Source organism: Pyrus communis, chromosome 5 (assembly GCF_041283825.1).
Source record: "Pyrus communis isolate YQ-2024b chromosome 5, ASM4128382v1, whole genome shotgun sequence".
Taxonomy (NCBI): domain Eukaryota; kingdom Viridiplantae; phylum Streptophyta; class Magnoliopsida; order Rosales; family Rosaceae; genus Pyrus; species Pyrus communis.
In genome coordinates, this window is record NC_142569.1 from 28,984,252 (window position 1) to 29,056,340 (window position 72,089).

At 37.7% G+C, this 72,089-nt stretch overlaps 4 protein-coding genes and 1 pseudogene across 7 annotated transcripts; 3 read left to right on the forward strand and 2 right to left on the reverse strand.

Moving 5' to 3' along the window:
* Positions 1 to 288: 288 nt before the first annotated feature.
* Positions 289 to 1,140, forward strand: LOC137736148 (uncharacterized). The gene is made up of 2 exons (XM_088693300.1): positions 289 to 345; positions 448 to 1,140. The coding sequence occupies exons 1-2, from the start codon at positions 289 to 291 to the stop codon at positions 1,138 to 1,140; spliced, it is 750 nt and encodes a 249-aa protein (XP_088549426.1).
* Positions 1,141 to 11,110: 9,970 nt separating this feature from the next.
* LOC137725445 (SUMO-activating enzyme subunit 2) lies at positions 11,111 to 17,748 on the reverse strand. Its single transcript, XM_068464131.2, has 11 exons — positions 17,323 to 17,748; positions 17,087 to 17,176; positions 16,019 to 16,102; positions 15,720 to 15,938; positions 14,792 to 14,893; positions 13,776 to 14,234; positions 13,386 to 13,615; positions 12,679 to 12,772; positions 12,394 to 12,576; positions 12,189 to 12,286; positions 11,111 to 11,769 (listed from the first exon to the last, which is right to left on the reverse strand). Exons 1-11 carry the CDS (start codon positions 17,353 to 17,355, stop codon positions 11,427 to 11,429), a joined length of 1,935 nt encoding a protein of 644 aa, XP_068320232.2. The 5' UTR covers positions 17,356 to 17,748; the 3' UTR covers positions 11,111 to 11,426.
* A 1,926-nt stretch (positions 17,749 to 19,674) lies between these two features.
* LOC137726005 (protein CHROMATIN REMODELING 35) lies at positions 19,675 to 25,742 on the forward strand. Of its 4 annotated transcripts, none has more exons than XM_068464855.2 (11): positions 19,675 to 19,926; positions 20,529 to 20,878; positions 21,307 to 21,411; positions 21,497 to 21,601; positions 21,683 to 21,775; positions 21,862 to 21,966; positions 22,065 to 22,157; positions 22,252 to 22,662; positions 22,791 to 22,949; positions 23,435 to 25,215; positions 25,358 to 25,742. In XM_068464855.2, the coding sequence occupies exons 2-11, from the start codon at positions 20,534 to 20,536 to the stop codon at positions 25,359 to 25,361; spliced, it is 3,201 nt and encodes a 1,066-aa protein (XP_068320956.2). In that variant the 5' UTR covers positions 19,675 to 19,926; positions 20,529 to 20,533; the 3' UTR covers positions 25,362 to 25,742. The 4 variants fall into 4 exon arrangements, with proteins under 4 accessions (XP_068320956.2, XP_088550974.1, XP_088550976.1 ...); XM_088694849.1 differs by having other exon boundaries at positions 19,734 to 19,926; positions 21,497 to 21,580; XM_088694848.1 differs by lacking the exon at positions 25,358 to 25,742 and having other exon boundaries at positions 23,435 to 25,219.
* A 127-nt stretch (positions 25,743 to 25,869) lies between these two features.
* On the reverse strand, positions 25,870 to 31,750 carry LOC137726006 (BEL1-like homeodomain protein 7). Its single transcript, XM_068464856.2, has 5 exons — positions 30,935 to 31,750; positions 29,135 to 30,112; positions 27,414 to 27,793; positions 27,241 to 27,301; positions 25,870 to 26,937 (listed from the first exon to the last, which is right to left on the reverse strand). Exons 2-5 carry the CDS (start codon positions 30,053 to 30,055, stop codon positions 26,230 to 26,232), a joined length of 2,070 nt encoding a protein of 689 aa, XP_068320957.2. The 5' UTR covers positions 30,056 to 30,112; positions 30,935 to 31,750; the 3' UTR covers positions 25,870 to 26,229.
* Positions 31,751 to 47,902: 16,152 nt separating this feature from the next.
* On the forward strand, positions 47,903 to 49,380 carry LOC148697093 (uncharacterized; annotated as a pseudogene).
* Positions 49,381 to 72,089: the final 22,709 nt, after the last annotated feature.

Here is a 72,089-nt window from a genome sequence, read left to right on the forward strand (position 1 = left end):
TTGGACGTGGAGTATCTGGTGGGTTATCAATTTTTGACTCGAAAGGATGTTATATGGGTTCAGGAGAAAATGTGGAGCTCGATCTAAATGTTCTTGATCAGTGCCATAGATACATTCTAAATAATTGTGATGAGGTTAGCCCATTTAGAAGGTAAGAACGTTTAATCATACGTCTTAATGTTTTATTGGTTTTCTTAACTTTGAAAAAATAATTATCTAAATTGGACATAATTGTGTAGGCAACATGAAGAATTCTTGAAAACTAAACATCGTCGAGAAAGGTTAACTATGCGACAAATTAAGGAGCTAAGCAAGAAAGAATTTCCAGAATGGTTCAAGCAACATGTGAGTTGATATAACAATCATATTATTTATTTATTGTTTTGCATTTTAATTATAACATGTTTATAGTTATTCTGTCAATTTTTATCTTCATACTTATTACAGATGAATTCAAGATATGATGTTAATGACACATTGATATCTCAAGACTTGCATTGGCTAGCTAATTATCCTAGTAGGGTTGTGAGTAGATACAAAAGTCACATTGTTCATGGATTTAGATTTCGTATAAAATCTGTGGATGATAAGCATAAGAATCAAAATTGTGGTGTCTTTGTACCTGCAAATGTTCCTGGAGCAATTGGGCAAGTGAATTGTTATGGCAGAGTTGTAGATATGTTCGAGGTCAAATATTGTGGTCCTACTGAAGCAGGAGATAGGGGTCGAGCTGTGATGTTATTTAAGTGCGAATGGGTTAATAGTGAAAGTCCACGAGGAATGAAGACTGATCAATATGGATTTACTATGGTGAATTTCAATCAATTGGGATTTAAAGAGGATCCTTTCATACTAGCATCACAAGCATTACAGGCATTTTACGTGGAGGACACGATTGAAAAAGATTGGCACGTAGTTGTTCGAACTCAGCCAAGAGATTTATTTGACGTGTTAGAGGATAGTGATGCTATTGATGATTATGCCATGCCGAACTTGGATGATCGAATTCTTGATAATGAAAATTTCCATACAAGGGTTGGCGTGGAAGAGACTCCCTTTCTTGAATCATTAGCGTTGCCTACCGGGTTCGTTAATCATGCCAATACCGACGATGAGTTAACAGATGATGACAGAGAATAAATATATTAATTATTTTTTGTATTAATTAGACTTTGTTTCATTTTTTATGCTATGATATCGTATCATAAAATTATATTTCTGTTTTTTTTTTTTTTTCTTGTTTCCCGTCGCTTTTAACCGACGGCATATGTCATGTGTGTCAGACTTAGCGTCGGTTTTAACCGACGCAACCTTAGCCTATTCCGACGCAATGTCAACCTTACGTCGGTTTTATGCGACGCATTATTATCATATTTCGACGCAATGTTGTGAATCATATGTAATAATTATATATAATTTAACAGTTTTAACAGTTTTAAAAACTATAATAATTATATTAAAAACTATAATAATTATATTAAAAACTATAATAATTATATATTAATTTAACAGTTTTACACCCCTAAAGACTATAATAATTATAATTATAATTATATATAATTATATATATTAATTTAAAAACTATAATAATTATATATTAATTTAACAGTTTTATATAATTATATATATTAATTTAAAAACTATAATAATTATATATATAATTATTATACGAATTCTACGAAACTAATTTCAACGATCCAACCGTCAAACATGTTTGTATATAATTCGAGATCGTATACGAAAAAAATCGCAAAAAACAAACATTCTGGGATGAAGTAACGGGACAAAAAATTTCAACGGTTATGAACGAAAAATGACGATTTAACGGTTATTTTAAGTACGATTTTGATGATTTTTTACAGCCACACTCCTTGAACATATATGAATACAATGAATGAATTCAATCTTCAAATTAAAATATTTATACTAGTGGATACCACAAAATCTTACGTTATACTTAATGAAAGTTTGAATAAACTCTTAAGTCTTAGTGAATCTATCGTTTTGATGGGATACGCATTCTACGAAACTAATTTCAATGATCCAACCGTCAAACATGTTTGTATATAATTCGAGATCGTATACGAAAAAAATCGCAAAAAACAAACATTCTGGGATGAAGTAACGGGACAAAAAATTTCGACGGTTATCAACGAAAAATGACGATTTAACGGTTATTTTAAGTCCGATTTTGATGATTTTTTACAGCTACACTCCTTGAACCTATATGAATACAATGAATGAATTCGATCTTCAAATTAAAATATTTATACTAGTGGATACCACAAAATCTTAAGTTATACTTAATGAAAGTATGAATAAACTCTTAAGTCTTAGTGAATCTATCGTTTTGATGGGATACGCATTCTACAAAACTAATTTCAACGATCCAACCGTCAAACATGTTTGTATATAATTCGAGATAGTATACGAAAAAAATCGCAAAAAAAAAAACATTATGGGATGAAGTAACGGGACAAAAAATTTCGATGGTTATCAACGAAAAATGACGATTTAACGGTTATTTTAAGTCCGATTTTGATGATTTTTTACAGCTACACTCCTTGAACCTATATGAATACAATGAATGAATTCGATCTTCAAATTAAAATATTTATACTAGTGGATACCACAAAATCTTACATTATACTTAATGAAAGTGTGAATAAACTCTTAAGTCTTAGTGAATCTATCGTTTTGATGGGATACGCATTCTACGAAACTAATTTCAACGATCCAACCGTCAAACATGTTTGTATATAATTCGAGATCGTATACGAAAAAAATCGCAAAAAACAAACATTCTGGGTAACAGGACAAAAAATTTCGACGGTTATCAACGAAAAATGACGATTTAACGGTTATTTTAAGTCCGATTTTGATGATTTTTTACAGCTACACTCCTTGAACCTATATGAATACAATGAATGAATTCGATCTTCAAATTAAAATATTTATACTAGTGGATACCACAAAATCTTACGTTATACTTAATGAAAGTATGAATAAACTCTTAAGTCTTAGTGAATCTATCGTTTTGATGGGATACGCATTCTACGAAACTAATTTCAACGATCCAACCGTCAAACATGTTTGTATATAATTCGAGATCGTATACGAAAAAAATCGCAAAAAAAAAAACATTCTGGGATGAAGTAACGGGACAAAAAATTTCGACGGTTATCAACGAAAAATGACGATTTAACGGTTATTGTAAGCCCAATTTTGATGATTTTTTACAGCTACACTCCTTGAACCTATATGAATACAATGGATGATGATCAATGAAAATTGATGATTTTGTAAAAAGAATAAAATGCAAGCTTTGAGTTACATTGGCAAGGTTTAAACTTTTGAGAAATCCTCATCTAATCCATTATAGTAAATAACAACCAAATGTTATCAAAGTTATCAAAATAACAACAAATTAAATGTTATCAAAGTCATCTAATCCATTATAGTAAATAACAACCAAATGTTATCAAAGTTAAACTTTTGAGAAATGCTCATCTAATCCATAATATATACATATATTACTAAATATTATAAGTTTATGTTATATTTAATATTGTTAATTTAACATAAATGCTTATAAATATTATTCATTCCATTTTCTCAAAACAACTCAAATTATGTTCATCTAATCCATTCTAGTAAATAACAACAAAAAATTATCAAAATAAAAACAAATTAAAATAACAATTACAGTGCAAAAAAAATTGATTCAACTTAATAAATTTATTTATTAAAATATTATATGAGATAACATAACTGATTATTTTTTAATTTTGGATTAAAATTTTTTATTTTTTTTGTTTCTATTTTTATCCTTGTTCTCTTTTTTTTGTAAGTTAAAACTTTTTTTTTATGTTGGGCGGGAATTTTCCCCGTTTTTTTGCACAGGGGAATGGGTTGGAAGACTTTGTCAGTCATTATCATGTCAAATCATGCTTATATTGGCTTTAACCGATGCAAAATTATACACTTTCGAGACTATCTGCTACAATGGATTTTCTGTCAGAGACACTACACAAATTTGTTCTTATTTCAACGCAAATTTTATCTTATTTCGACACAAACTTGTTCTTATTTCGACGTTATGAAAATCTGTCAGGCTAACGTCGGTTTTAACCGACGCAATATGGCCTAATTTCGACGGTACTGACATAGTATGTCAGGCTATAATGATGGTTGAATCAGACATAGTGTCGGTTTTAAGCGACACAATGGGTCCTTATTTCGATGCTATGCAAACTAACGTCGGTTTTAACCGACGCAATGGGTCCTTATTTCGACACTATGCCACATAACGTCAGTTTTAACCGACGCAATGGTCTTCCACTAAAAAGTATGTCAGGCTTTCTGCCTAAAGTATGTCAGGTTACGTGTGTAGGCTTTCTGTCAAAAGTATGTTAGGTCGAGTCAGACCTTGTGTCGGTTTTAACCGACGCAAAGTGTTCATATTTCGACGCTATGCAATTATCCATATTTAATCTTCTTTATTTCCTATCTCTTCCGTGATTCCACTTCTGTCTCTCGTCTCTATCCCCCATTTCTGGCCTACTCTTTCCCCTATTTCAGCCATATTCCTTCTCCTTCCATTAAATTTTGCTATGGATAGTTCTCGTGAAGATCAACGTTCTGAAGAACTTCATTTGGAAGAGGACGAGGGTGATGCTGGTTCTTTTTTGAATTGTTATTAATCTCAGTTTTTATTTTTATTTTTTTGTGTGTGTGTGTTTGAACTATTATTATTGCTAAACTGAAAATATACATTTGTTTCCTGGTTTTTAATTGTGTGTTTGTATTAACAAGGTACATCTCAACGGAGGCGTGGACCCTCAATTCCTAAATGGACGAAACAGCTTTGTTCGTTTGATTCGTCCGGAAAATGCATTAGTGATAATGCTAGTGCTTTTTCAAAACATGTAGCAGCGGAGGTTAGGGACTATAGAAATCTGCCGTTGGAGAAAGATTGGCGTAAGGTTACGGAAGAAGATAAGGAAGCTTTCTGGAATAGAATAAAGGTATAGGTGTTTTTATTTTTAGTTGAAAATAGAAGAATAAGTCAATGATTGTAATAATAATTGACTAGCGTGATTTTTTTTTGTTTTTTGTTTTTATGTATGTAGGGAAATATTTTTTTTGAAGATGCAGATATAGTAAAAATGCCTTTGATCCATCATATGACGCTTAAGATTGCGGAGCATGCGCACAAAGAGTTTAGAAATAAGTTAAAAAAAAGTATTATACTAAAAGAGCAGAAGAGGTGCGCAGCGAGCCTCCTCTTGATGTGATTCCTGCCCAGTGGGATGATTTGTTGGCATATTGGAATAGAGACAAAACAAAGGTAAACCTTACACGATTTATTTCGTTATAACTTTAAAGTTGCCTAATATAATCTTTTTTTTTTCTTTTGTTTTTTTTTCCAGGAGGTTGCTGAAAAAAATAAGATTAATCGGGGATTGAAATCAATGAACCATACCACTGGTACAAAATCCTTTGCAAGAGTGCGGGAAGAATATGTATGGATTGTACATTTTGAAGAAATGATTAATTTTAAATAATTATATTTATTTTTAGTATGAGGTTTGCTTAAGTTGTTTGTATGAAATTTTATTTTTGATAAAGCGGAAGAAGCATGGGAAAGAAGCAGATCCTGTAACCTTTTTTCGTGAATGTCATACACGAAAAGATAAAACATGGATTGATGAAACATCGGAGCGTACAGGGGTAATAGATTTTTTCGTGTTAGTATTTGATTTTATTAGTATTTATTATCTATAGCTTATTTTTCTGTTTTACGATTGAATTTTTGTTTTTAAAAATTGTAATGCAAGTCAACAATGGAGAGCAATCTGCAAACATTGATTGAGTCGGGCCAGGAGGATAGTGAAGATCTTAGGACTCAAGTTTATGTTGATACTATGGGTCCTGAGAGGCATAATAGAGTCAGAGGATACGGTCATGGTGTGACTCCTGATATGGTGTCTTATGCATCTTCTTCATCTTCTACATCAATTTCCTCCAGGAGATCATCTAAGAGTTCAATGGCGTTGCTGATGACTCAAAATAATGAGTTGAAAATGAGGGACGAAAATAATAATAAACGGATTTCGGACCTAGAGAACAAGCAAAATCAGTTGTTTGCATGGTTTTTTCAAAGATTTCAGCCACAACCACCGTATAGCCCGGGAACCCAACAATCAGGCCAGAGTCAACCTCCTCAACAGTCGGGCCAAAGTCAGCTTCCCCCTGCATATCCGTATGCTGGCCATAATCAGCAACCTCCATATCCTGTGTATCCGATGCCTGCGCAGCCCATGCCATACATGCAGCAGCCACCTTATCAAGTGCCAGTATATCGACCTGAGATGGCTGCTCCTAGTGGATTTTTTCTTGAAGTTCCAGCTGGGGGGTTTTCTGGAATGCTTGCAGGTGTTGGATTTGATGTGGACTTGTCGAGGATTTTTGGATCAGATGGAGGATCTCAAGGAGGAGGATCTCAAGCAGAAGGATCTGGACGACGTTCAGGCGCAGATTCGGTTGGGTAGTTTAATTGGTTCTTTTTCTTGTCGGTTAAATACGACACTATAATTGTTCTATCTTTTTGTTTTTTTATGTTATGTTTGTAATGTCGGATTTAATGTTTGTTACGACGGACGACTTTTTGGATCTTATGTGAAATGTTAGATGTACAGTTTGGCACTATTGTTTTTGTTATTTATTTTCATTAATGTTTATTTAGATCTTAAAATTTATTATTTTGATTATATAATTTATTTTAGTTGGAATTAATTGAAATTGCATGCAGTTGTCCATCTATTTTTATTATTATTAACAAATATAGTGTCGGTTAAGACCGTTACTAGATTTTATATTTTATTTATTTAATTGTTATCTAACGTCGGTTTAATGGATATTTTATTTATTTAATTTTAATATAATGTCGATTAAAAGCGACAGTAGATTGCATACTTTATAATTAAATAGTTGATGCACGTGTAAGTATGCGTCGCTTTAAACCGACGTTAAGGTTAGTGTCGCTTTAAACCGACGCTGTGTAGTGGCGGATTAAGCTCAAAAAGCGACACTGAAGCCCTTTCGCGACGCTAGCAATAGTGTCGCTATTGAAATGCGACAGTACATTGTTTAATGTCAGATTTGTGCCAAATTTTCGACAAAAATTTGATTTCTTGTCGGTTTTTCCTCCGCCGGTGATAGCATATATTGTAGTAGTGTGAAAACTAATGAAAAGACATCAAAACTTTAAATATTAACCAAAAGCATTTTAAAAACTTTATTTAATGATAAGGACAGCAAAGGTCTAAAATGTTGTAAACAAATGGGCTTTGAGTGGCATGCCAAAAAATTCACATATGAATTTCTCCTTTTCCGCTTAAACACATGAACAAAGGAGAATTCTAGCTACCTTCTCTTCTTGCTTTCCTCTTTATCATACAACATGCCGGTTCTACTATGATCTTACGGTTCATTCATTCATTTATTACGTGTGTGTGTGTGTTTATTAATAAAATATAAACTTGTCGTGTCTAACCGTGTTATAACGGGTACATCAGTAGCATCACCTGACCAAGTTAGTTCCTTAAAATCCTCAAGTAGAAGATGTTGCTGCTTTAACAATGAGTTGTATAATCCCCTCAAATTGCTGGTATTATTAGGTTTCACTTTCATATGCAACTGTGCTAAGGAGGAGGCTGTAACACACAAACCTCGTATGCAACAAGAGTGAACACTCTAAACCACTTTGAGCAACAAACCCTTGCCACTTGCGCATATAACTATTGCAAATAGAGGCTCGTTTGAAGTAATTGTAAGAGTTATTAGAAGAATATCATTTCATTTCTCAAGTGAAATAAGATTACACTTTGAGTATATATAGACAAGTCATTTACACACTTTTAATGATAGCTCACCTATTCTAACCAAAGCTTAACAGGCTTAGTAACAAACTTAACAAACTCTACGTATTAACCTTTATAGATACATTTACAATATTAGCCTTAATAGCTCCCCTCAAACTGATCTGAGGTACTCGAAAAGAAGGTTTGTCAGGAAGAAGGAGAAATATGTGCTTGGATAATGCTTTGGTGCAAATATCTGCAATTTGGTCCTGTGTGCAGACAAAGTGAACTGAAACTTCTTTAGCTAAAACCTTTTCTCTAATATAATGGTAATAAATTTCCACATGCTTAGTCCAAGCATGAAAGAGAGGGTTTTTAGCCAGAGAGATAGCAGAACGATTATCACACCATAACTGCGGAACACATGAAAATTTGAAACCAATATCAACTAAGAGTTTGCAGATCCAAGTTATTTCTGCAGCAGTATTGGCTAATGACCGGTATTCTGCTTCAATGGATGATCGAGCCACTGTTGGTTGCTTCTTAGCACTCCAACTAATGATGGACTTGCCTAAGAAAATACAAAATCCACATGTAGATCTTCGATCAAGAGAGAAACCCAATCAGCATCTGAGTATGCATGTATGGATAGAGATGTAGGTGACTTGCAAAACCGTAAACCAATGTCAATTGAACCCTTGAGATAGTGCATGATTCTTTTGACTGCTTGAAAGTGAGACAACGTGGGACTGTGCATGAACTGACACACAAGGTTCACTGTAAAGGATAGATTAGGTCTGGTCCATGTTAAATATTGCAAGACTCCTACCAGTGATCTGTATTCTACAGGATTGTAAAGAAGTGGAAAGTCACGGTCCAATTTTGATGTACTGAGAGGAGTTGTACATAGTTTTGCACCATCCATGTTAGCCTTTTTGAGTTAGTCCAAGATATACTTGGTCTGAGATATGAAGATGCCTGAGGAAGATCTTTTAGCTTCAATGCCCAAGAAATAGTGTAAGGGACCAAGAACCTTGATGCGAAATAACTCACTGAGTTGTTGAATAACATGTTGACAAGGCGCAATAGATGGAATAGTTACTAGAATGTCATCCACATACATAAGGATGAACACCATGGCAGAACCCTTTTTGACAAATAGTGAGTGACAGATTGAGAGCTAATGAAGCCAAGAGAAATAACAGAATTGTGCAGCTTTTCATACCAAACTCTAGGAGCTTGTTTCAATCCATATAAGAATTTATTTAACTTGCAAACATGACTTGGTTTGGTAAGATCTTCAAACCCAGGTGGTTGTGTCATGAAAACAGATTCAGTGAGATGACCATTTAAGAATGCATTACTTACATCAAGCTGATTTAGGAACCAATCAAATTTAGCTGCTAATGTGAGAAGAAGCCTTATAATGACAGGTTTTTCCACTGGACTGAACGTTTCAGTGTAGTCCAAACCTTCTTGTTAGTAGGAAACCATTTGCTACCAACCGTGCCTTAATACTTGTCTATTAAGCCATCTGGTTTCCTTTTGGTTCTAAAAACCCATTTACGCCGAACTAGGTTTTGAGAAGGAGATTAGGGAACCAGAGACCATGTGTCAGTTTCAATCAGGGCATTCAGTTCCTACTGCATTGATTGGCTCCAGTGAGATTATTTGAAGGCTTGCAAATAGGTGGTAGGTACATAGTCAATGCTGAGATGAGAAGGAATGAAATATTTTGTAGCATTGAGGGCTTTTGGTTTGAAAACTCAAGATTTGGAACGAGTTTGCATGGCATGAAAATTAGTAGAAGGTTGAGGTTGAGGCTGTGGTTGTGGTGTAGGTGATGAATGAGAGGCAGGAGGTGAAAGTGACTGTGTAAGGGAGATTGTAGTAGTTGAGGTAGCTGAAGATGGTTCACAATTATTGTTGGCAGGTGTGGTAGTGGCAGAGGAAGAGGTAAGGGTTGATGGAATTGATGAATGTATTTGAGAATTGGGTTTTGGTGAATGAGACAGAGATGATTTTTGATGAAATGGATAAATGGATTCATCAAAAATTACATGTCTTTATATGTATATCTTATTTGTGGCAGGATCTAGGCAGTTGTATCCTTTGTGATTAAGGTTATACCCCCAAAAAGACACAGCTTACTTTTAGGTTCCAGTTTGGATGGAGTGAAGGGTTTTAGCAGCTGAAGAGTTCTAGCAGTTTCCACTAGGTGAATATGCTTCCTTTCAGCACATCCATTTTGCTCAGGAGTGTGTGGACAAGCAAGTTGATGTTGAATACCATTCTCAGATAAGTAATTAGAGAAAGTAGTACTGAGAAATTCACCACCAGAATCAGAACGGAAAGAAATGATCTTGGTACACAACATGTTCTCAATAAGATTCTTGATTTGAACAAATGTAGGATAGACATCGGATTCACATTGCAATGGATAAAACCAGCAGTACTTAGAATAGTCATCCACAAATATGACATAGTTCCCAAAGCCATGAATTGAAGTAACAGGGGCTCGTCCCCAAACATCAACATTAAGTAATTCAATGGCTTACTAGTATGACTAGTAAGCCATTGAATTACTTTGGCAGAGCGGCCATGGATCCATCAACGATGCCGTAAGATTGTAGCAACGGAAGCTTAGAGCAAAGAGAGGAGTTCAGGTAGTAATTTGTGGTGGTGAGTTTGATTGGAACCATGGAGCCAATATTCTGAAGTGTGATCGAGGTGATTGAATTGACGGTCGAGGAATTAGGGCTAGCAGCCGCCTCTAAGAGGCAGATTTAGAGGAAGAAGCAGGAATCACCATTGCCAGAAATTAGGGTTCGAAAAGGTGAACTCAGAGGAAGAAGGTGAGAAGTCAAGCGGGAAGCAAGAGAAGGATCGGATGTTGTTAGACATATTAGGAAAATATCATTTCATTTCTTTAAGTGAAATAAGAACACACTTTATATGGACAAGTCATTTACACACTTGTAATGACAGATCGCCCATTCTAACCAAAGCTTAACAGACTCAGTAACAAACTTAACAAACTCCAAATATTATCCTTTCAGATACATTTACAATATTAGCCTTAATAAGAGCATAATCACTTCTGGCGAAAAGCACATTGGAAGCACTTTTCCATAAACTCACTTAGAAAATTACTTTTTAAGTGATTTTACGAAGAAACACCTTCCATTCTGTTTCCGCATGCTTCACCTAAATATTTTCCAAATCCATGGTGGAAACTAAATTCATGATGGAATGAGAAGTAACTTTGAAACTCACGGTCACTTGTTTAGTTATTTCAGGTACATTTTCTAGGTTACGGTTTTCTCTTCAAGTTACACTGCTAAAATTATGTCTACTAAGTTAGGAAGACGACGACACATTACACTTTCAACCACAAAAAAAAAAAAATAAATAAATAAAAAAGGGAAGCATAGACCGCTTAATTTGTACCGGCTCGACCTAACAAACAACTGAGCCAACCTCCCAAAAAAGAATGAGTGCTTCTCACTAATGGTACAAAATTAGAACTGAACTGAGGCCTCCACGTTATCCACGGAATAACTATTGCAACTTGATCTTCTTGTCCGTGACCGAATCCCACTTATCAAATATGACAAGCTCATCGTCGTCATCATCAAGTTCCAATTTCTCGGGATTTCTTGTACTGCTGCCAGCAACGCTTGATAAATCTGGATTCGCGGACTCAGAAACCTCAGACAGTTTTCTTTTCTTTTCAGGAGTAGTTTCAATATCATCAGTCTTTTCAGGCTCCATAGATGATGATGCATTTGATGAGCTTCCAGCATTTGCAGTAGACTTCTTGTCATCCTGTGCCACTGCAGGAGCTTGAGTCCACCCAGATAGAACCATTCCATCAGGTTCTTTCTCTTCATCAAATTCCTCTCTGCACGAAATTAAACTTGCTAAATTATCACGTCGATTTATATTACATGATATAAAAGAAAAAATAGTATCACCCGACCCCCATAAAAAAGAACGGCAACTAGAATCAGAAAATGCTTCATGCAACCTCAATAGCCTTACTTGGTTAGGTTTGTGGGGTGGGGGGCCAACAAAGGAAGAGGAGATAAATTGCAGGATGGACATTAACTTTCAAATAACATGGCTCCTGTTTGCTTACTATCTTACAAAAAAATTTCAACTTAAACAGCTTAGTGAAGCTTTATTTCTATAAACCATAACAGGAAAAGTAGCTATTCCAAATGCTCATGTCTTGAAGTCATCCATCATGTTGTAAAACCTTAGATCTTAAGAAGCAATTTAATGATGCATAGGAGCTTGCAGATCAACTGGATAAAGAACCTGTGTTTAATATTGATCTTGCACGACAGTTCTTGCTGAAAATCCTCAATTGTCAGCATGGTCCCACTGGTAACTGGCGTAGGAAACTCTGACAGTACCTGCAATTTTATGTAAAATATTTTTAAAAAAATCACACATACAAGACACATGTATCAGGTGAACTTACTTTATCAAGTCTTCCCGAAACACAGGAAAGAATTCATACCTTATCAAGGTTTGCTGCATAATTTGCTACCATGTCTTCATCCAAGTCATCACCAACTTCATAAAGAAGGGCTGAACCATGCATAATGAGTGGCAAGCCCATCCCGAGCTTGGCTCTAACAATCTTTTCAACTACATCCCGCAATTTTGTACGGTGAGTATTGATCTCAAGTGAAAGTGGCGTCTGCTTACAATCATATTGCATTAGGGCACATCGCAATTCTTATTTAATTGTCAGCTAAAAGATCCCACAAAGATGGAATTTTAGAAGGAGCAATCAGTGTACCTCTGAACAGACATAGCAAGACTTGTTAGGTTCAAATGGATCCACTGGCATGAGCAACATTTTTCTTGCTGGATGTTCTAGACAATATGTCATCCTACATAGCCATTCAGATCAGGGTAGAATCAGACCACACGGAAAAAAAACAAAAAAACAAAAAAAACAAAAAAAAAACAAAAACAAAAAACAAAAAAACAACTTAGTATGGAACAAACCCGTGGCAAAAAGAGTAAAGCCAATTTTGTCACTGATATATTGTTCAGATTTCAATTTCCCTAATTGTTAAACTGGTATTACTTCAATCAAACAAAAGGAAATTGAAAATGACTTAAAGGTAGGACACGTCTGATTACCCCTATGTGCAAGCCAACCAGTACAAAAATTCCTGTTTTCTTCCCATCAGAAACGGTCAAGAATCTTTTTCTTATATGTTCATGGCTCTAGCCTACGATGCACATCAATTAATTATAAGTGCATTTCTGCATGTGAGTAATGTACGTGTACCGATGTGTAGCACAAGTGTGTTTGTGTGCAGATACAATCAGTCGATAAAAGATAATAATGAAAACCAAAAGCAAAACATTTTCTCTTCATTTTGAAATACTAAAATTCAGAATAGCAAACTATGTGGAACATTTTTTAGAAGTTAAAGGAAGAGAAACGGAGAACAAACGAAACACTTTTTTTATTACAAAGGCAATTGCACAAACCTATAGTTCTTTGTATCATTTTGCAGCACCTTGATTGCCTCAATGACAATCAACCCAGCAATAATAGCATTCGTTGTCGCAACAGCATGTACAATATTACCAGCAATCCCTTTAGCTTCAAAAAGGCTATGCAACGGGATTCCAAAAGAAGCAGCCCGTATATTTGCAGCAGCGGTAACAAACTCCACAGCTAGCTGATCATCTTTATCAAAAGTGAGATTTCCAATTTCCTGCCACCAGTACCCCAACCCCACAAAGACAACAAAGACAAATGAAAACGCTAAGAAAGTTAGAGTTCTCAGAACAAAATAAAGTCATGAGTTCAGTCCAGACATAAGGAAAATAAATGATCGTGCAATGACTTTCCTTAATACAAGAATTCAAACTAACCTTCTGCCTTTTCATGAAAAATAGTTTCAAAGCCTCAAGAAAGACTCTGGAATTTTCCATAAGGCTCCATATATCCTGTGGATTCTTCATTCCTAGAGATGCCATGGCAGATACTGAATATACATCATTTGCTGCACCATTCTTTTCCACACTTCCATTCTGTTGACCGAGCTCATTGAGCTTGAAATCCCTGACATACATAGGCTTTGGTCTATTGCGGTTCTTCCATGTCTCCTCATTAGACAAAGCTTGCTCAATATTATAACCAAATACATGATCATATATTCTCCTTCCATACTGCTCAATGTCTTCATCATTGCTGTGTTCAAATACATCTTCAGCCTGTTCTGATGAGCTAGCACCATCACTAGAACGCACATTCAAATCATTTGTCTGATTCTTGTCCCCAAACAACTTTGCAAAAAGAAGTTCCTTTGCCCATACGATACAGTGAACAAACTGCAAATACAGATTATATAGTCAAAGTCTAGACCCACGGAGCAGGGGGTTATCTTAAAGAATGATGTATTTATCCTTTTAATGAGTTGGAGGAAAATGATCATCGTCCAATCCAACTAATAGTTTGTTCCAAGCAAACTACCAAACCATATCATCTTAGTTATCTATTGTATAACTGTCAATAACATTTTTATGGCAGAAACATCATCCAAAAACCAGAAAGCTTATACCGATTTCATGTAAATAGAATTATAGCAGCAGTGGTACTAGTAATATGGAAAAAAGAAAACTAATCTATTAACTATTAACGGTTTCACAGTTCTTGGTTCCCCATGGATTCCTTTGTGTTCTACTACTTGTGTTGTTTTCTCTTCCAAATTATTCATTCTCCATGGTAGAATTAGAGAGCTTTAATTCACGGGATACAAGTAAACAACTATCAAGTAAAAATTCTGAATTACTAATACAAGCGACACACAGTTGTTCCGAGATGGCACCAGAGAAAGAAAAAAAAAAAAAAAAAAAAAAAAAAAAAAAATTCTATCCATCAACAATACCTTTGATGGAGTACTGGTAATGGTACAGACAGGATAAGTTTTAGGAGCAGGTTTTGGTTGACACTCATAGCACTCTGTTCTTCCCTTCACATGTACAGTCACCTGATTTCAAAAATTCAACAAATAAGTAGAAAGGGAAGGAAAGAACCTTCACACAGAACCATCTGCAATGAAGCATTTTGTAAAAAAAATAAAAGAACAATTGAAATAATCAAAATGACGCAGAAGTTTGAATATGTTGGTCATACGAGCTGGGTTATTTCCACCATGTGTTTCTAAAAGAAACTGTAAAGTCAAAGTAAATGGTACTAGAAATCTCTCTCCAAATCTACATCTAACCACACTAAAAAAAGGATAGTTGAAACTATTTAACATTATGCAGGAATCACATAATGGAAGACAAAAATTCATATAGCTTACCTCGTATGATTGGAACAAGGGTAATGATGATAAGATGATGATGATGATGATTAATGTAGCATTTCAATGACACAAACTATCATAGACAAACACATAATGTAGAATATTATAGGATCCTTGGCTCATCTAGTTATCCAATAAAGCACGTAAAAGCTTAGACAAAGATAAGATAGTTCACTGCATGAACTCAGCTAAACACAATCCATTTTGAAATCCTTTCTGCAACTGCTATAGGGCATTATCCAGATAAAAAACCACTACAGAAGAAGCAAATAAATTATATTTCAAGACCTAAACATCTTTGACATATGAAATTGGCAATTCAATAAACCAGTTACAATTCTACAATGCTCAAGTGATCTCAGATCAACAATACACACACACACACACACAACATACAAGGAACCAGAAGCATAATGGGTAGACAAAAATTTATTAGATACAACAAATTGACAGACCAAGTTCAATTAAAAAAAATTGTTTCTTGTCAGACAATTCTAAAGCAAACCTGTCCAAGGAACCCAGTCGTCCCACTTTCAATCAAGGGAACATCAGCTCCCAAGCATAGGCGATTCACATGTCGCCTCGCATCTAAGTTGTCAAGTCCATTCAAAACCACATTAAATTGCTTAAAGAAGTCCACATTGAAGTCAGAATCCTTAACATTTGCATGGTACGAAGTTATGCTTATCTCAGGCCTAAACTTTAAGACAGCTTCCCGAGCAACCTGTTAAAATATGGATGAAAAGACCATACACAGCACACCTATTCAAATTAAAAAGTATATGATATAGTAAATATACTTACTTTGGCTTTGGATTGGCCAACATGTGATTGTCGGAAGAGGAATTGTCTGTTGAGGTTACTCACTTCTATAGTGTCCATGTCGATCTGCAATTTAAGATAACCAACTGCAAAATGAATAATTACCCAAAGAAACAAAGTAAACTGGCTCATTCTTGCATATACACGGAACCGGGAAAAAAATAATGTTTTATTTATATCAATCTGAAGACCATGAATTGAAAATTAATATAGGGATCTATTCAAAGTAGTGGTAAATATATAGTTCATCTGTTTTCTAAAGTAGATATCATATACCACATCAATATTGCTAAAATATATAGTATTGCTATCTTTCCGCTTATTAAACTTTTACACAAATGATAGTAGTTCCACTACATAGCATATGAAGCAATAAGAAATGAACAGCAACGAAGGTACAAACTAAAGAATTAACCAGATAACACTGAAGAAAAATTAATACTTATGTGTGGGTTGAATCACTTCAGGATTCACCCTGACTAACGCTAGTCAGCTACAATACCTTACCATAAATTCAAAATATTTCACTTGTTACTAAAACGAGCAATCCAAGACAAACCCTAAGGTCCAAGCCTTAAGTAACAAGCCGCCACCAATTTGATTCCTGAAAACCTTAGAATAATTCTCTGCCAATTTGATTAGGCAGAACCTAGATTCTTCTAAGAACATCTTAATCTTATATTACTGCCTCAATAATCACAAGCAACAAACAGCAACGACGATGATCATGAAAGAAGTACCAATACTGATTCATCATTTCATCGCTTCTCACTCTAAATTGACACATGATTACCTGTACAGAGAAGTCAACTTTTTAAAGAAAAATGAAGTAAATTTGGTAATAAAAGAACTCTTTTCCCTAAATAAAACCCTAAAACCAACACATAAAGTTCAATCAACAAGCATAAGATGGGGAACACATAATGAAAACCCTAGAACACAAAATCCTAGTAAACCACCCTAAAATAAGAAAGTAGCAGAAACCCATCCCTTAAAATTAACAACGAGAGAGAGAGAGAGAGAGAGAGAGAGAGAGAGAGAGAGGCGCACAATATGAATATCTTGGAAGCCAGAGAGAGCGAGAGTCTTGAGAAGCTCGCAGCCGATACCACCTGCCCCAACCATGAGCACTTTCGCGCCCTGCAAAAAAAAATCCAGAAATATTTTTCAAAATTAAACCCAATAAAACCCCAAAACCCACTCAGAATTCGAGCAGGGAGAGACTTTCACAGTTGGGGTTAAAGATTTTCAACAGAAATTTTGACAGTTGGGTGTTGCAACAGTACCATAACAGCGGCCAAGTGTTTCCGGGAAGCCATGAGAGTTGCGGAAGAAGAAGAAGCTAGAGAGAGAAAGGGAAGGACCACAACAGTGGATTGGACTTAATATCCGAGCAAGCAAGCAATTTGTGAAATACCAGAGAGGGAGAGAGAGAGGTCGGTGGGTAGGCTTAAGAGTTTAGATGGGTTTGTGGAGAATCGAACGGGGGACGTGGTGGGGATCTTGGACTGTTGGGTTGCGGTCGTGAGAGGACGGCTGCTGAGGGCGCCAAAAACACAGCAAAACAAGTGGAAATTTCACAGCCAGAAAAACCTTCCTTTCTTACTGTTCTGTCGTTTGTGCGCGAGTCCTCTCTCTTCCTTTCCTCCTTAATTGGGGTTTTTGAGGGTTTTGACTCTTTAAGGCCTACTTTGCTATGTCTTGGGGTAAATGGCACAAGCATTTTACTTATGCCACAAATATGAGAAGGCAAATCAGTCCATCGGGGAAGACGTTGCTTTGCTTGAGTATTGTGTATGCGTTACTCATGATTTGATCACGAGAAATGAGATGACAGTGCAACAAATGTGGAAGAAGATTCATGCACAATTTGTCGAGCAAATTCAAGGCACCCTTTAGACCAAGTAATCTCTATCAAGTAGGTACAAACATTTACATAAAAAGTTAAAATCTTGGCAAGAAGCCCATACAAAGCGGAAGCAAATTTATCGAAGTGGCAATAATCTTGCCAACAAGGTAATAACATTTTATTATTAATAATTTAATTAACATGCTACTCTTATAATATATTATGTTATTTCACAGTTTTTTTTTTTTTTTTTGTTTCAGCAACTACAAGCACAAATGTGATACAATCTTTATAACAACAACAAACCGTTCACACAACACGAATGTTAGAACGTTGTAAAGCGTACTCCAAAATACAAAATTACGTCATATGTTGGATGCCTAGCACCACACATCAGATGCCCTAGGTTGTAGGCTACTGAGAATAATATTATTTTAATATCGTATTAGGTTGTAATGCTATGTTTTGTTTTGTATTTGAAATTAACTATGAACTTTTTAAGTTTATTTTTAAAGAACAAACTCATAAAATTCATATTTAATTGTTGGAGTTAAAAATGGAATTAAATTATTGGAGTTAAACTTAAACATGGAATTTTAGTTTTAAAAATTAAAAATATATATTTCTAAAAATAAAAATTCATAATTTGTACAACATGATAGAATTAAGCATGTAGAGGTTGACAGGTTCTTCATTAAGGAAAAGCTAGAAGGGAAAGTAATTGATGTTCCCCCAATCAAGACCGAGGACCAAGTGGCAGACATACTCACTAAGGCTAGCTCCAGTGAAAAATTCTCTGGATCAAGTTAGGCATGTGTGACATATATGTACCAACTTGAGGGGGAGTGTTGACTTTGTATAGATTTCCTTTTATTCCGGGATTCCTATAATCCTAGGTTTCCTAATTTAGAAGATATTGTTTGTAATTATTATTTCCTTGTTAGGGTTGTACATGATTTTATATACACAACATTCAAAGCATTATCTTCTCTTACTAGGTTTGGAAGGTTAAACGTTTGGGCGTTTAATAGGACTTTCGCCAATCACCAACTCAGTTTTGTGAATAATTGTTGATGACTCAAACAATTCCAAAATAATTTTGTGATATTTTTCTCAAGTTCTGGTTAAGATCCAATGAACAACAAAGTGAAATCTTTCATGAATCGTTCACATGTATTTGTGACCATATAAATTATCCGATTGCATCATTTCTTTCAACTATTTTCCTATTTCAATTCTATAACGTCATAGATAAAAGTCTAAACATTGGCGTCAAATATTTAAAGCGTAAATAAGCACATAATGCAAAATACGTCTAAAAATATTTTAGTTGTTTATGTCCCAGAATTCAAGAAATTGAATTAACTCAATTTCATTTCTAAAATAAACATTTAACTTTTAGATTTAGATTTTTATATTTTTAAACAAAATCTAGCAGTTAAAAAGTAACATTATATTTGGATGAAGAAAATAAACTTGAAATTTTGACAAAAGCCAGAACTTATAAATTGACTCGTACAATTCTCTTGTTTGGATTCATAAACATAGAAATTTAGAGACAAAAAAAAAACTTGGAATTTTGGACCTTTAATTCTCAAGTTTAAATTTCGTGTAAATATGTGTCATTTCTAAATTTCTACGAGTGAGAGTTTAAAACTAACAAATTTCGTATTAAAAGTCCATTGCTTTCTAGATTAGTCAAATAAGAAAATTCATAAATCCTAGAAAATAAACTCCGTCATTTCAATTTCTTTCATTTTAAAACTCCTTAGTAACGTTAAATTTATTCGTCCAACACATAGTGTAATCAGAGGATATTTCGGAGCAAACAAGAAAGTCCAGGAGAGAAGAGTCATCAGAGTAGAGCCTGTGTACCTTGGTGTGTAGTGTACGGTACCCAATCCCATTCCCATTTGCTCACTTTCCCTAACACAAAGTCAGATTTTGATTACAACCCATTCCTACATACGTTCAATGCATGCTAGATTTTGATCACAGCAACCATCTGCTGTGCTTTTGTTTCCCAGAAGAAGTCTCGGAGGTAAAGTTTCAGCCCTTTCACTTTCCTTTTCTTTCAGTGTTTTCCTTTTAGCATTTTGCATTTAGTGCTTGCTCTCTTTCCTTAAAAATAGAAAAAAATTGTGACCCAGCTACTGTTTTTAAGCGTGTTTCTACCACCAAGGTCTTTTTTTTTTTTTTTGTTGGGTTTTCAAAGAGAAATCTTTCTTTAGTAATGGATTAATTTTGATATTTTTTTATTTATTATATATTTGTCTGAAATCTGTAACATTTAGGGCTAGTTGAAGATGCATGGTAGCTTTCTGCAAGTTCCAGATTCTGGGTTGTATTGGCTCCAAATTGATGTGTTTTTGAAATTTGAGTTTGTCTCTTTTGTTAATATTCTGTGTTTGCCCATGAAAAATTGCATCTATGGAATGTTGGTTTTACCACATTGCATGTGTAATTTTATTTGTGTGTCTATCAATTTTATTTGGGCAAATTTGTCTGTAGTTTATCACATTGTATGTGCTTGGTACCATCCAGCTGCTTTTACATGTTTGAATAACACTGGAAGTTATGTTAGTAGTATATGATCGAGTTGATTGTCTGGAGGAGTGATGATATCACAAGGTTGTTTTGCAGCCTCTATGGATCATCATCAAATTTTCATTGATATAGAGGATGACATTCCAAAAAACAGTACAGTAGTAGCACTGCCTGTTATTGCCCTTAGTTCGGATGACGAAGACGAGGGAAATAGGAAAAAGCCACTTCATTTGTATCAGAAGGATGTGCTGGAGCTGGAGCCTCCTCCCCGCGGTCATCAACAGGTCATGGATATGGATGATGAAAATCGTAACAATGCTACAGAAACAGCACCGCCTGTTGTTGTCCTGGGTTCTGATGATGAAGATGATGGAAGTAAGAGGCTAGTTCAACATCAGAAGGTTGTACTGGAGCCTGTTGGAAGATTTCTGAAGAAGAACTTGCCAGTATGTTCTTCCCCTGCATTTGAAAAACTAGAGTAGCTTGCCTAAAATTATAACGATTGACTGGTACGAGTAGCACAATTGGTTTCATTACCGTTGGTCTGATGAGTGCTAATTTAGAATGTGACACATTGTTGGATTGTTACTAAAGTGAAAAGAATTTAGTAGCATAAGTCAAAACCTACCAACTCAAGAGACACCAAGTTTGGCTTGCATTTGAACTACGTACTATATCAAATTAGAAAGATCATCTAACTTGCCAAAGTATTTGGAGCAAGTGTCTATCTTACCCAATAATTGAAACTTAATTTTGTCCATGTACTACATGTTTTCATTTGAAGTTTTACATTCTCCACTCATTGTTCAAAAATATGTTCCGTATTATCCTATATGCGTGTATTGATTGGCATGGCCATCACATTCTGTTTCAGGAGTCTGTAACGGGCAAAGATCAGAGTAATGAGTTCGAAACTCTGCTTGGAGAATTTGACATTTGGATGGATAAAGATGTAGATGTTGGTGCAGCAGACGATAGGGTGATTGGTGTTTAGAACTCATTATTCAAATTGTTTTCTTTTTGAAGTGCATATTGGTTTTCATGGCCATCATCTTCTGTTTCAGGATTGTTTAGAGAGCACAGACCAGAGTGAAGAGTTGGAAACTCAACTTGGAAAGAACTGTCTTGGGATGGATAAAGATGCAAATGTTGGTACAGCAAACAATGCGGTGATTGGACTAGAACCCATTATTCAGATTGTTTTCCTTGTTATCCATTTTGGTTCTAATGGTCATCATATTCTTTTTCAGGATTGTTTAGAGAGAGAAGAGTTGAAAACTCCACCTGGAAAAGTTGATATTTGGACAGATAAAGATGTATATATTGGTTTAGAAGACAATATGGTGATTGACCAATTTCATTTTTCAAATCATTTTCATTGTTATCATGTATCCATATTGACCAGCATGATCGTCATATTCTGTTTCAGGATTGTTCAGAGAGTAAAGATGAGAGAGAAAAGGTGAAAACTCCACCTGGAAAAGTGGATATTTGGATAGATAAAGATGTATACATTGGGTCAGAAGACAATATGGTGATTGACCTGCAACTCATTTTTCAAATCATTTTCACTGTTATCGTGTGCATGCTTATGACTGGCAATGGCATGATGAATATATTTTACTGGCTCAGGATTGTGAAGAGAGCATAGGTCAGACAGAAGATTTGGGAACACTGCCTGGACAAATTGAGATTGGAATAACCGAAGATGTAGTAGAAAATATGGTGATTGGTCTACAACTTATTGTACCATTTCCTAGTTATCCTAATATGCGTATGGATTGGCTTGTTGATCATATTTTAATTTTACTGGTTTCAGAAGTATGTGGCGAGCACTCAGACAGAAAAGTTGGAAACTCTGCCTGGCGAAATTGATACTGGGATAGACAAAGATATAAATGCTGGTTTAGCATTCCATATGGTGATTGGAAACGGGAACCAAAGAGCATGTGAGAAAGAGGAGTGGAATGGTCAAATTAATTACCGAGAGACTAGGGAAAATATGGAGTGGATAGCTACAAGAACAGAGGTAGGAGTTCTGGCTGATAACATGGATGCTGGGACAGACAAATGTGAGCATGTTAATGAAGAACATGATTGTGATAAGGTGGTTGGGGAAGATAATCACAACACTTTCCAGTTTAAAGAACAATATCTGAAAAACGATATAGAGGAAGATGATCTAGCAGACATATGGAAGGAAATGACAATGGCAATAGAATGTTCCAAGGTATCCGCATTCGATAGCTTTGAGCATACAAAAAAATTTGTCATTGATTTTGCACCAAACTTTCCATCCTTGTAGTCTCTGGTTTTTTTTCCAAATTATATTAAATATGTGTTGCCTGATTCTCCTAGGATTTTGCTGTTGATCCTTCAGCTGATGAAACATCAGGTGAATGTGGGGAAGAATGTGATCACATTTGCATCCTGAAGGATGATCTTGGGTTAGTTTGCCGTATCTGTGGAGTTGTCCAACAAGGAATTGAAACCATGTTTGAGTTCCAATATAGCAAGGTACTCGTGCTTTTTTCTTGTTTTCTGCAAGTTATTCCATTAGATAAGGTTTAATATGATGGGGTGGTGCTATTGACACACCCATTTTTACCTCACACTCCCCTCTCAATTTCCAGCCATCGAATCGAATCATTTAAAGAAGATCAATGGATAAAAATTAACAAGGGTGTGTGGGAGGTAAAAAGTGGTGTCTGAATAGCACTACCCTATTTCATCTCAAAAAAAAAAATATAAAAAAAAAAAAAATAGCACTACCGTATGAATGAACTAGTGAACTAGTCATGGGAGGTCATTATAATAGTTCCTGAAATTAGATGCTGGATATATTTGGAAAAACTCCGGAGTCTTGAGTAGGGAGAAATAAGCCGTTCTACCTGTTAGCTGGGAAGGTATATGTACGCTGTACTAGACTATTTTATGCAGCTATTTGTTTAACATGAGTTTAATCATTAAAATATCCTTCATCCTTGTTTCTCTATTAACAGGCCAAAAGGACTAGACGAAGTTACATGTGTGAGTCGCAGAATGCTAACTATACCGAGTCAGCTCAGAATTTCTCAGTTGGAATTAAATCTACTAGGGACAATTTAACGGCAACGGAAATCTCTGCTCATCCAAGGCACCGAAATAAAATGAAACCACATCAAGTGGAGGGCTTTAACTTTCTCGCTAGCAACTTGCTGGCCGATAATCCAGGGGGTTGCATTTTGGCTCATGCCCCTGGTTCTGGAAAGACGTTGTTGATTATAAGTTTTGTTCAGAGTTTCCTGGTTAGATTTCCCCATGCTAGACCATTGATTGTCCTACCTAAAGGCATTTTGTCTACATGGAAGCAAGAGTTCCAGAAATGGCAAGTGGAGGACATTCCGTTGCATGATCTATACACTTCAAAAGCAGAGAACCGGTCTCAGCAGCTGGTTATTTTAAAGAAGTGGGTAGAGCTGAAGAGCATCCTTTTTCTTGGGTATCAACAGTTCTCCACCATAATGTGTGACAATGGGACCAGTAAAGCATCAGTTGATTGTCGAGAAATGCTGTTGAAGGTCCCTAGCATTCTGATTTTAGATGAAGGCCACACTCCAAGGAATGACGATACCAATTTGCTGCAGTCCCTTGCAAGAGTCCAAACACCTCTAAAAGTAGTCCTCTCAGGAACCCTTTATCAGAATCATGTGAAAGAAGTTTTCAATATTTTAAATCTTGTTCGTCCGAAGTTTCTGAAATTGGATACTTCCCGGGATGTGGCTAAGCGTATCATGAGCAGAGTACAAATATCAGGTGCGAGGAAACAATTAAAAACTGGTACAAATTCAGCTCTATTTGACTTGATAGAATACACTCTCCAGAAAGATGAAGACTATAAAAGGAAAGAGGCTGTCATACAAGATCTTCGAGAGATGACCAGGAAGGTCCTGCATTACTACAAAGGAGATTCTCTGGACGAACTCCCCGGTCTTGTTGATTTCACCATACTACTCAACCTTAGTTCAAGACAGGAGCTTGAAGTGAAAAAAATGAAGAAACTGGATTACTTCAAGAAAGCTTCTGTGGGTAGCCTTGTTTATATGCATCCAGAGTTGAAATCTCTTACAGTGAAATATTCATTGACTGGCGAAAAGGGCTGTGAAATTGGTAATGACAAGATGGATACAATTGTAGAAAAAATAAATGTGAAAGATGGAGTTAAAGCTAATTTCTTTCTTAGTTTACTACGCCTGTGTGAATCAACTCGTGAGAAGCTGCTGGTGTTCAGCCAGTATATCCTGCCGCTGAAATTTATGGAGAGATTAGCAGTGAAGCTAAAGGGGTGGAGTCTAAACAAGGAAATTTTTGTGGTTACCGGCGATTCAAATTCAACACATAGGGAACAGTCTGTAGGAAGCTTTAACAATTCAGCCGATGCGAAAGTCTTCTTTGGCTCTATTAGAGCCTGTGGAGAAGGAATCTCTCTAGTGGGGGCTTCTCGCATCCTAATTGTTGATGTTCCATTGAACCCTTCAGTAACTCGCCAGGCAATAGGCCGGACATTTCGACCAGGACAAATGAAGAAAGTATACGTCTATAGATTGGTTGCTGCTGATTCGCCTGAAGAGGAAGGTCACTTAATCTGCTGCAGGAAGGAATTGATTTCGAAGAGGTGGTTCGAGTGGAACGAGAGCTGTGGACATCAAGACTTTGATTTGAAGACTGTTGACGTGCATGAATGTGGTGATATGTTCTTGGAAAGTCGATTGTTGCAGGAAGATGTAAAGGTTCTACAGAAAAGGTAATGTGCAGCTCTTCTGAATTTCGAATAGTATTCAAGATCCTCTGTTCCGATGATCTGATAAATCGCTTGATGAAAACTGATGCTTTTTTAATTTAGTTTTCAGGAAGCTATAAATTTGACTTTTAACTTTTCTTCTCAGGTAAACCATCCAGAGAGGCTAAGCCTTTGGGGGAATGTAGATAACTGAACACATTTTGTCGTAACTACGAAGGCTTCATACTTATCGTTTAAGGCTTTGGTCAAGGATACCGCAGGCTCTGTAGGCAAGTCCATTTTGAACAATGCAGATGGTAGGTAAGAAACTGCTGCGCTCGGCTTCTCTTTCTTCTGTATATTAATCTGCAGACTGCAAAATTGAAACAACTGCAAGTGGACTTGGATACTTTTAGGCTTTTAGCTGATTCAGATGCTCGTTAGCGTTAGATCTTGTTAGGGGAAGTGTTGCTGAATGTTCACCCAAAAGCAGGAAAATTTGTCAAGAATTTAGTAGTCTTATGAAAGGTTTTGGAAAGTTTTGTTGTCAAGTGTCAAGTGTTTTCAAGAATCGAGTCCTGAAAACAGGAGCTCGGATTCTTGCATATCAACGGAGGTATATTCTCGTGTGAGTACACTCATTCACACGGCAACATATCCCCGGTGACACCCAAAGTCTTTCTTCCGAGGGAAGGGAACGAAACCCCTCTTCTCGCCTCTAATTAAATTTTATTCAATACCATTAACAGAGTTTGGCACTGATTGTACATTTTCCCCTTCCAACATACTAAACAAAAGAATATGCATCTGATTTTTACAAATATGTAGACCTTCACTCAATTTCTTCATATATTACAACTGTACTAGTAGTATGTTTCCAGTGTCCAGAGGAGAGCGATGTTTCTTTTCGCCATTTGCAATGCAAAGTCGAATGTTCCTGAACAAGCGGTTGAAAGCCTCTCCCTGTCTGATTCCTTCTCCCCCCACGCCAAACATAGTTTTGGAAGTAACCAATGTGGATATGCAATGAAGCATCTTTCACACTACGAAATCACGTAATAGATGGGAGGAACTAAATCTGTGTTGCTGCTGGTTCCCGGAATCAAGGCATTCAAAATCTGCTGTCTCAGATCCTACAGAAGAAGCTGCAGGGTTGTATAAATCGTCCCCTCTCACGGCAACAAAACCGTGATGAGTCCCACGAGAGATCGGTAGGCTACCGCCACCGTCACAATGCTGCAATCCCAATGTCAGAGACACCCCGCTTCCACTTCCAAATCTCCCCAGCTCCGGCATCTGGTACGCCGCAGCTGCTGCCAAATACCTCTCGTTGTTCCTATCTGTCTGAACATTTGCATCAGAAAAGAGACCAGAGTCATCCATACCAGGCCTTTGCCCCTCTCTAAGCTTCACGAGCCCGTACTCAGCTTCAGCTTCATGACGAGTCACATTCTGGAAACTGGCAGCCCCAGCGGATCCAGCCATTTCCACGTCATGGAAATGGTTGGATTTGGAGTCCATAAATTGTCCAGTGCTGCATCTCTCAGTGCCTGTCGAACTTGCACTAGGTTGCATATCTTGTACTCCGTCTTCCATGGTCCTTGTGTTGTCACCTTCTTTTGTTTGAGGTGCATTCTCAGATGAAGAGTTGGAATCCATCTCGGCATCACCAGCCTCTTCTTTGTACATCTCCTCAACCATGGGCTTCCAGAGACGCACTCGTGCATTTATAAACCAGTTTGAGACCTGTGCCGCAGTAAAAGAGTACACGAACTTTCAGATATCGAGTTATTTCAAATTAAACTGTAAACATTGTACTCGATGATCGATTTTCGTTATAAATGTGATCTGTTTGTTTATGCAGCATTCTTGTTGCTGCAAGAACCTGCAGAATGAAACAATTATCCATATCCTAATTCAATAGAATTTAGAGAGGATCAAAATGGTATACGTATTAGAGTCGAAAAATAATAGATCTTACTCTCTGTTATGTATGTATGTGGTACCTAAGGAAAAATGCTATGTAAAACACGATTACTTCGTCATTACCTGACTTCTAGTCAAGCCTGTCTGCCTTGCTAGCAGGATCTTATCAGAATCCTTGGGATAGCTGGAAAATATCGATATTAACATTAAATTACGTCAGGAACTCTGATATATTTCGATCAATTAAGCTTTCTTCTGGAAAATAAATTGAGAAAAGAGTTGAAGTCAGGATTTACGGATGAAGGAAATGCTCAAATAGCCATGCTCGCAGAATTGAGACAGAGCTTTCCGGCAAACCTCTTTGTGGTCTCCATGCATGTTGTTGCATCATGCCAAGCTGCTGAAGGGCCCTCTGCTGCTTGAGATGCTGGTCCACATAACGGAGGCGAGATATTCCAACTCCTTTCATGCTTCCTGAGGCACCTTGCTCCCCAAGGCTTTTACGGGTTGCTTGTATCTGGCCTGTGATTGCATCACGTAAGCACCGAAAGTGGCGTGAAATAGTCTGCAAGGCTACTGCTGTGTACGGTTTAGCTGACCCACCTCCCGCTATCACATCAAATGATGATACAACAATCTGCATCTGATGATAATACTGCTTGTACCGTCTGTCAACCTGTGATTGTGGTATAAACACCATTACACCTCATGGGATAAATAGGAGCTCCAATCTACCAGACAAAGGTTTACGAGAAACAACCAACCACAACCACAAACTTCCTAAAACATCCTCAAAGAAAAAATGATCGTATAAATGTTTTACATAACCATTAGCTGCTGCTGATGTAAACCGCATAAATTAACAGACACGAACACTAGAAATATTATCATGAGCAACTCAGGGACCATGGAAATTTTGGCCCCAAATAATGGCATTGTCCTTCTCCTCCTGCATCAACAGTTAACAATGGTACCTTCGGTCAATCCTGCGTCTTAGACTGTTTCTGATTCTTAGCAGAACAGGGTACTTCCGTCAACTGTCAACATAGAAGGATTTCCTTGATGTTCCATCATGGTCCGTAAACATACGGGGGAATCAATAGACATATTGACAAGCAAATCATGGGAAGAATTACCCCAATATTTTCACATAAGGGTGCTATGCTTCATTCCATTGCATCCCGTTCAATTTAGACACATAGGAAACCTTAAGAATAGTCGGAGATAATTCCGTTGGGAAAAAGATTAAAAGTCCCAACTTTTTCACATGTCAGTCAAACACAATGCAAGGCTAGAGGTGCTTCAACTGGAAAGATGGAGGATCAATTAATTCCCAGTGAAAACATCACTTAGACATGAAAGGTTATACTCAGAAGTCAGAACTCTTTGAAACTTTTGAAACTTCATCTTCATTTAAGTATGTCTGAATCGAGAACAAAACTGAAATGGAATCGTTACCAGATGTTGGTTTATCTATCAATGCATCACTGTAAGACTACATCATTAATCAGTTATTTTCAGTTGGAACAATCAGATATTGACAGAAGCTCAACATCAAAATCATTAGCATTTTGTTTGGTTTTGCTTGAGTAGACTGCTACTGCATATCTTGTTCCTTTCGTATATTGTATTTTTCAAAATTAAGGAAACATATCATTGATCCTTTCATTCATTATCGTGAAACCAGTAACTATGAGCCTAAGAGAACAGAACAATATCATGAACATAAAAGCATACCGATCACTGGTAATAAACATGCTACATAATATCACCTGCCTAATCATGCACACACATCACACACATGAGAAGTGATAAAGGCAGGTGACGTAGCCATCTAAACTGCAAACAAAGCAATCATCACAGCATAGAAAGAATGAAGACGAAAGGATACTGCCAATCCAATTTGCAACTAAAATTGATTTTAAGCTCTTAACATTATGACCAACTGATGAGACAAGCAAGATTGATCATATAATTAACTCATAGAGAGACATAAAACTATATGCATTGCTCGTACCTCATCTAGCATTGACAGAAGCTTCGTCAACTTGCTTTGCAACTCTTGTTTCTCGGCATGTGAAAGCTCACATGGTGAGTTACTGGCCGACTCTTGAGGGTTTGAAGATACTCCACTCTCCAAATCATTCTTTGATCCATCATCTCCCTCCTTGAAACTCTTCTGATGATCGTGTGTGCTTTGGTTCTTCTCTCTATCATGTTGCTTAAGTGCTTTCTGGACATTGACGACTTCATCAAGCAGTTGTTGTGCTGCTTTGAGGTATTTGTTATGGGGAATGGTTCTTGCAATACTTGACATCCCATAAGGAGACAAATCCCCTTTACTTGAATCTGGATTGCCTCCCGGAAAACCAGATGGCAAATATTCAACATTTCTTGGCTGCTCATCTCTAAAAGAGCCATTCCTGCCATCACCCTCACTGGAAACGGATGGGTTAGGACTTAAGAATGAAGCAAAACCCATATTGGGATTCCGGTATGAGATAGAAGGCATTTGCATTCCTGATGGGATTTGTGTACTGAGGCTGAGGGACAACCCCTGACCTTGCAAGTTCTGTCCACCATGAAGAATACCTGAAGAACTACCCATGGGTTGCGTAACTAGCATCTCATTTCTACCCTCCCTCCATGGACTGAATCCCTGCTCTCCAATACGCGTTCCACCAAGATGTGATAGGACATTGTGCTGCTGCTGGTTGGAATCTGAACCCTCCACTGAGGAGATTACTTCAATGCAGTTGTTTTGCTGCTGAGAACTCCCAGCCACTGCATCCGAGTATGACCCAGAGTTCATATACATCATCATGTTACCAGTAAGAAGAGGTGCTTCTGGATAAGAACTAGGCAAAGGTGGTTCCCTTAAATAGAGCATTGGCGTAGCATCTTTTTGATTATTCGAACCAGCATAGTAAGCTGACATAGCTCTCTCAACCCCTGAACCGGTTATATGAGCCCAACTACACACTCATCCCGAAGACTGAAAAAGGAGTAGAACTTCCATCATTGGCAAAACAGTACCATATTCGAAAAACTAACTAGTAAGTTTGCAGGAATTTCAGGAATTAAATAGTGAGTATATTATTACTCACTCACACCAGTATAAGCCAATGCATTAAAGCAAACTACTAAGAACAAGTAGAGAAAAATTTTCTACTTGGAATTCCAGGCTATCCTCATTCCTCACAGAAGAAAATCAAACCAAAACAAAATTTACTACCAACATACAGTAGCTCATTATTAATGCCCAGCAAACAGGTAGAATTAAGCATCCAAACACCAATCTTTGTATACAAGAACTGAACTTAACATACGTGATGCCGACATATGCACTTTTTAGGTTCCTGGCAATCAAAGGATTTATACAACTTTTTCAGTTTGAAAGCTTCCAATTACTTGATGATTGTAAATTACATAGAACCTCTTAAAAAGAATGAACATATCTCTATCTCTCTCTCTCTCTCTCTCTCTCTCACTCTATATATATATATATATATATATATATATATATTATAGATACATGCAAACAGAATCAGAATTCAGAAATCAATCCAACAGAAGGAAAAATTAAACATATAAGAACAATATCTTTAGATAAATTGATGACAAGAACAATAAAAATAAATCTACTAACTCTGTGTAATTCCAAAAAAGCAATTAATGGATCATCATTTTAACAAACAGAAAGAAAGAGAGAGAACAACGGAACCGACGAAAAGGAGAAATTCACGAGTGAGACAGACAGAGAGCAGCTAAAAGATAATTAAAGTAAAAAAATAAAAATGGAAGAGAAAAAAAATACCTGGAAACCCTTAAGAGCTGTGGGTTGTGTGGGGAACAGAAAAGTCTTAGAGAACATCACCCGATCGTCTCAGAACCAAACTTTCCGATCCCAACAACAACAAGTATATTTATTTAACAACACATAAAAAGACAGAAAAAACAACTTTAGTGTGTTGGAAAATAATTGAGAGATATGAATTTCACTTTTTTTTTTTATTTTTTTTGCTTTTTGGCAATCATAGATATTCTCCATCCATCACTGAATCAAATTCAAACCCCACGTCAGACTCACACTCACAGAGAGAAACAAGTTTTTTCAGTTTCTACTGCTACCCAAGAAAAATGATGACTTTTCTTTCTATTTCCAGAAATGGGGTTTGGGGGGTTGTTTAAGGCTTTGGTGGGCAACTCTGCTTTTCTAATAAGTGCTTTTGCTTGAAACCCAGTTGGGAAAAGTCATTGGCTTTACTACTTGCTTCTTCTTGAATTCAACAATTGAATTCAAGGGCTAATGGCATTTGCTTAATTGGTTTGGAGGGTGAAGATCAAGTGTTTGGTTAAGGAGCTCAATCTCTAACCACCAGTTGGTGAACCTAAAAACCTCTCTTAAACCCTCCCCATATCCTCCTCTCCCACCATCTAATCTCTCTCTCTCTCTCTAAAAAGAACAAATGATATTTCTAACTTGAACCTCTTTGGCTGTCTCTCTCATCCCTCTGAGCATGGAACGTCTGGGTTTGCTGCAATATCCACCATATAATCATATTCTATTCTTTTCCTCTTTATTTTTTGTATTTCTATATTTTGTCCTAACCTTCTATTCCATATTTTTGCTATTTTTTATTTTATTTTTCCGTCTTAAATGTATGAGGTGCACCAGTAAGCATTAGGTGCCCATATCACTGTATTTGTCGTTTTCTGCCAACTAATGTGTGATTTTTGCACTGGTGGTCCTGCCATCTTTATGTATTTATAGTTGTTTCCCATATTGTTGTGGTATTGCACATTTGTCACAATCCTCATATTCTCTTTTTGCATAATTTTAGCTATTATTTTGTTCAAGTGGTGGGGTTGAAATTTTATTTCTTTTCAAAGATCTCCAGACCAGTACATATATGTATAAAGATCAAAGGACAAATGTCAGATTTACTGATCAAATTTGCATAAACTATTTTGAGATAAAAATTAAGAAATCTATAACGATGTATTTACACTACAAAGAAAATATAAATTAGTATAAAACTCGTTATTCACAAAATTAGTAAATTCGGTTATTGGGTGGGAAGGATTTTAACTCAAATACTCTCACATTCACGGTATGAGTAAGATTACCGTCTTTCCTTCTAATTCAAAAAGACAATAAATCTAATTATTTGAACAAAAAAGACCACAACTTTACTCTAGCCGATAGAGAGAAAAATAGGGTCGGGCCTTAGGGTCAGTGGCAATTCTATCTTTCCCCTCTCTTCCCTTTCCAATTTGTCCCATCTTCTAACTATCTTCATTTCTTGGTTGTGGTCTCCCTTTGGTTTTTGCGACGAGAGTCTTTGTGGTTTGCTCGCTCTTTAGCTTTATCGAGGAGAGACTTTATAGCGGCTATGGCTTACTACTCAAACTTGAATCTTTGGTCAGCGGGTGGTGGTTTTGCACACATGTCAAAAGACTATAAGGAGGAAGCTCCACATTTTTTTTTATTTTTTAAGTTTACTCGTAGTAGTGCATCTTTGTTGACGATTGCAAGATCATCCGAGAGTAATGCATTCTTTCCTTGTGGCGCATTTGTTGTAGTTCTACAATTTGCAAAGTTTAATCTTCATTGGTGTTATCTTTCATGTTTGTTTGATGTGTATCTTCCGTGACTATGATTAATTTGTATTCCTAATTAGTTTGTAATTGCGAAATTTTAATGTTTCTTTTAATTGGCGTGTTTGACCTATTTGTTGCATATGACATATTTGTCCTTATGTACGATAAAGGCTAAATTTCTTGAATGGCCAGATAATAACTAAAAGTAATTTGCATGTTGCAAAAAAGCATCTACATAATTGTCACCCAAAAAGTTAAAGAAAATTAGGGCACAAACATTTGATATAATAATGATGGGGATATGATGCATCGGAGCTTGTATTGTACATATGCAAGATGACACTTGCCTAACCCACTCACAAATGTGACACTACTTATTTGTATTCCCCCACCTTTTGCTTTCTTTTTTTGATGTTTTAGATGGTAACAATGAAAAAGGCATCTCTTTTCTCCTTTATTAGGAGGAGTGAGTCAAATGACTGGACTTTTGAGATCATTGGAATTAAAAGTACAAACTTTTGAAAATTAAGGGGGACTATTTACTTGATGTCATGTAACCAAACAAAATAAAGGTAGAAAACAAGATTAACGTGGATAAATAAGATGCACTTATGTTTTTTTTTTTTTTTTTTTTTCGGGTTTGCCAATAATTACTTATGTTTTTCTAGTTGAAAAAAAATTATTCTAGTACTCAATGTAATTCAACTGTGTTTTTTAAGGGTGAATTGCCAATTTAGTCATTGAATTATCACTTGAGTGAAGATTAGATCCCTAAACTATTTTTTTTCAAAAAAAAAAAATAAAACAATCCTTGAATTATGAAAATCTGCCAATTATATCCCTAATATTACATTCGAAGCTACTATTTTCAATTTTTCGTCAATTTAAGTCACGTTACTTGCTTATGATACACATTTGAGAGTTGATTGGTAATTTTTCATAAAGAAATAGTGTATGGAGTTAACTTTGGAGAGTAACTTAGACGTTAGATTTGTAACATACATGAAATGTTAAGGCTTTACAGGCGAGAAAATGATTATATTACACTCTAATGTGTGTAAAGTGACTTAAGAGAAATATTTACACGTGCCGTGGTTATACAAGGAATATGAATACATTTAAGACTATAATATTAAAAAGAAATTTCTTATAGACTTACAACATCACCAACGTACAAAACAAATTTGGCTCTTCAGTAAAACGATAATTTAGCAACTGTAAAAATGGTAAGAGTAATTTGTTAATAAATGTGTATTGATAATGTTGTGAATAAGTAGTAGATACAGAGATCCTGTTTGTTAATGAATCTGTCTATATGAATTATGAATGATAATGTCAATAAACTTGCCTTGTATATAATATAAGGCCTCAAAACAAATAAAGAATAAAAGATGACTTTGAAAAAAATATTGTAAAAGCACCTCCTTAAATATAGGTTGACTGATCATTATAAAATAGAAAAATTGCTTAGTTGGGACCTAAATTTATAAGCAAAATATTCAAAATAAAACCTAATGATCGACAACGAAATTGGTCTTAAATCTAATCAACCCTTTTTAATTATTTGTCACTCATACACATATTAAGATTAAGAAAGAAAGCAATTAATTTCAACCTGTGAAACCTGCCTAATAACAGTTTGAGTGAGTTAGTTTGCCCATTTTCTTGGCTGGCAATGGGTTAAAACAATATCAACCTGAAAACTATTGGGTTGACCAATAATTTGGAGTCTAACCCAACCAACCCACCCAATGCAACACAAGAGTTTAATCACCAGAGTCTTTGTTTCTCAATGAAAGCCTTTGAAAATGTTTCCATATTTATTCTGCATGCCTATCATGGTTTAGGGTTTAATCATAAACTTAAGGCTCATTTGCCTCTAGACATGTTATAAACACCAAATTAGCTTGTGTTTTTAATCAAAGAAAGGTGGAGTTAAATACGACTTATGAGAAAGCGGTATAGAATGCTAGGAACAGTCGTTCACATGTGTATGAGTAACTGTCAGTCGTTGATACATGTAAATTTCACAATACATTAATAGTTGACAACTTGACAATCAACATTCACCTGCATGAGTAATTGTCCTTAGCATAACAATTAGACATTATGGCAAATATGAGTATGACCTATGCAAAATCAGCCATTAGATTGTTAGTGTAGAAAATCCTGTATTACTTATCCCATCCTAATGCAAGTTCCACTTTAATTTGGCTTGTAAAGCATGTTTACTATATAATCACTTCAACATGTGCTTAATAATATATGATAGTTTTCCAAGGAAACCCTAATAAGGAAAAATTGCAAATTAGGCCCCATGTACAATTTCACCCCCATTTCAATTTCCTCTGCAAAAAATTATACTGCCCAGACGTCAAGAACCCACTTGCTAATTTTGGTATATAATAATTCCATATTTCTTCATAATGAATTTTCAAGTTGTTAAATTAAACAAGGTGAGTATAACCCACATTGTTTGGCTTACAAGATGAAAAAACCCAACGAAATTCAATAATTCTAACTTAACCTCATAGTTCATGCAACAACCTCATCTAACGAGTTCTTCTACGTAGCTCAATTTTAAAAATAAAAGGGATTTTAAAATCGTCTTCAACTAGTTCTGTACCACTTAGTACTATGGTCTAGTATATTTCTATTCACTTCTCAGTGAAAAGTTTTAGGTTCGATTCTCTCCAAATGTGAATTTGAACAACATTATTGTAGTCATTGTAAGTTTTAGTTCACTCCCCTAATTATTAATAAAAATAATATCGTTTGTTAAAATAAAAAAATAAAATAAAAAAGGGGGTAGTTTGGCAATTATGAAAACTTTTTGAGGTGAGATGTTGTCTTCCTCTTCTTCTTCTTCTTCTTCTTCTTCTTCTTCTTTCCGATCTGGCCAACGCCAACACCTTCTCACTGTCTCTTCCTTTTCTGGCAATGTTGTTCGTGGGTTGCCACGAACTTCATCCTAATAGTTGGCTTCTTCCAACCTCTTGCTGGTTATCCTTTCTTTGTGGTTGTGCTCGGGACGTTCATCGAGGTGAGATGCTGCAATTACTCTGGCAATGCTTGGCTGTGGATGAGGACTTGATCGATTCGCGATCGGCGGCGACTGGTGTAGAACTTTTTGTGGTCTTTTGTGCGTTTTGGGCTTCAACTTCTGGTTGGCCCTTTGTAGTTTATTTTTTGGCTCTGTGGTTTGCTTGTTTATGTGTGTTGTTTGGGTCTTGGGTTTGCTTATGTATATGTTTTAGTTTGTAAAAAAATTGAAGAAGCATTTTTTCAAAAAAAAAAAAAAAAAAAAAAAAACTGGGTGTCAATTTCAACGGCTTCTGCCTTTTGGCAACAATGGCAGGCAGGCGTGCAGCGCAGGACATGACACTGGGCAGCCTTGGGATTGGGAAGCTGGGCAGGATCTATGGCTCGATAAACGACGGACGTGATTGGATGAGAGGTGTTAAGAAAACGCCCAGAATCTGTGTTGTTCAGGGTAGAGTGATACGTACGTAGGGGTCGTATTATATGATTTAATTGTTTTTTTTATTTTTTTTGGTAATGTTTCTGACAACAGATATGGGAAAACCAAATGCGTAATCATTGTACTTGTAGTTTTAGGTCATGTCCTAAACCTTTCCATATTTCTGTTTCGACCCACTTTTTTTTTTTTTCATGTCATGTCCTAAACGAAAATTAAATTTACATGCAAGTTGCAACATAAATTATGCATTAAGTCTTCGTAACAAGTATATATATTTTTTCTTTTGGTATTAAATTTATTATTTGCTTTTCTCCAGGAAAAGGTTAATGATGAAGAAAATTTCTTGGCCAAAGCCAATTTTTCGTTCTTTTTAATTTCTTGCCCATACTATGACCGGAAAAAAATAAAAAAAATCCATTAGACAAAAAATTTTACCCTCCAACCTAACATGTTTAATATTAATTTTTGAAAATTAAGATTAATAATAACTAAATTCTAAATTTTAAGTCCCATCTTAACTGATGCATTTGTAGGTTTTAATGCGCGTTTTTTCTGCTAGATATCAAGGTGTGTTTAGGAGGAAAAAGAGGAAAGGAGAGTATGAAACAAAAGCTTGAGAGTAGAACAACTAAAATTTGCTTTCAGCATCTTTCCTTTACTTTTCGTCATTTCTCCTTTCTCATGGGTTTTTTTTTTTTTTTGAACAAAACTAAAGCTGAAAATGATATGATTATCAATCTAAAAAATGCATATGTTTAATACTTATAGTAAAGTAAAGAAACATCTCATAAAGTAGTTGAATATGAAATTAGAGGAAGTTTCATTTTATTTTGATATATTACAACAATCTCTAAAATCTAAAATGTGAGAAAAATAAATAAATAAATTTTGGAAAGAGTTCTAAATAAATGTGTCACAATCATAATATTCTTAGTTATCCATCTCTTTGACATGCATGCATGTAACTCAAGTGATGAAATGTATCATGCATTAATATTCTATAAAGTGGCATTATCATGGGCCACCCTTGCCCTCATCAACCATAGTTCGGCATCCTTCTTCCCTTCCTTCACAGTCTCATTCAAATGTGTCAATCATTTGATCAGATGGACTTCACTTAGAAAAAGCTTTTAGTTAAGTTCATTTAATTGCTTTTGTGTTTTCTCAGGCCATGTGACTTCATGTTTTAAGAAAATAATAAAATGTAGATTTTTGTTCTCCTACGCACTTCTATTAATTTTTTTTTTCTTCTTATTTTGTTTGATTACTGTTGTCAAAGATAAAGAGTCTAGTGGTAATCCTTTTCAATTATAAGTGAGAGGTTTTATGTTTGATTATCGTCAAAGGCAAATTTGAACCACATTATTGCTAACTCATTGTAAGGCTTAGCTCACTCCCCTACCTTCTTAGTGTAGATAATATCGTCTATTAAAAAAAAAAAAAAAGATAAAGAGAGGTGTGAAAAACTAAAAATTGTGTGTGAAAATTTACTCTCCATGTCTTATGGTTAAATGATAAAAACGTATCATTTTGTTCTCTTACATACCGTTGTTTAATCATTTTTATTGTTTTTGTGAGATTTATTCAATGTAATTGCCGTGAATAAAGAGGATTGTGTAAAAAACTGAAAATTGTGTGTGAAATCAGCTCCTCATGTTTTATTGTTTGTAGTTTAATAAAAAAAAATGAGAATTATTATTGACACTTTAAAATTTTAATTTGCACTCCTCATAAGACTATTTTTCGTTCTATATATGAAAAGTTTGGCGTGCGAATAACAATGTTAAAACATGTTGTACATTGTTGTTATTGTTGCACATTGTTGTCACGCAATGTTGTTGTACTTGTACATTATGTTTCATATGAGAATGATGTTTATATAGTAATGTCTGAAAGTACTTATAAAAAAGCAGCATTGAGATCGATTTCTTATACTTGTAAAGAACTCGATCTTGAACAGAGGCTAAAAAGACAAACCTTATGTTGTGGGCTATTCGCCAAAGCTTTACCATACTTGGACTTGATCACGAATCCAATGTCTTAGATGAGTTTAGCATCCTGACACCTTCACTTTGCTTCGGTATAATTGTTTGCCTTTCAAATTTGCTTGTACGAGAGATGAATATGCTTCGGTACTCTATTCCCACTTTGGTGACATATCAAAGTTGACTTAGCCAACCACAACCATGTTATCCGTAAAATTATATGATTCGACCAAAATTAAAGATCTTATCGCTCACATTTTTGCTTCATGATTTAGCGATTTATGTTAGCTGAGGGTAGTGATATTAATCTCTCTTTGTTGTCAGAACAAGGTGATCCCAGTGCCAACAAACGCCGAAATCAACAAAAAATTGGGATGATTCAACGGTAAAACCTTAGAACAAAAATATCAAGCCTCAAAGTTTATTTGATAATATGAATAAGATGAGACAAATCTTAGTTATTTGAATAGAAAAAATAAACCCTAATTTGTAGGGCACCACTGAATATTTTTTTTCCGATAAGAAAAGGCAAGACACCTTGAATTTACTAAACATAATAACAAAATTATAAACTTAATAGGATGGTGGATTTCACTGGTGGTTAGAGCTTTTCTAGTCAATTCACTGTGTCACGGGTTAAAATCCTACCCTTACATTTTACTTACATTTTAGTGTAAATTAGTGGAGAGTATAGTTTATGCTAAAAAATTAATAACTTATAAAAAATAATATCCTAATAAATACTCATTATTGTTGTAGGCCTATTTGATTGAATGATCTAGGGTTTAGAGAGAGAGAGAGAGGTGTTCGGCAATATTGAGAGAGAAGAGAGATTGATTTAATTGTAAGGTGTCTTTGATTCACCCCATTGTGCCTTTATTTATAGTAGTAGCATAGGTAAAAACCTTTCCCTTTAGGATTACAAAATTGAATAGGTAATCTACTCCTAATAGGAATATAAGATACATTCCCAGATTCCCTAGGATTTACACAATCACATTCCTATTCTAAATATGATTGCAACACTCCCCCTTGAGTGTGTAAATACTCAACAAACCATCGCATCAGATCTTCAACAGATCAGGTAGAATAGTTGATGAAGTCATCGGCATAACGGGTGATCACGAGTCTCAAATTTAAGTGAAGTATGCATTTGTAGTAAAACTCACAAAACCTCACTATAGCAAAACCCAAGGCATGGGGAAAACCCATAGACTAAGAAGAAAAGTGAGAAGTATGCATAATGTCTAAAAACGAACGTCAAAAGTGGACGAAGGTAGTAAACTCAACGGAGTATGATCATCCCAGGATGGGTGCCTCATTAAAACCTTATTAGGTAGCAAAAACCCAGTGGAAAAAATGCTCCTAATCATAGGAAAAAGAGTACATTCAGATTATATGAGTATGCATCTAGATACTCCCCCTGAGTTAGACATAACTTCTAAATAAGAGAACTACAAGAGATTTAACTCAAATAATTTACGCATACCGATTCCTTGGACGAGCTTCTGAAATGTAGACTTGGGCAATGAATTGGTAAAGAGATCGGCCAGGTTGTCTTGGGAACGGATTTGCTTGACTTTAATGTTTTGATGTTGCTGCTACTAGTGTGAGTAAAAGAACTTCGGTGCTATGTGCTTGGTGTTGTCTCCCTTAATGTATCCATTCTTCAACTGCTCGATACATGCTGCATTGTCTTCAAGGATTGTCGTAGGAAGGTCAACGACTGATGTAAAACCACTAGTACTTCGAATACGTTTAATAACTTCTCTTAGCCAAAAGCACTCACGCAATGCTTCATACAGGGTAAGAATCTCAACATGGTTAGACGAAGTCACAACTAGCGTTTGCTTGGTAGACCTCAAGATATAACGGTGTCTCCAACGGTAAAGACATAGCCCGTTTGAGAACGTGCTCTATGTGGATCAGACAGATATCTAGCATCTGCGTAACCAACAAGGCGAGAATCAATCCGAGGGCCACAGAGGGCGGCAACACTTGGAGATTCGCGGGTATAGAACAAGCCCAAATCCGTAGTACCTTTGAGGTAACAGAAAATGTCTTTAACACCATTCCAATGCCTGCGTGTGGGCGCATTACTGTATCTTGCCAAAAGATTCACAGCAAAGGAGATGTCAGGTCTAGTGCACTGAGCCAAGTACAATAAAGCCCCAATTGCACTTAGGTAAGGAACTTCGGGTTTCAAAATCTCTTCCTCATCCTCCTTTGGACGGAAGAGATCTCGTTAAGCATCTAGAGTCCGAGCGATCATGGGTGTACTCGAAGGCTTCGCTTCATCCTCATTAAAACGACGCAACACCTTTTGGGTGTAGTTCGATTAATGTACTAGGATTCCATCTGAACAATGCTCAATCTCCAGGCCGAGACAATATCGAGTTTTCCCAAGATCCTTCATCTCAAATTTCGATTTCAAGTGTGCAGCAATTTCTTCAAGCTCTACGAGAATCCCAATGAGATTCATGTCATCGACATAAACTGCAATGATTGCAAATCCGAAATGTGACTTCTTTATGAACACGCATGGGCATAGTTCGTTGTTCAAATAAACCTGACTTGTCAAATATTCACTTAGATGATTATACCACACTCGCGCGGATTGTTTTAATCTGTAGAGTGACCTCCTCAACCTACATGAGAGAGTGTTTTGTGGTCTAGAACTATTTGAACTAGTCAATGAAAGTCTTTCTGGAACTTTCATGTAGATTTTCGTATCTAGATCCCCATATAGATACGCGATTACCACGTCCATAAGCTGCATATTCGGTTTTTCAGAAACTACCAAACTAATTAAGTAACGGAACGTTATAATGTTTATTACGGGGGAATACGTCTCCTCGTAATCAATCCTTGGGTACTAAGAGAAGCCATGCGCTATAAGGCATGCTTTGTATCACATTATTTCATTATTCTCATTACGCTTCTTGACGAAAACCCACTTATAGCCAACAGGCTTCACGCGTGGTGCTGTAGGAACAATAGGTCCAAACACTTTACGTTTGGCGAGCGAATCGAGTTCGACCTGGATTGCTTGTTTCCAGTTTGACCAATCGGTTTTACGTTGGCATTCATCGATAGAACGTGGTTCAATGTCATCGCTAAGCATGATGTCAGTAGCTATTGAGTATGAGAATGCATCGTCGACAATCATCTCATTCCTATTCCAAACCTTATCCAATATTGTGCAGTGGACCGAAATCTCACGATTCTTGGAAGGCTAGTATGTTTCATCTGAAGCATCACCGTAATCTGGAATAACCTCATGCGTTGGAACGGATGAGTGAGCGATGGTCGGATGCAAACTAGGGTCACTAGTTGGTGTCATTTTCCTCTTCCGGGGTTGTGAATCATTTGAACCAAGGGGTCTGCCATGCTTCAGGGTCAGAGCAAATGATTGGCTAACTGCCAATGTACCTTGCCGCATGGAAGGTGCTGACTCCCCATATTCGGGGATGGTTCAGCCTTCCCAAGTGGGTTGTTAACATACGCGGGGTACGTCTATCCTTGCATGTGTGTTTATAGCGGGTATATATGATCCTGTCACCTTAACTAGATCATTAAAAGCATCCGGCATGCTTTGAGCAATGCTTTGAAGATCTATAATTCGACATACCTTAGTTTCAGACTGGGTAGTGCGGGGATCTAAATGAGACATAGTGGGAGCATACCACGACAATTCGCAATGTTCTACAAGAACGTTAGCATGCTTATCTCCCCTTAATGACTGGAAGACTGTCTCATCAAAGTGACAATTCGCAAGACGTGTGGTAAAAAGATCTCTTGTCAAGGGTTCTACGTAGCGAACAATTGATGGCGAATCATAACCAACATAAATTCCCATTTTTCTCTGATGACCCATTTTGGCACGTAGCGGCGGCGTTATTGGCACATAAATGACGCACCTAAACACCCGTAAATGCAAGACGTCAAGCCCGTATCCAGTGACCAACTGTAACGTTGAATGTGGTTGAGTAGCGGTGGGCCTCAAGTGGACCAACATAGCTGCGTGCAATATTGCATAGCCCTAGGCAGATACCAGCAGTTTGGTTTGCATAACGAAAGTCCGAACTATAATTTGAAGGCGCTTTATGAAAGCTTTTGCCAGGCCGTTTTAGGTGTGAACATGGGGCACAAGATGTTTCATATCAATCCATACTGACATGCAATAATCGTCAAAAGTGTGTAACGTAAACTTTCCAACGTTATCCAGTCGAATTAACTTAATTGAATAATCAGGATGGTGAGCCCTTAGCTTAATGATTTGAGCTAGGAGTTTAGCAAACATGGCGTTGCGTGTGGACAACAAGCAAACATGTGACCATCTTGTCAATGCATTAACCAACACCATAAAATATTTAAATTGTCAGCAGGTTGGTTAGATTGGTCCACAAATGTCCCCTTGAATCCTCTGAAGAAATTTAAAGGGGTCGTGAATAATCTTTGTATGGGAGGGTTGAGTATTCAATTTCCCTAAAGAACACACTTTGCATGGTGGAACTCCAACATAGGGATGTAACTTATGCCCGTGAGAAGATTTGAGGATACGGCACATCATGTCACGTCCAAGATGTCCCAAACGGTCATGCCAAAACAACAAAGTGTCCTAGAACTCAAGGATAGGCCCAACCACACTGTGAACTTCTATGCTGCGAATGGTTGTAATGTACAACCCACTCGGCAGCCGTTCTAACTTCTCATGAATATGCTTCTGGCCATATTCGTATAAAATGATCTTTAGTGGTTTCAAGATGATATTTATTATCTTGAATATCTCTAAAACTCAGCAACGTTCTTTTGGAATGTGGAGAATAGAGTGCCTCCTTAATGGTCAATATTGTACCATTAGACAACATGATAGTGTCTTTCCGTATCCTGCAATCAGGTTGGATGGCCCTGAAAGAGTTGTCAAATGATCTTTCTTGGATATTAAGTTAGTAAAATAGTGTCGTTCACGCAAGATGGTGTACATGGTTGCACTATATGCCAGACAACTAACTTCCCCACTAGACATTCCTAGAAATAAATTGATTAAATTGGTCACATGCATAAATATAAGTCCATTCATTCAATTAAGCAATTCGAGAAAATAATATCCATTCAAATAACAATCCATAATTCAAAACAAACCAAAACCAAATAAATTATTCCAAATACATAGAAAAATTGTTCAAAATTAAACCATAAACCTAGCAAAATAGGGGGTAGGGCCAGCCACTCCGAACCCACTAGGGGTAAACACCCTAAAAAACATGTCTAATTTATTCATCCATAGGCACTGACGCCTCCTGAAAATCCGATATCTCTATTAGTGTAGCTGCATCTTCTGGATGATCCACATGTGCAAAGTTAGACTCACGACGGGAATGATACTTGGCAATAACCTCAGGGGAAGCTCAGCATATGTGTGACTAATGATCCCTTGATCCACAGCAATAACACATGTCCAGTTCAGGAGAAGCAGCCTGAACGGGAGCTTTGCCCTTATTCTTGAAGTTTGGGACCTTAAGGGCGAGTGATGGACGCTGCTGGGTCGCAATTCTTCCATTAGGTGTGGCACTCTATTGACCTTGGGCCCATGGTTGGGCTTGCCGCCCATTGCCACAGCCACGATAGTTCTTTAGTCATTTATGGCTGCTAGAATAGGTTACTTGCGCTTCAGGCGCGGCGTTCGAGCCAGTGGGTCAAGCTTGATGATTCTTCATTAGAAGTTGGTTCTGCTTTTCAGCAAGAAGTAAAACAGAGATCAAATTCGAAAACTTGGTGAATTTTTGTGCCCTATATTGTTGCTGCATGACAATATTGGTGGCATAGAAGGTCGAATAGGTCTTCTCCAAGAGATCTGATTCGGTTAGTTCCACTTCGCAGAATTTCAACAAAGAACGGATTTTACAAACTTCAGAGTTGTATTCATTCATGGACTTAAAGTCCTGGAAACGAAGATAATGCCAGTCGTGTCTTGCTTCAGGCAAGTTTATGTCTTTCTGATGATCAAAATGGTCGGCCATAGCAAGCCAGATTGTGCTTGGGTCCTCCTCAGCGAGATACTCAGTTTCCAGTGCATCATGGATGTGTCTTCGAATGAAGATCATTATAGTAGCCTTCTGAGCTTCGTCAACAAGTTTGTCGGCGATAGGTGCCTCGATGGTGGATTGAATACCCTTTGCAGTTAAATGGAGCTTCACATCTTGTACCCACTTCAGATAGTTTCTTCTAGAAACTTCTAAAGCGGAGAAATCGAGCTTGTTCAAGTTTGACATGTCCCTAAAACGGAGGGAGAAAGTGTGATTAGTCATATGGTAAGCCATAGACATATATCGTATAACATACAGGTTCTATAGACATGTAGTGAATTAATTTATGTATGAAAACTACGGGTTTCATCTGGTATGTTTTGAATGAAAACTTCAGGTTTCAAAGGCACTAAATTTGAAACTACAGGTTCAATTTAGTTTTTATAAACAATTACTTCATAATGAGAAGTTCCTGCAAGAAACACAGAATGTAATATACTAATTTGGACATAATGAATTTGACGTTCTTTAGGAACTCATGTGTGAGAGCTTCGTTACTACGAAAGTATGTGACGGTTTAAAGTATAAAAATAAATTATTGAATCATTAATGTCCAAAATTGATCTTCAGGTTAATAATTTTGGATTCATTATCAGATTAATGGACTGCAGGTCATTTTTAATTAATTCAATAAATCGAGCTATACGGGGTCGATTGTAGAAGCAAAATAATATTATTGGTCGAAAAATTTAGGCCCAAAATAATTTGGGCTTAGTGTCGTGGGTAATATGGCACGGGTTTGGGTGCCTTAAGCATAAGGCAAGGCCCAAAGGACCTCGAGTGATGACTGCAGGCCACAGGTGAGGAAGGGAAACCCTAGCCGTAGCTGGGTTTTAAAAGTTGGATCGAGGGAGGGGCACGGGAGCAAGCTTAAAAGCTTGTGGGTTTAGAGCGGAAAGCCCAGCCTCGAGGGCTGGCTACATGGGATGCGGGCAGTGGGAAAATCCTAGCTAACTGGGTTGGATTGGATGCAGGCTGGGGTAGGCAGCGAGCCCAGCAACCATAAAGGCTGTGGCATACAGGAGTGGACCCAGCCAATCTGGGCTGGAAGCATTTTGGGCGTGAGGCTTCAGGCCCTGCAGAGTTGAAATCCAGGCTGTGGCCTGGTGCTGTGTCCATAGTGATGATGCGGTGGTATGACGCACCATATCCCATTCCCATATAGTTTTCAAAATCACTTAGGGTTTAGGAAACCCTAAATATGCTTCTAATGTATTTTATATATTTTGACTCACAAATTCCACATAACAATTTAATTGTGCGATGCATGAAACAAATATATATATTGACAAATATATGAACATATACAATATATATATATATATATATATATATATATATATATATATATATCGAAAGGAAAATATAAACATAGAGGGGTTCATGCATCATGGGAATGTTTTCATGCTTCGTGGACGTTTCAAATATCTTCCTTTATTTTAAGCGTACCTGATTAGCGGAAAACGAATAAGCCTTTGAATGTGGTGGATGATAGCCTCTTCCTACAATGCGTCAATTCCTCAGCTTCTGGCAAAAGCGTGCTGATAACGTGTTGTAGGCCTATTTGATTGAATGATCTAGGGTTTAGGGAGAAAGAGGGGTTCGACAATATTGAGAGAGAAGAGAGATTGATTTAATTGTGAGCTGTCTTTGATTCACCCCATTGTGCCTTTATTTATAGTAGTAGGATAGGTAAAAACATTTCCCTTTAGGATTACAACATTGAATAAGTAATCTACTCCTAATAGGAATATAAGATACATTCCTAGATTCCTCAGGATTTACACAATCACATTCCTATTCTAAATATGACTGCAACAATTATGAAATTAAAAGTAAAATACGAAATTAAAATAGGAAATAATCGCCCAAATACTCATTATGAAACCTAGGCAAAACTCCAAGTACCTAAGTTTGGTCAATAATTATTTTTCTGTTGTAGTCCTATTGGAATAGGAATGTGATTGTGTAAATCCTAGTAAATATAGAAATATATCTTATATTCCTATGAGGAGTAAATTACCTATTAAATGTTGTAATCCTAAAGGGTAAGGAATTAACCTTCCCTACTACTATAAATAAAGGCACAAAGGGGTGGAATAACACACACCCACAATTACACATCTATCTCATTCTCTCTCTATGCCGCACCCTCTCTCTCTTTTTCTGGCCTCCATAATTGTTCAGTAAATTATGTCTACAACACGTTATCAGCACGCTCTTGACGCTGCGCTAAAGAGAGTTTGATCTTCAATCAAGGGAGTATTACGTTTTAATTTTTCTTTTTATGATTAATTTATTATTTTGAATTGATCTACATGCTATTGATTCAATTTAATATTTATGTGTTGAAGGTGATACAATGCATTGAAGATGCAATTTCGGCTTTCCAAGGAGGATCTTTTACAAATTCAAAGGTGTGGAGCAAAAAATAATCACAAGGCGACACGTGGATTTTTGGATGAAAGAGGACAAAAATACCCTTGAGGCATAACCGGATTCCTACGCGTGAGAAGTGGGCAATCATCCTTCAAACAAGTCAAAAGTGCCCAAAGTAGGCAACAATTTGAAAACCTATCTCATAAAATCCCTTCTACAAGGTAACTCCCAAAACCTATTTCATTCCATATATCTTTTACCTCACTTTCCCCTTTTTAGCTAATCAATTAGCTATTTATTTTATTCATTCCATAACCTCCAAAATTATTCCTTCTAAAAATGTGTTAATTGGCTAATTAATGAATTAATTACCTAATTAACCCATTAATTGCCAAATAAATCACCCATTAACCACAAAATACACCCAAAAAAAATCCCAAAGGCTGACCACCTTTTCTCCAAAGGGGACCGGCCATGCCCTATATATACTACCCATTTTCTCTAAAAATGTAAGTCTTTACTCTTGCTAAAATTCTCCAAAACTCTCAAACAATTTTCTCTCTAAATTCTAACTTTGGCATCAGAGGTTCTTTTGCCAAAGCACCCCCCCCCCACAAAAATTCATCGTGGGCGCATGAGACTCTTGGCCTTGACCTAAGGTGTTAATTGTTTTGTAGGTGCAATTTTGTCCAAGAAGAAGAAGGTAGAAATTTGCATCCACAAATTGTTGCTTTCAATGAGAGCTGAGATCCATACTCGTAGAAGACTATCGCGTAAAAAGGTTTTTTTCTCTATTTTTTTCTATTTTCTAGTTCCCTTGTATTTTTCATACGTTCTTATTATTAGAATTTTTTAATTGCAAAGATTCTTTGATAAAATGTAAAAAAAGGAATATAATGACTAGAAATTTAGAAAATTCCACAAGTGAAAATTCCAATACTCAAGAAATGGGAATGCGACGATCCATGAGGCTAAATGTGGTCATAGGCGGAGTGGCACCACCACTACAAGGTTCCACCATGGCCGAAGTCGTGCCATCCAAGCTTGCACGGGCCCGAGCCCAAGCCTCGCACTCACGTGCACCACACGCCGAGCAGCCTGCTTCCATCAAGCAGCCCACTTTCGCGGCACAGCCTGCCCCTGTTGAGTAGCCCACTCATGTGGCCCAGCCTGCTCCCTTGGCTTTTCTAGCAGCCCAAATCAGTCAAAGATTCGTTCAACCGTCCCTACTCCAAATTTTCGAACCGATGATCGAACCGGGAGCATTTTCACCACATTTTTCTGCGGATTTGACATTTCCTAACTCAAATCTTGTGCCCAGAGTCTACCACACTTCCACTGCTCAAGGAGATACATTCCTTCCAAACTCTTTCAACCCAAACGGAAAACAACACTTGTCTAGACAAGTCATAGAGTTGACGAGCGCCCTCGCACAGCAGAAGACCTTGGTGAACCAACTCTTGTAGCGCATTGAGATACAACGTGCCCCAGACGAGGTGTCCCAAAGTAGGACAAGGGCAAACGAAAAACCTTTCCAGTAGTGTCCCAGCAAGCAGCCACTCGACAGCCACGAACCGAACGTTCGGGTAATGTACACTCCCGATTCGACCATCGAGATAGCATATATTCCCATCTTAGCGCGCGAAGGAGTATGTACTCTCAACTAGGCCCACAGACGAGCATACATTCACGGTTAGGGTCACACTCCGATAGTCAACATGAGCAGCCTTCCAGGCGAAATGTTCATTTACCACTAAGCCCGCAAGGAGCATCTTCCACCTCAAATCGGAGTAAACAGAACAACGGACGGAGAGAAGCAGTCACTCAATCAGGCTTAAGTTCAACCGGCAGCCTACGAAGAACTCGCTCGCCTACTAGGAATGTACCACACTCACCGCATTTACGGCATAAACGAGCCAAACATATGAGAAAGCAGCCTAGACTAGCAAGTCATGGCTAGGGGCAGCCAAAAGCTCCACTACCCCTAACAAAGACAAATCTAAGAAAAATTAGAGAGACTCTTGACTAAGCGATTGTGTGATTTCTAATGCAAAGAGGTCACCGACGAACACTACGATGGAACATAACTAACATAAGCAGGTCACCTTTCACGGATAAGATCGAGTAGGCAGAGCCTCCACGCGAGTTTAACATGCCATATTTCACATCTTTCAAAGGGGATGAAGACCCGAATAGACATTTAAAGAACTACTAAAGCGCAATGAGCCTTTATCGAAACTACGACGATATCATGTGCAAGATATTTGCCACCACTCTATAAGGCGAGGCGCAAGATTAGTTATACACCTTGCCGCCACAATCCATCCAGAGTTTCTACGAACTTTCTTTGGTTTTCACCAAAGAATATTCATTATATCGCTCGATCAAAAAGAAGTCTGACCATTTGTTTAACGTCAAGAAGAACCCAAAAGAGTAGCTTCATGATTATGTGAAGAGGTTCAAAGCAGAAAAGGCAAAGATAGTTGGATGTAACGACTTGATAGCTAAAACAGCCTTCCAAAAAGGACTTCCGGCAGACCATCCGCTATTCGAAAAATTAATTATGAAAGAAGATCTAACTCTGGCAGACTCTTTCGCTCTAGTAGAGAAAGATGCACTTTGGGATGAGGCTCGCCAATGCACATTTAAGGACTTAAAGAAGTAACCGACATCACCTCCCTACTATCCAAACCGGAAGCAGAGGAAGACTGGTTCACATGTTTAATGGTATCTGAAGCAACAATATACCATTATATGAGAAGAGCTGGGGGCCCAACTACCTGTATTTCATAGTTCAAAAGCTCTCCTCGATGATATCAAAAATTCAAAAGCTAACTCTGGCGATAGTTGTTTCAACCCGAAAGCTTAAGTTTTACCTTCAAACACACGCAGTCATCCTCATGATGCATTATTCTGCCCAATCCAAACGCGCGACGATAAAGGCGTAGACCCTGGTGGATGCAAAGTTTTCTGACGAACGCCACAACTAGGCCCAAAAGACACTCCAAGGGCAGACAAACACTGGAAGGACACACTCGGAAGCAAGTTTTGTCCTCGTCGCCCTAAAAGATTCTACATAGGAGCAACATGTATCAGCAGTTGAGCACTACCTCCTGATGTGCGTCACACGGCCCTAGCTAACCCTTGCTTCATAATTTAGCTCTAGAATGGTCCAATACCGGCAATTACGCATCTCCTGCTAGGTGTAACATGGCCCTATCTCCACGACTCCTTACCATGCACCAAGATGCTAAGAAGTTAGTACAAAAGTGCAACCGTTATAAGCCCTACAAGCCGATACCAGCATTGCCTGCCAGCGAGCTACACCCGTATACGAGTCTTTAGCCGTTCATACAGTAGGCAATTGACCTGGTAGGACTTATGTCGCCTGCTACTGGGGGCAGAGGCATGATGATCGTGGCAACCGACTACTTTACCAAATGGGAATAAGCAGAGCCCAAGAGGACCACGACTCAAATGGAATAGAACACTTCATATGGAGGAACATCATTTGCTGATTTGGCATGTCCATCGTCATTGACAATGGCCTGCAATTCATAGGCAAAGGTATGGTGAAGTTCTTCCAAAAGTATGGCATTAAGCAACACATGTTCACGCCGAGATATCTTCAAGGAAAAAGGCGGGCCGAAGCATCTAACAAGATGATCCTCGACTACCTCAAGAAATCCCTCACCAACAAAAAGGGAAAATGGCCAGGCGAACTCCCCAGATGTCTACAGGCATAACACACTACCAAAAGATGAGCAATCAGTGAAACTCCTCTCTTTGGCATTTGGCTCAGAAGAAATCATTTATCCCAATGTCATCAAGTCAAGTATCACCGCTCTACTACCAAGCATTGAGTAGAACAGTAAAGAGATGGCCACAAGCTTAGATCTGGTAGAGGAGAAGCGTGAGCAGACTATCACCCGCGTCGCAGCCTACCAGCAGCAGCTCCTCTCCAGCTACAACAAAGGGCCAAGATCCGACAGTTTCAGCCCGAAGATCTAGTCCTAAGAAAAGCTTTCATCATTGCCCACAAAGAAAGCTCCAAAAAGATGGATCACATCTGGGAAGGTCCGTACAAGATCACCAGAGTAGGCGGCAAGAGTAATTACACCCTCGCCACCATGAAACGACAAAAAGATTGAAAAACAGTGGGGCGCCTATAATATGAAGAAGTACCATGTGTGACCTCTCACTACATCAAAGCGCGAAGACTCAAGTAGCTCGACGGGGACCACCTCACAAGCCAATGACCTATCTAGTTGTTATGTAGTTCTTACCTTATAGCTAAGTTCTCGTTCGTTTCGCTCGTTTTTCAATGAGGAATTCAGAAGTAATCACAACTTAGCTCGGCTGCATGCTTACAATAACTGATCACTCCTACACTTCAAAAGAAGACCGCGCCATTCTTAGGGACTCATTGTAGGAATTGCGCCCCTCGAAGAACCAACCATGCTCTCTAGTGTGAAAGGGTAAACCAATTCCCCGACACCCACATGGGTCAGCTCTCCAAGACGGAAGGATAAACTCTACACTCCGAATATCCAAACGTGGATGAGCCTGGCTGCTTTAGTATAACTAGATGCACGATGGTTTACGTCGGGATTCCTAGAAGTAGCCACAATGGTCTTTTTCAAGGCTTAGCTAACTGAAGGATTTTGGGTTTCTTGGCCTAATCCGTGGGGAACCGGGCCTTAGAGACGGAGGGGGCACATTACGCAGTACATTCGATAGATGGCTGCCCTGGAATCCTAAAGCTGCTACCGAGTGCACTAAGGTAGCCTACGGTTTCCAAAAGACTGCCTACGGCTTGCCTTTCGAGCAGTAAAACCATGCTAGACTTATACAACCGCACATTCTTGTGAAAGGTTAAACAAGCTAGCATGCATATACGAAGCTTTATCCACTGCTGACATGCTACGTAGTCGATAAGCTTTACCTCTGCCAAGTGCGGAATGACTTACGCTAAGTCTTAAAGTGTTGTGATACTTGCTACGCAACCTACGGAATTGGAGAAAGCCAAGGTTAACAGCTTAGTGGTTATGCGGATTTGTCTGCTTCTGTAAGTAAGACATTCAGCTGCCAAGCCTATGGCTAACAACTTTGCAAAGTTTTATACCAACACCTACGACTGCATAGATTACGCAGACCTATCTACTTATAGGAAAGTAGCACGCGTAATGAAGCTCAGAAACTGCAAACTCAAGATCTTAAATATGAGGTATGTAACATCCAATCTCATTTTCTGCACTTTCATACTTAACTTGGATCGCGTCAAGCCTAGTCTTCAAGACAACGATATCTTGGCGAGCGGTCTCAAGCTGCAGAGAAGTGGGGGCAGAAATATTAGACCCCTTCAAAGCAATGAGCTCAAAGTCCAACCTGTTGATCTCCTCGGACGAGGAATAAGCTTCAGCTGCTATAGTCTTCACCACCTCCTTGGTAGCCTTACTATATATGCATCATAGCAAGTAGAGCAGTCATTCTATATTGGGTCATATGTTTCACAAAGGAACTTGGGCAAACAAACATTTCTAACGCCATCAACAAACTTGGCACAAACATCCATGTCTTGAAGCAGATCTGGTTTCAAGAGCACACAGATCTCAGCAGCCTTCCTAGAAGCAAGCTTAGTGGATTTCTCACAGCTGCCCATGCGAGCAGTCTTCTCCTTCCTAGCAGGCAAATCTGTCTCAGCAGCAGAAGAAGTGGGCCTTGGCGCCACTTTAGCATCAGAGTCCACCTTATGACTTTTTATAATAGCAAACTTTTCCAAATGTGAACCAAACTTAGCTCCCAACAAACATTTCGGTACAAACTTCGGCACTGGGGGCATGACAGGATCTTTACGTTGAGCAATCTTATCAGCAATTGTACTAGCCATTCTCGACACGGCAGACACCACAGGCTCAGATCTAGCAGCCTTATTTTTCTTCCCATTGGAAGAGGTCATGTCAATCACAGGCTTCTCGGCAGCAAGCAGACCCTCACAAGTAACAGAGGAAATTTTCAGTTTTTCTCAACCGGCATCTCTTAAGTAGGCGGGGAAGATCTTTTCTTTCTACCTTCATTCATAGTAGGCTCCACGACAGCATTCAGATGAGCTAATGCATCCGCCTTAATCCTATTCATCTCATCTCTTGGGAGCGACCCACATTTTTTCCCGACGAAGAGGACTAAGTAGCCAACGTTATTCGTGGTACTTAGCAGGGGAGTTCAACTCATACTGGATTTTCCCTCATTTTTTCTCTCAGACTAGCAGGCAGAGGATTAGCATGCATGCCTCATCATTTCTCTCAATCGCCGGCCTGGTCCAGGTTATGTCCAAGAACCCAAAGGACATGAGCCATGCAGCTTGCCTAGCATTGCGCCCCAGCGCCATAATCCGGGGCCCCAGCCACACAAGTTGCCCTTGGTTCTAGCCAAGCTAAACAGCCTAAAGCAATGGTCCTTGCCACAACACCTCCTTAGCCGATGTCGAGTCGACTCCTGACCCTTGCCAGCCGACGTGCCGCACCACCCCAATGGCTGCCTTGTGACAACACTATCTAAGAAAAAGACAAGAAAAATGAAATTTTTCTTACATCGGTGCGGTATGGAGAAAATGAAGAAAGTAACGAAAGATGGTCCTTTGCACCGGCAAGATGTAGAAGATTGCTAGAGGAGAGGAAACAAATATCCTTTAAGCTCTCTCTCTCTCTCTTGTAGGGTATAATAAATCACTCTTCAAAGTTGATTTAATAACCCACTTAAGGTGGACTTAAATAGGCTTTGAGAGAAATTTATTTCCCTTTCCTAGAAGGATTTAATTTCCTATTAAAGAGGGAATCTACATCAAAATAGGAAGCAGTCCAAAGTTTCCTAAAGCAAGAAAATCTCTACACCTGTTGCCCTTTTCTGCGAACAGCCCAACAAGTGTGGGGGCATTTGTGGAGCCAAAAATAATCACAAGGCGACACGTGGATTTTTGGACGAAAGAGGACAAAAATACCCTTGAGGCATAACCGGATTCCTACGTGCGAGCAGCGGGCAATCATCCTTCAACCAAGTCAAAAGTGCCCAAAATAGGCAACAATTCAAAACCTATCACATCAAATCCCTTCTACAAGGTAACTCCCAAAACCTATTTCATTCCATATATCTTTTACCTCACTTTCCCTTTTTAGCTAATCAATTAGCTATTTATTTTATTCATTCCATAACCTCCAAAATTATTCCTTCTAAAAATGTGTTAATTGGCTAATTAATGGATTAATTACCTAATTAACCCATTAATTGCCAAATAAATCACCCATTAACCACAAAATACACCCAAAAAAACATCCCAAAGGCTGGCCACCTTTTCTCCAAAGGGGACTGGCCATGCCCTATATATACTACCCATTTTCTCTAAAAACGTAAGTCTTCACTCTTGCTAAAATTCTCCAAAACTCTCAAACACTTTTCTCTTTAAATTCTAACTTTGGCATCGGAGGTTCTTCGGCCAAAGCCCCCCCATTCATCGTGGGCGTGTGAGGCTTTTGGCCTTGACCTAAGGTGTTAATTGTTTTGTAGGTGCAATTTTGTCCAAGAAGAAGAAGGTGGAAATTTGCATCCACAAAAGGTTTTTATTGTTTTCTGCCAATTAGGTACGCTTAAAATAAAGTAAGATATTTGAAACGACCTTGAAGCATGAAAACATTCCCCATGATGCATGAACCCCCTATGTTTATATTTTCCTTCCAATATATATATTGTATATGTTTATATATTTGTCAACATATATATATATATATATATATATATATATATATTTGTTTCATGCATTACGCATATATGCTATGTGGAATTGTGAGTCAAAAAATCAAAATAAGTTAGAAGCAATTAGGGTTTTTTTTAAACCTAGAAATTTAGAAAAGTAAAAAACAAGGTTACGAAATTTTTTGGCTAAGGCCACAACTTGGGTTTTTTACTATTGCTGGATCCGCATACTTGGGTTCCACACGATTGGGCATGCAACCTCAATCCCTACGTCGACCCATCTCACCAGAAGCTAGCCTTGCTAAGCTTCTTGGCCCCAAACTCAAAGCCAGCATGTGATATCCCGTCCCCAAAATTATTATTTTATTTTATTCTTGATGTATTTCGAAGTTTTGATTGGAACTAGTTCGTTAATTCTCCAAATTTGAGAAAAACAAAGTGAGGGTACTTTAGTCATTTCTAATTTTCTCGACCTTTTCGGTAAACTCTTGAATTTGTTAGGTAGAGTTCAATTCCATGAGCGCGTAGGCGTAAACGGATCTTATTTCTGAGTCAGAACGGAGAAGTTGGAGTCGTTTGGAGTTGGTGGCATTTCGGTAATTTTACCAAAATGCTATAAATGGGAGTGAAACCTCTAGAAAAGGGGAGATTTTCCGGAAAAAAAAAAAAAAAAATATGGGCAGGGAGCTGCTACTAACCCGTTTTAGGAGGGATTTGGACTCGTTAACCTGCAAACTTGACCCGCTTGTATCTTCTTCATCCGAGCTCCGTTTTGGGTGATCTTGATGTCCATGGAAAGCTCTTGACGAACCCTACATCTCTGTGGTGTTATATTTCCCAATTTCTTTTCCATCTTTGCAGTTCGAAGCCACAAATCCCACGACTTTTCCGGCGGTTTTATCATTTTTTCCGGTGATTCCGGCAACCATTTCCTTCGAGTGAGGTATGAAACTTCATGTACTCTTCATAATCTTCAAGTTGGTATGCTTAGTTTGTGCTTTTGTATTCATTTTAGAGTTGGGTGTTTAGAACCCTAGAAATCCGGTTTTCTCCGGTGAATTTGGACGGTTTCCGGTTAGAATTTATCGTCGGCCTAGTTGTGAAAAGTGTTTCCCTCGTTGAGCTCTAGCTACCACGTAAATTTGAGTTCATCTAGTTAATGTTGAAAATTCGGGGTTTCTAAACCCTCCATCTTGACTACCATCGTGTGTGGCGGTGTGTGGGATCGTTCATGAGTGTTTTCTAGGTTCCAAATACCTTCTAGTGATCCTGTGAACCTATGTCTAGCTGAGTTTCCCAAAACTCAATTGTTTGGTGTGGTGATCAATTTGGACCGCCTTGTTTGTGTGATTGTTGACAATCCGACTGTTGGATCATAATGAAATTTTAGTTTGTTATTCTCGAAGCATAGTGTGGACTTTGGGAAGTTATGGATCATAAATCTGAGGTGCGGATCGTTGTGGACCCCATCGTTAACCGATAGTTGAATTTTGGTCAACATGTCTCGAAACGTTCTAAATAATAAAATTAGTACTATGGGAGACTTAAGTGAAGTCTAGTGAGCCTACATTGGTTAGAGAGTGACTTGAACATATGTGATATCGTTATTACCTTGATTTCTTATATTGGTATCATTTGTGAATATGACTAGGTTGTATAATGTGATTTCAATTGAAATGTGATTATATATATAGCCATGGACCTATGTTCATTAAACATGATTCGACTTGTGTACTGATGATGATCGTGATATGTGATTTGATGTGCATATTCGAAGGGTGGTTGATTTGCATAGATGGTATGATATGATGAAATGTGAGTGACTCTAATATATGTGAATATGAAATGGATTTATAATTATGTTTCCTATAAATTGTTAATTTTATATTTAGCCATCGATGTAGTTATATGAAGTGGGATTTGACGTGCATATTGGAAATATGATTTGTTTTGTATGATTGGCTTGATTTAATGAAAGGTGAGGGCTAGTAATGGACCGTTAACCATTTTTATGGGGTTTGTTGCTTCGAAACATGTGTCAACGCTTGTGTCATTATTTCATTCTCGTTTCGTTGAGTCTTTGTGACTTGAGTAATTGGATTCATGGGTTGTTTCATTGATTGGTTGTTATGCATTGTGCTCCACAATTCCGTTGAGTGATTGTCAGGAATCGTGTCATGATTTGGATTTCGTTGAGTGATGGTCTAGAATCCTTCCTACTCCACTCCGCGATTCCATTGAGTGATGGTCCGGAATCGTATCCTGGTTTGGATTCTGTTAAGTGATGGTCTGGAATCCCTCTTACTCCGCGATTCCGTTGAGTGATGGTTCGGGATCGTATCCCCCTTGGATATCATTGAGTTTGGATTGAGATAGCTTCAAAGATGTAGACTTCGGCCGAACTGTGTCGCTCTAACCTTACTTTTCATTATGTGTATGAGAATATGGTTATGAGATGTTGTGGTTGTTTCAGACGAATCGTTGGATGTTTGGGTGACTTCCTCGGAGTTTTCAAAAGTTTGGTATTGATTTCTTATGAATGATTTATATTCAAGGTTTATAAATTGTGATTGATGGTTGGTTTCATTATTGTATCACATACTTATATTATTGTCACTTACCCGAGCCTCGTAGTTTATCTGAGTGATTGATTTGCCAATGCACCAATCCCATAATGCAGACATTGACTTTACATATGACAAGTCTAGGTAGATTACGAGAAACCGCTTGATATTTTGGTTCCATTGAGTGGTCCACAACCTGATGTTGTTGGATTCCGTTGAGTGGTCTGGAATCCTTGCTCTTGTTCATTCCGTAAGGTGATCTTAGAATCCTAAATTAGAGTAGATGGGAATTACTGATGCGAGAATTACTTGACACTCAAATTAAACCCTCGTTTGACAATTGTAGTAGAATGGATAAGTGAGGGATCGTTCTAGACCGAGGATTAGGAGGGCTTGCTAAAACCTTCTAAATTGACTTAAAAACATAAAAACACAATATAAAACACTATTTAATGCTCGAAGAAAGCAAAACTAAAAATAAGAAAGATTAAGACTAAGACTTCAATGAAATAGGGGGGGGGAATTGGATTTGGACGAATTTAAACTAAAATGAATACTTGGAAACAAAACAAATTGTAAATATGGATTTGACGGAAATGAATGGATGGGAAGCTAGCTAAGGGTTCTTTCTCTACACATGATATTTATGCATATGAATCAATTTCCAGTTATTCCTTCATTGAATTATGAACGACAATGCCCCAAATTAACCGTGACATCACTAGTTAACCCTCAGATTTTCCTTATATTATTGGATTGGATGGCATCATTCGACAACCCAAAACATTCTCAAAAGTTCCCTACATGTCATCATAATAGAGATACAATCGAAGATCATTAAGAATAATGAAAACCATAAGCATTGACAAAGCATTTGCAACTATGACATCATGTTACTCATGCTAAGAATTAAACTTAACGCGATCGTGACAAGCGACCTTTACTACTTTCAAGTATAAGTTAGTAACGATTATGTGAAACCTCCTTAAACTTTAGCCACATATTCATGCATGCTAATTAAGTGTCGACCCTCAATCAACAAACACAAATAAGTTAATCATCAAATAGTTAAGCCAATTGCATTCACGAATCAAGAGTTCATAACCGGAATTCATCAATTCATATCACATAAATAATCATGGTATTGAAATCACCCCTAGCCAAAAAGGGTTTAGTTCCTCATAACTTTGAAATCAAAGAAACACCTAAACATTCCAACAACTCAAACTTGAATTGTATGAACGTTTAGGCACTCTTCTCTTCCATCCTCATATTACAAAACAAAGAGAATTGAATTTAAACATTGAAATCAAAGAAACGCGTAAACATTCCAACAACTCAAACGTGAATTGTATGAACGTTTAGGCCCTCTTATCTTCCTCGTTGTTGTAGCACAAGGTCTAAGGTGAGGTTTGGGGAATTATGGAAATGGATGAGGAATGGTGGAATGGGGACTCACGGTTTTGGATTCTAAGGGGAAGTGTTTGTGTTAGTTGTGGTGTGTGAAATGGAGAGATGGAGTTTGGATTCTAAGGGAGACTCACGGCTAAGAGAGAAAGGGATGTGTTTGTGGTGTGTTGTGTATGAAATGAGATGCTTCATGAATGAATGAATGCAAGGGTATTTATAGGAGTAGTGGAGGGAACATATGGCTATGTCATTTGTAGGTGAAGTAGGTGGATGTTGTAGGTGAAGTAGGTGGATGTTGTAGGTGAAGTGGATGTTGTAGGTGAAGTAGGTGGATGTTGTAGGTGAAGTAGGTGGATGTTGTAGGTGAAGTGGATGTTGTAGGTGAAGTAGGTGGATGTTGTAGGTGAAGTAGGTGGATGTTGTAGGTGAAGTAGGTGGATGATATGTTAAGTGATAAGTGATAAGTGATATGATATGTGGTTATGATATGATAAGTGGTTAAGTGATATGATATGTGGTGATGATAAGTGATAAGTGCATGTGGGTTAACTAATGAAGGAAATGCATGTGCAATGACAATGTGTTAGAATGGATGTGTGTTATGCATGGCATGATTGGGATTAGGAAAGGTTTAAATGTCCTAAAACTAAAGAGAACAAGGTTCCAACACTTTGGCTCCAATTAGGTCTTCAATTTCGTCCAACACTTTGGCTTCAAGCATAAGCTATCCGTCCTTAGCCCAAAAGTGCTCCAAAAGTCTCCAAAATGCATCTTTTTGCTCCTTTAGCCCTTTGGACCTACAAACACACGAAAATAGCTTAAAGTACCAAAATAACTAAAGAAACATAACGTAAATGTACGAGAACAAGCCATTTAAGTCGCATAAATATGCTCCTATCAAATACCCCCACACTTAGCTTTTGCTAGTCCTCGAGCAAAACAGAAAAACAAAACAAAAAGAACAAAACACAACCTACACCTTCCAACAATCGTATCAGGGACTTCCAATGCACATGACAAGTTAAAAATCATTATTCTCACAGATTTGAGCCATCTTTACACTTAAGTACATTCTTAATCATAGTCACCACATACTAGTTCACAATTAAGCAATTAAAACACATTTCAAATGTAGTAACATGCCTTTAGAGAATTCCCTCAATTTCTTACTAGATGTACTCTCGTTTTTCACACAGATTTTCTGACTACACACCCTACACTAGGTATATGTGAGAAGATTGATGTAAACATGTAGACGAACACTCACATATGTTATAATAAGGAAAGCATTTTCTGGAGTTAATAAGCATGTTTAGATATGATCTCATGAATGGAATGCTACTACTTAGACGCGAGAACCAGTGACACCATAAGCTCATACCAAGTTCAAACTCCACAATTGAAATACATAACACTCAATATAGAAGTCAAAGGGTAGTAACGGGGCTAGGGTATTGGCTAACAATGAAAGGTGAAGGATAAACAAACATTCTTAAAGCAATAGTGAGCAAAGTATTGAATTAGGCACTTAGAATTCCCTTAAGAACGCAGAAGTCAACTTTGAACACCCAAGGGAAAATTACACAAAACTTAGGGCCATATTCAACTTTTTGGACCCTTTCTTCAACCATTAACGCTCGTGAGTTCATTCTTACTTATTTTCACTCCTTTTTTTTTTTTTTTTTTTTTTTTTTTTTTTTTTTTTCTTTTCTTCTTTTTCTTTTAAATCTCAAAACATACATATAAACGTAAGAACAAACTTTTACTCCCCCACACTCATTTTCTTGCATAATGTAACTCAAAAGGAATTCATTTAAGTCATGCTCACTAAACTTTAAGAACAAGGGTATAGGAAAGTCCTACTCTAAGCTAGGTAAGGGTTGATGTGGGTAAACAAGGAATAAAGGCAAAACGAGGCTCAACGGGGTTAAAACTTACAACATATACGAAGTATGGGAAGTAAGGCTATTTGGCTATGGTGGTGGTCACTACACAACTTCTTCTTGAATATGTGTTATGCAAATCAATAACATGCTTTGAATGAAACGGATATAAGTTCTAGCATTTAGTTCTATCATGATACAATTGCATTCTAAGTAGCAACCAAGCAAGGAATAATGAGATCATGCAACAACTTTAGAAAACAAAGAATCACAGAAAATAACTCTCCAAAGAAAGTAATGGCTCGAGTCTCACAGGGTTGTAGCGTTTGGTTGAGTTCCTTCCTTCAAGCATGTTACAAAAACGAATTTTTCTTTTATGATTGCATGTGAAGTCATACATTATAACCATAACCAAACATATACCAAGAGTAAATCAAACTTTCATCCATGTTTATAATTCTCTTTAACAGTCATGCAATTACAAACCAAATCCTCATCATTGTGTTGGAAGGTACCCTAAGACACAAACACACAAAAACGACTCAAAACACTCTTTTTAGGTTTTTCAAAACATGTTTTTCAAATTTTTATGTGATTTTCGGATTTATAAAAACAAAACATACTAAAACACTCTAAAACATCTTAAAAACACCTTAAAACAGTAAGGAACAACCTTTAAAGTTATGGGCGATAAAATCCCACGAATTTGCATTAACAACATTAGTTACCCCCACACTTAAATCAAACATTGTCCTCAATGTTTTAAGCTTAAAATCATACAAAGCATAAGTAAACACACAAAAAGCATTTAAACATACTAAACATGGCAGAATGTAAATAACAAAGAGAAGAGTTTAGAGACGCAAATCTGGTTGTGGAATGTAAATTCCATCTTCTCCTTGTTGATTTCATTGAGGCTTGATGTTGTTGATTCCACAGGGGCTCCTCCCATCGTTGATTTTCCTTTGTGCTACTCTTGAACTGGGCAGCAGGATTCTTTTGGTCTCCCCCGAAGGTCTGAGCTTACTCCTTTGGTCTGTTTCTTTGTTCAATCTTTCCAATTCGTATTGAAAAGGGTTGGAGGATAACTCAGCCTATGTTTGTCTCCACATGCTTCAATGTATCATTTTTACTTGCCTTACTCGCTCCCCTTTGCAGAAGTGGTCCCTTCTCCGGAAGTGTATAAACCGTTGAAGATGACTACTCGAGAGCAACGCTAGGTAAGCAATCAGGAATAGATTCCAGGCAGTTGGCTCCAGATCAGAAGACTGACTCCAAGTGCCGGCTGATTGCTTCTTTTACTTTGCCATGCGAGTAAGAACAAGGACAAAGAAAAAGACAGGGAAAGAGCATGATATGAGATACTTTTGCTTTTGACCTTGATGATATGAGATACCTTTGCTTTTGAAGAAGCGGTGAATGAATCAGCACATGTATTTGTTGTGCTGCTTCCTCCTGGGTCATATCTACTCCAGGCATCTGGTATCATCTTTGGGGAAGAAGAAAGAATTGAGTATTTCGAAAGGCTTTGCTGGGAGTGCGCCCTCAGAGGTGAGGGAGAGTTGGGCATTTTCTTCAGGTTTGCCCTGCCATAAAAGACGAAGGTCGACATATATAGAGATAATATCAAGTGGTGGTACTTTTTACCTTTGTCGACAAACGTTTTGATCCCGCAAATCCGGCTTTTTGAAATAATGGCGCCTCTTCGATCTCTGAACACGCCTCTTCGATTTCTGAGCAGGCGCCCCTTCGATTTCTGAACGACGCCCCTTCGCTTTCTGAACGACGCCCCTTCGCTTTCTGAACGACACGTGGTAGTGCAGATGCGGCTCCTTTTGACAAAGCTGCATGCGTCTTCTGAAAAGCTGAGAAAGCGTCGCCGAACTTTGCGCTTGTCGGCTAAAGATGTGTAGTTGCGATGATGGCCTCCACGTGTTGTCTGAAAAGAAGAAATCTTTTGACAAAGTTGAACGCGCCTTCTGAAAAGCCGAGAAAGCGTCGCCTAAATTACGCCGGAAATTCTGGCTTTTTGAATTGGTGGACGCGTCGCCTTGGCTTTTTTATTGAGCTATCGATCACCACAACAAACACACTCTGAAGATTTCCCATTCTTGAAAATTGACTCCGGCCCTTTGAAATTTAACTCCATCCCTTCTCTTTGAACACTTTTGAAAAATGGCAAACTCATCGAACCTTAGCTTGGAATTGAGCCTTAGCAGTGATACGGGCGCGCCGCGTCAAGGTAACGTATGGCGCCCTTCTTTCTTATCTTCTAACGGTCCTCTTTCAGGTGAAGACTCTGTGATGCAGGACGCCACAACAGCTACAATAGTAGCTAGGAACCTCCTCACACCAAAAGATAGTAGGCTGCTGTCAGGACGGTCCGATGAGTTGGCCGTTCAAGAGTCCCTCGCACTTAGTGTTCAGTGTGCGAGTTCTGTGTCCAACATGGGCCAACGCCTGCTTGCCCGCTCCCGTCAGGTGGAATCATTGATGGCAGAGGTGGAAAGTCTCAAGCAGGAGATCAAACTGCTTAAGCATGAGAATAGAAGTTTGCACGTACTTGCCAACAACTATTCGACGGGCATGAAGAGGAAGCTTGATGAGCTGCAAGAATCTGAGGGTCGAATTCACAATGACCGTCAAAGGCTTGCGTCTTATCTCCAGAGGCACCTTTTTCCTGGGTCATCCAGCGCTTGGCCAAGTATTGAGGCCTGGAATGCTCTAGCTCCGATGCCTCCCGCTCCGATGGCTTCCGCTCCGATGCCTCCCGCTTCTATGCCTCCCGCTTCTGCGCCTTCCGCTTCTGCGCCTCGTAGTGGGGCTTCACGTAAACAACCTTTGTGAAGCTCCACCTTTCTCCATGTTTAGTATCTTTTTTTTTTTTTTTTTTTTTTTTTTTTTTTTTTTTTTTTTTTTTTTTTACACATAAATAAAATCAAACGGCATGGAATTTATCTTTGAATGGCGGTGATACTTGAAATGATCCGATAATAGTTTAAATTCCAGATTGGGTGCCTGAATCATTAACCACATGTTAGTATAAAAGAAAATTGAAATTCGGGGAGGCGGCTTACCTGTGTGCTCCAAAATGAACTCCAGAATAAACACCCCTTCGAAAGTTATGACTTGTCCTGTGTCATAAAATCCAACTTCCTTGGGAATTGTGGTTTCAAATATGTCCTCTTTGATGCCTTCTACATCTTTTCCAGCCACTACCTTCTCTTGAATCATTCTTCTTGGTGTACAAAGTCCTTTGAAGAATTCAACACCATCTAAAACTTGTTGTGTTGCACCAAGAATTTGAATAGCATTTTGCTCCTTTGGGAAGGCTTCCACGATGTCCTTTTTACTCTCTTCTTGGTTGGGAATCAAAAACCTGCTAGGAAAAGGGACATTGGGTGGAATAACATCAGAATAACATGGAATTGGGACGTCCTTACTGGTGGTGGGTGGTTTAGAGGGCTTAGGGGGCTGCGGCAAGGGTTGTTCTACCCTTGCCGTGTGCATGTCTTCTTTCTCCTCCTCAATTAACAGCTGTTCATCCACTTCTAGGCTATGTTTGGACATTTTTAGGTCAGCTCCAACCTCCATAGCACTTCCCAAAGTGATAGCATTATGGATTTCAAAATCTTCCTTCGAGTTTTCAATAGTTGAGTTGGAAAGTTCACTTTGCTCTTGAATTTGTTTCATGAACTCCATAATCTGCCCAAATTGCTCGTCCAATTTACCCAACTTCTTGTCTTGATTTTGTTCGTCCTGCGTCAAAGAGGTTAGTAATTGAAAATTTTTATCATTATCCATGGACATACTTGAACTTGATTGGAATTGTTGTGGGGGAGGTTGTGGTGGCTGCATAGGTGTTGTATTGAACTCCTCATATGGTTGCCAATATGCTTCTTGTTGAGCCTCCTTGGCTTGATTTTGTGACCCCTGCGCCAAAGAATTTATTTCATTAAGAATTTGAATATAATCTATTGGCGAATTTGAATTTAATTGAGCATATTGCATATGAAGTTGTGGTGGCTGCATAGGTCTTGAATAGAACTCCTCATATGGTTGCCAATATGCTTCACGTTGAACTTGTTGATCTTCCCACCATATAGAGTTTGAATGATCCCTCCCATCTCTTTGTGGACATTGATTGGCTTGAAATCCTTGCCTATATGAAGCACCAAATGTAGGGACACTCTGCATTGTGGTCCTTTCGGCATATGGCAACAATTTAGAAGTAAGATTTGCCAATTGAGCTTGAATGCTAGCAAAATCCATATCTTACTTCTCTAGTACCTAAAATCAAAGAAAGAGAACTAAATCAAATATCAAAAGTAACAACAAACAAAGAAAACAACACTAAGTTAGAAACTAAAACGAAAACAACTAAACCAAAAAAAAAAAAGAACCAAGGGATTAGCAAAGTTGCTAATCCCCGGCAACGGCGCCAAAATTTGATGCGAGAATTACTTGACACTCAAATTAAACCCTCGTTTGACAATTGTAGTAGAATGGATAAGTGAGGGATCGTTCTAGACCGGGGATTAGGAGGGCTTGCTAAAACCTTCTAAATTGACTTAAAAACATAAAAACACAATATAAAACACTATTTAATGCTCGAAGAAAGCAAAACTAAAAATAAGAAAGATTAAGACTAAGACTTCAACGAAATAGGGGGGGGGGGAATTGGATTTGGACGAATTTAAACTAAAATGAATACTTGGAAACAAAACAAATTGTAAATATGGATTTGACGGAAATGAATGGATGGGAAGCTAGCTAAGGGTTCTTTCTCTACACATGATATTTATGCATATGAATCAATTTCCAGTTATTCCTTCATTGAATTATGAACGACAATGCCCCAAATTAACCGTGACATCACTAGTTAACCCTCAGATTTTCCTTATATTATTGGATTGGATGGCATCATTCGACAACCCAAAACATTCTCAAAAGTTCACTACATGTCATCATAATAGAGATACAATCGAAGATCATTAAGAATAATGAAAACCATAAGCATTGACAAAGCATTTGCAACTATGACATCATGTTACTCATGCTAAGAATTAAACTTAACGCGATCGTGACAAGCGACCTTTACTACTTTCAAGTATAAGTTAGTAACGATTATGTGAAACCTCCTTAAACTTTAGCCACATATTCATGCATGCTAATTAAGTGTCGACCCTCAATCAACAAACACAAATAAGTTAATCATCAAATAGTTAAGCCAATTGCATTCACGAATCAAGAGTTCATAACCGGAATTCATCAATTCATATCACATAAATAATCATGGTATTGAAATCACCCCTAGCCAAAAAGGGTTTAGTTCCTCATAACTTTGAAATCAAAGAAACACCTAAACATTCCAACAACTCAAACTTGAATTGTATGAACGTTTAGGCACTCTTCTCTTCCATCCTCATATTACAAAACAAAGAGAATTGAATTTAAACATTGAAATCAAAGAAACGCGTAAACATTCCAACAACTCAAACGTGAATTGTATGAACGTTTAGGCCCTCTTATCTTCCTCGTTGTTGTAGCACAAGGTCTAAGGTGAGGTTTGGGGAATTATGGAAATGGATGAGGAATGGTGGAATGGGGACTCACGGTTTTGGATTCTAAGGGGAAGTGTTTGTGTTAGTTGTGGTGTGTGAAATGGAGAGATGGAGTTTGGATTCTAAGGGAGACTCACGGCTAAGAGAGAAAGGGATGTGTTTGTGGTGTGTTGTGTATGAAATGAGATGCTTCATGAATGAATGAATGCAAGGGTATTTATAGGAGTAGTGGAGGGAACATATGGCTATGTCATTTGTAGGTGAAGTAGGTGGATGTTGTAGGTGAAGTAGGTGGATGTTGTAGGTGAAGTGGATGTTGTAGGTGAAGTGGATGTTGTAGGTGAAGTAGGTGGATGTTGTAGGTGAAGTAGGTGGATGATATGTTAAGTGATAAGTGATAAGTGATATGATATGTGGTTATGATATGATAAGTGGTTAAGTGATATGATATGTGGTGATGATAAGTGATAAGTGCATGTGGGTTAACTAATGAAGGAAATGCATGTGCAATGACAATGTGTTAGAATGGATGTGTGTTATGCATGGCATGATTGGGATTAGGAAAGGTTTAAATGTCCTAAAACTAAAGAGAACAAGGTTCCAACACTTTGGCTCCAATTAGGTCTTCAATTTCGTCCAACACTTTGGCTTCAAGCATAAGCTATCCGTCCTTAGCCCAAAAGTGCTCCAAAAGTCTCCAAAATGCATCTTTTTGCTCCTTTAGCCCTTTGGACCTACAAACACACGAAAATAGCTTAAAGTACCAAAATAACTAAAGAAACATAACGTAAATGTACGAGAACAAGCCATTTAAGTCGCATAAATATGCTCCTATCAATTACCCATAATAGATATTATGAAAATAAATTAGAATTACCATGTTTATTACTCATAATCCAAGTGGGGAATTATATAGAGTTTCTTAATTCGTGAAATGTTTTGTTATTGCATTGCTTGATGAACGTAATTATGTGCTAAGATTGTACATCTTGATTCACGAATTGATTAATTGACAGGACTGTGGAGTGACGTTGGATATGAGTGTTGTGATTATGATTATTTTAGTTGATTAATATTTCTGGAGAATAATATTGTGCTTTGTTAATTCTTTAATATGTTACACGCTATGAATTGTGATTTTATGTGGGAAACGTGATGATTTATGTGATGGATGAAGTGGAAACGTTATTCGTTATGTGGGATTATTATGTTGGATATCATTGTTGTTATGATTAGACTTGTTGATAAATATGGCGAGAGAATATGATTGTGCTTCGTTGTTTGTTCTTTGAAATATTGCATGATATGCAGTGTGGTATTTCGTTGGGACATAACAACTTATGTAATGAATGTTCGAATGTAGTGAAGTAATGAACTACGAATGGCTTGATCCCTATGTAGGGTACGTAGGTAGTCTAACGAGGATGTTAGATGCAACCATAAAGTCTATGAAGAATAATTATGCAGTCGGATCTTAAGTTATGTTTTACCTTTTTCCGGAGGCGGGGTATGTTAGATATAAGTATTTGGTGACGTCACGTGTCGATCCTGAACGTATGTCGAGATCAAGGCGTGACATAGCGTGCTGGGCTTCATCCATGATGAGCCGCACCAAGCCAGCAGCTTGTGCCAGCATCACAGACTGGGTTTGTGAAAGTTGCTAGGCTCGCAACCCTTCAAGCAACATATCAGCACGTGCTAGGCTTTTCCCATCCCCTCGGCCCAATCTGCAACAAGATTACAGCTTGCACTGCAGCAAATCGGGCTACTTTGCAGCCGTTTCCCCAAGGGCCAACTGGTTTGCAGCCTTGTCCTATGTATTGGAACCAACCTAAATATGTTGGGCTGCGTCCCTTTTTTTTTACCCGATGCCATATTCTGGCATCCACCGCTTCTTAACCATACCCAAATATTTTTGGGATGTTTTTGGTTAACGCTAATTAAGTTATAATTCACTTGTCACTTGGTCCGCCACTATCTAAAGTGAATATGACCCCAAGTCATTATTTTTGCTTCTACAATCGACCCCGAATGGTCCCGATCTATTGAATTAATTAAAAGTGACATGCAGACCATTAATCTGATAATTAATCCAAAATTATTCGCCTGAAGCCCACTTTTGGACATTAACGATTCAATAATTTATTTTTATACTTTAAACCGTTGACATACTTTTGTAGTCCCGAAGCACTCACACTTGAGTCCCTGAAGCAACTCAAATCCACTACACTTAGTTGTATATTGCATTATGTGTTTCTTGTAGGAACCTCTCTTTTATGAACTAAACATTTATAAACTAAATTGAACCTGTAGTTTCAAATTTAGTGCCTTTGAAACCCGAAGTTTTCATAAAACAATACACCCATGAAAACCCGAATTTTTCATGAAAACCATGTCTTAGGATATGAATGTTCTAACTTTGATGCTTATGGATGATTCATTCCCATAACACCAATCACAATCTTGTTCCCTCCAATTTAGTGGATTGTCGAACCATCACAAGTTCTATTTCCTGATTTGAACGTTTTCTAATAGAAACCACTTTATGTGGGGTACAAGATGTGAATCTCCACTTGACTATCAAGAAGCTGAGAAACCATTGAAGCCAACAATGGCATGGAAGAGCTGAATAAGCCTCTGCCATGATCTTCATTCGAAGACTTATGCTCGAAGCATTACCAACGGAATTACCTCATGAATGACGATTCCATGGCTCTTTGGTTCGCTCATACGGACTGTCTAATCATGAAAGACATTGCCTGAAGCACACTATGATTACGTCTATGAATGAGTACAATTCTGAAATTTATAAATCCGATCGAATTTTGACTGGAGAATACTTTTCTCGTCCTTGCATGTTTCTAACTCACCCCTGAAGCAATAGTGTGGAAAGCGAAAGTTTACCAAATTCTTAGATTCGATAACTACCACAAACATAGGGTAGAATCAGGGCCTGCCAAGGTGTGGCATCATGCCCGAAGTGTGATCCTTGGTACCTAAGACCTAAAACTTTAAGAATAAGGGATAATATTCCCGAACCTCAACCCTACAAAATCTACTTCCGTATCGATGGAATAGATAATTGGTTATGCACCTGTTCGTGCCCCTACCAATGTTATTGAGGAGTACCATTCTAGTAGTCAATATGTGAGACTAATTTTGCTCCACCAAACATCATTGGAAGAGCATAATTTTGACATGGATGGCCTTGTTAACGGAATCCTCTTAGTAAACCATTTACTTTGTGAACATTTTTCCATGTTCTTGGATTCAAGCTTGGTGTATGTTTTACTTATGGATAATCTTATTGATATTGTCCTCGAATATGAGTTAATTGAATCATGTTTCTTAATACATGTGACCAATTCAATAACACACATGATTAGGTAGGAATGTGGGAAAGTTAGTTGTCTTGATGAATGCGTACTACGGACACTAACTTTACACCTAAATCACATCTCTAACAACGACTTCAAGTCTATCCAACCTGATTAAGAGCCTTGGCACGTTCCTCGTTGTATGAATGGTACTGAATTACCATTTAAAGGACCTTAAATTCTCCCTGACGTTGAGTTTTTAAGGATATTCGAGATGACAATGATCATAAATGAAACCACTAAAGAAAATAGAGTGAAATATCTTTGCACCACCTCCAAAAATGAGCCTGAAGCTTTGATTTGGGACCAATGGGTTGTCTTCCAACTGGGACTACACCATATATAGCCGACCTGGAGCCTGGTGATTGAGCAGTTTACTTGCTTTGGCATGACCTTTTAGGACACTTAGGTCGAACAATGATGCTATAACGCATCTCCTTATCTGAAGTAAGGATATTCTACCTACAAACACACTTTGCCAAGCATGCTCATTAAGGAACTTGATTTTCTATATCATTCCTCTCAAAGATACGACATGACTTTCTTTTCATAGTGAATTCAAGGGAATATATGTGGACTAATCTAACCAAAATACGAACTATATAAATACTTATGGTTTTGGTTGATGAATCGACAAACTGGTCACATTTTTGTCCACACACATTGCTGCTAAACCTTATGGCCGATTAAGTGTTCACCACCCTATTTATCCCTTAAGGTCCAGGAGACTAGATAATGCTGGAGAGTTTATATCGATGGTTTTCGATAAAGTATTGCATGTATTTTGGGTTTATAATTGAACATTGAATTCCCATGTTCACCCCAAAGAGCCTGGCCTAGTGATCATAAAGCTCAATTTAAATGATCACCCGAATTTTGGTAAACGTACCAAGTTTTCGGTTTCTGTGTAGGGCTATGCAATCCTTGTACGCAGTTATGTTGGTTCACCTTGAGACCCATTGCCACCCAACCTATATGACGTTAAAGTTGGTTATAGGGTACGAGCCTGACGATTTTTCGTATTTACGCATTTGGTGAGCATTCTATGTGCCAAGTTGCTCCACTGCAACATACCACCATGGTTCCTCAAAGAAGGATGTGTATCTTTTGTCGATCATGATTCTCCTTCACACTAGCGCTCTTACAGCCATTGCATGCGATCTTTTTACCGCTCATTTGCTGGTTGTCACTTTAATGAGATAGTCTTCCCACCTTTAAGGGGAGATAAAAACGTCAATGTTCCTATAGAATTTGCGTGGACGTTGCCCACTATGTCTCATCTCGATCCCTATACCGCACAAGTGTGATAAACAATTGCGATGAATTCTAGTTTTCAGAATGTTGCCCCAGATGTATTCCTCTGATCTAGCTAAAGTGACAAGATCATATACCAGCTACAAACATGCTTGCAAGGATAGACGTACTCAACAGACGTCAAGTCAATATCCCTGGAGGGTGTGCCGCCCTTGTTGGAAGGTTTGGACGCCCCTGTTGGATAGTCCGGTACGCCCTTGTTGGAAGGTTTGGACGCCCCTGTTGTATAGTCCGGTACGCCCTTGTTGGAAGGTTTGGATGCCCCTGTTGGATAGCCAGTCAATCTGTCTTGGCCTGGAACACGACAGATCATTCGATTCGTAGGATTCGCTTCCCTAGAAGAGGAAAACATGGCACAACAATGAATCTAAACTCGATCGCTATCTCAAATCATTTCTATCTCATGAGATTAATCCGGATTTCTCCCGAAACTTAAAGTTCTTGGTCTAGTATACTAGTTTAGATGAGCTAAATGGAATTGAAATGAGATTATCATCGATGATGTTTTCACTTATATGGTAGTTACCGACATAAATGAAAAGCGACGATATCGAACCGTGTTCTATTGATTAAGTGGCAACGTAAAACTGATTGGACAACTGAAATTACAATCTAGGTCAAATTTCTTACCAAAGTGTGTATTAGACCTGCTATTCCTACACTGCCTAAGGTAACCCTGTTGTGTTATGAGTGAGAAATGAAGCGTTATGAGATGAATGAAATAGTGCATATGATGCATGCTTTACGGCGCAAGGTTTCTCTCAAAACATCTTATGATTGATAGTAGCATTATGAAATGTGGTTAGCGTTTTCTTCATAGGGATATAGATATGGAGATTTACATGTAAGTTCCTGAAGAATTACATGGATTGGTTTAAATAGTTCCAAAACCATGAAACACCTTCTTAACTCGTTATGAGGCGTTCACTTACAATCCGATAGATGTGGTATACCCGTCTAAGTGATTATTTGATCAGTCAGGGATATGAATTATGCCCTTGCGTGTTAAACTATAAAATCTTATTCCATTGTTCTAACAGTATTTTGGTCTACCAGTCGAACTACACCTTGAATGTGTTACTTTTGAGTAGACTTTTGATCGTCCATATGTTATATGCAAATGAGACTCTTGAAGAGGTTATGGAATCCGAAATTCCATATCTAAGTTCAACTTTGTGCTTCGTTATACTTCATTGTATTTAGACAGGACATCTTTTTCGCTGTTGATCTTGGTAAAGATACAGCACTGCGCCTACACGCAACCACTGAATTGGTATTAAAGACGTACTCTGAAGGTACTACATGGGCAATCCTAATGCATCTCGAGCAAATCCAACCCCTTGATCCTCGAAATGATGCTTGCCTTGTTTCTTATGCTGACGCTGGTTACTTATCAAACCCACACAAGGCAATATCCCCGAATGGTTATGTCTTTACCATTAGAGATATCGCAATATCTTGGAGGTCCACGATATGACCTTAGTTGCGAAATCTTCGAATCGTTCCAAGACTCACATCACTTCACTATGCCACAAGTGAGACATGGTTAGGAGTTCTTGTTGAGCATATTCGAAGT

Coding starts and splice junctions, on each gene's coding strand:
- LOC137736148 (XM_088693300.1), top strand. CDS start 289: ATGCGACAAATTAAGGAGCTAAGCAAGAAAGAATTTCCAGAATGGTTC. Junction 346..447: donor CAGAATGGTTCAAGCAACAT/GTGAGTTGATAT, acceptor TACTTATTACAG/ATGAATTCAAGATATGATGT.
- LOC137725445 (XM_068464131.2), bottom strand. CDS start 17,355: ATGGCTTCCCGGAAACACTTGGCCGCTGTTATG. Junction 15,939..16,018: donor TTGGCCAATCCAAAGCCAAA/GTAAGTATATTT, acceptor ATATTTTAACAG/GTTGCTCGGGAAGCTGTCTT. Junction 13,616..13,775: donor TTTTCATGAAAAGGCAGAAG/GTTAGTTTGAAT, acceptor TACTGGTGGCAG/GAAATTGGAAATCTCACTTT.
- LOC137726005 (XM_068464855.2), top strand. CDS start 20,534: ATGGATCATCATCAAATTTTCATTGATATAGAGGATGACATTCCAAAA. Junction 21,967..22,064: donor TTGGGTCAGAAGACAATATG/GTGATTGACCTG, acceptor TTACTGGCTCAG/GATTGTGAAGAGAGCATAGG. Junction 22,950..23,434: donor TTGAGTTCCAATATAGCAAG/GTACTCGTGCTT, acceptor CTCTATTAACAG/GCCAAAAGGACTAGACGAAG.
- LOC137726006 (XM_068464856.2), bottom strand. CDS start 30,055: ATGTCAGCTTACTATGCTGGTTCGAATAATCAAAAAGATGCTACGCCA. Junction 27,302..27,413: donor TTTGAGCATTTCCTTCATCC/GTAAATCCTGAC, acceptor GATATTTTCCAG/CTATCCCAAGGATTCTGATA. Junction 26,938..27,240: donor CAGGCTTGACTAGAAGTCAG/GTAATGACGAAG, acceptor ACTGCGGCACAG/GTCTCAAACTGGTTTATAAA.